This window comes from Ursus maritimus, unplaced genomic scaffold, assembly GCF_017311325.1.
Source record: "Ursus maritimus isolate PB19 unplaced genomic scaffold, ASM1731132v1 scaffold_28, whole genome shotgun sequence".
In the NCBI taxonomy this organism is placed as follows: Eukaryota; Metazoa; Chordata; class Mammalia; order Carnivora; family Ursidae; genus Ursus; species Ursus maritimus.
The window spans coordinates 38,696,181-38,768,269 of record NW_024425341.1 but is presented as its reverse complement, the minus strand read 5'-3'; positions in this window follow the sequence as shown (position 1 = coordinate 38,768,269).

Below are 72,089 nucleotides of genomic sequence, written 5' to 3'. Positions count from 1 at the left end.
AGATACAGGGATATCAACAGTAGTCTTTCTTTCCTTTTAAATTCTTAGAGGAATTGATGATAATCCTAATATTTCAGGTACTATGGCAGCTGAGTGCTTTTCTGGTAAGGGGCATCTAAATCTAGGGTTGGTCCAGCAGAGGAATTGTGTTTGTGCTCTCCTGACCAGCAGCTGAAGAAAAGTGGCAGGACAAAGGCAGAAGTGGGATGGGAAGATGCCAGTGTCTTAGGTCCCCTTTAGTCTATGTGTTCTCTGGTTGTCTTCATGTCTGAAAACTAGTGTCCCCAGTTATGTTGTGAGTTGCATGAGAACAAGGGCTTTGGCTTCCCTGAAAAACCACATGGAATATCCATCAGTTATTGGCCACAGTGAGGGGTCCACTCCACCAACACCGTAGAGGCATGAAAGGTAAGGTCTTGCTCCTACACAGGCACCTTTACGTTTATACCAACAGAGCCCCCTCCAACTGTCCACAGTTACTAGTAACTATTTGCTCACCAAATGCAAGATCTAACACTATTTACCAGTTCTGCCATCTTGAAACTCTATCTTCTCTTGGTCTTCATAACATAATACCCACTAAACATTCTTTTATCTAATGAGCTGGATTTTTGTATTATTTTGTTTTGTTTTTTGTCCCCTGAACATAACTCTTCCCTAAAATTCCATCCTTTGGAGCAGTATGATAGTGAAAAGAATGCAGTTTTTGGAGCCAGAGCAACTGTGTTTAATTCTGGGACGCACCATTTATTAGCTGAATGACCTCTTGGAGCCTCAGTTTTCTCAACTTCACTTATTTTTTCTCCCATACTCTTCCTTGCTTTATGTCGATCCAAGTTTCTGACCTATGCCTTTTTCCTTCTCTCTAAAGAACTTCTTTAACATTTCTTGTCAGGCAGGTCTACTGGCAACAAATTCTCTCAATATTTGTTTGTCAGAGGTCTCTGCTTCTCCTTCACTTTTGGAGGCTAGTTTCCCATGATATAGAATTCAGGTTTTTTGTTGTTTTTTTTTTTCCCCCCTCTGGATACTTTAAATATTTCACTCAACTGTCTTCTTGCTTGCATAGTATCTGAGTAGATGTCAGATGTAATTCTTACCTTTGCTTTTCTCTAAGCAAGCTGTTTCCCACACACCAGCCCCTCAGCTTCTTGCAGGATGTTTTTCTTATCTTTGATTTTCTGTAATTTGAAAATGATATGCTTAAGTATAGTTTTTCTGTTATTTATCCTGCTAAGTGGTCTCTGAGCTTCCTGGATCTGTGGTTTGGTGTCTGAGGTTAATTTGGAGAAGTTCTTAGTTATTATTGTTTCAAATATTTTCTTATTTTCTTTTCTCTTTCTTCTTCTTTTGAAATCCCCATCATGAGGATGTTACACTTTTGTGTAGTTGATCCATAGTTCTTGGATATTTTGTTTTGTTTTGTTTTGGGGTTTTTTCCAGTCATTTTTTTTCCCTCTTTGCTTTTCAGTTTTGAGGGTTTCTATTGAGATGCCTTCAGGCTCAAAGATCCATTCTTCAGCCATATTCAGTCTATTAGTAAACTCATCAGAGGCATTCTTCATTTATGTTAGGCTTTTTTATCTCTAGCATTCCTTTTTGTTTCTTAAGATTTCCATCTCTCTGCTTACATTGAACATCTGTTCTTTCATGCTGTCTACTTTACCCAAAGAAGCTACTAGCATAGAAATCACGGTTGGTTTTGAAGTCCTGGTCTGATAATTCCAACATTCCTGAGATGTCCTTTTCCTATTGTATATTCTTGGCACCTTTGTTGATATCAATTTGCTATAAACATGGAATTATTTCTGGGCTCTATTCTTCTGTTCCATTGTGTCTGTTCCTATGCCAGTATAACACTGATTTATTAGTTCTAACAGGTGTTTTTTTGTTTGGTTGGTTGGTTGTTCACTTTTGTTTGTTGGTTGGTTTTTTTTTTTTTTTTTTGGTTTTTTTGTTGATGGAGAACAGTTTTCTCTATATAATCTCATGTCATTTGCAAATAGTGACAGTTTTAATTCTTCCTTTTCAATTTGGATGTCTTTTTTTCTTTTTCTTGCCTGATTGCTGTGGTTAGGACTTCAAATACTGTGTTGAATAAAAGTGGTCAGGATGTCTTTTTCCTGATGTGTCTTATTCCTGATTCTAAAGGAAAAGCTTTTAGATTTTACCTTTGAGTACGATATTAGCAGTGGGCTTATTATATATTTGACCTAATATATATTATATGACCTTTATTATGTTGAGGTATGTTCTCTCTCTACCCACTTTGTTTTTGTTTTGTTTTAAAGATTTTATTTATTTATTTGACACAGAGAGAGGCAGCGAGAGAGGGAACACAAGCAGGGAGGGTGGGAGAGGGAAAAGCAGGCTTCCCGCTGAGCAGGGAGCCCAATGAGGGGCTCGATCCCAGAATGCTGGGATCATGACCTGAGCTGAAGGCAGACGCTTAACAACTGAGCCACCCAGGTGCCCCGTACCCACTTTGTTAACAGCTTTTATCATAAATGGCTATTAAATATTGTCAAATGCTTTTTCTGCATCTATTGAGATGATCCTAAGATTTTTATCTTTAATTTTGTAAATTTGATGTATCACATTGATTGATTTGCAGATGTTGAACCATCCTTGCATCCCTGGAATAAATCCCAGTTGATCATGGTGTATAATCCTTTTAATGTATTACTGAATTTGGTTTGCTTATATTTTGTTGATGATTTTTGTATCTATATTCATCAGGGGTATTGGTTTGTAATTTTTTTATTGTGTCATCTTTAGAGGCTGTCAGTAGTGTATCCAAGAGGTACAAGTGGTCGATTGTCTTTGACATCTCCTGGGCCCTATCTCACATACATTTGGTCTAAATTTTGCTCTAGCTTTGCTGAAGCAACTAAATACACATATTTAGCCTCATGGCACTTTACCTCAACTGTCTATATTTCTTTTTCTATCTAATGCAACTGTAGGACTCCACTCAGACATTTTGAGGTATGTACTAACCTTGGGGGAGATGGAATTAAAACCCTTGGGAAATTCTCATCTAATAGAAGACAAAATTAGTTGGGGCACTTGGTGGCTAGGTCAGTTAAGTATCCAACTAGATCTCACCTCAGGTCTTTTTTTCTTTTTCTTTTTTTTTTTAAGATTTTATTTATTTATTTGACAGAGAGAGAGACAGTCAGTGAGAGAGGGAACACAAGCAGGGGAAGTGGGAGAGGAGGAAGCAGGCTCCCAGTGGAGGAGCCTGATGTGGGGCTCGATCCCAGAACGCCGGGACCACGCCCTGAGCTGAAGGCAGATGCTTGAAGACTGAGCCACCCAGGCACCCCTCAGCTCAGGTCTTAATCTCAGGGTCATGAGTTCAAGTGTTGCATGCCCAGGATGGAGTCTACTTAAAAAAGTAAAAATGAATGAAAAATTAGTGTATAAAAGATCCCATTATTCCATGTCTCAGGCAGACAAATTTGAAATTATGAAACACATTTTATAAGTTTTTTCAGAGTTCCCCAAAGGAAATAAGTCTAGCTGCCCAGGTGACTAGGATTACCTTTGCATTGCCTTTCCTTCTTCCCCATTTTACTCTTCCTCCTCCAATCATACCTGTCCCCATAGCTTACTTCCCACAGCAAACTACATGTATGCAAATATGTGACTCACATTTAGCTGTGGGGGAGGGTGGGATGAATCCAACCTAATACATCTATGAATAGGATGTCCATGTAACTAATTTTCCAAATTATTATGAGTGAAAAGAAGTACCTAATTAAAAATTAGGTCAGAAAAAACAGTATAAAGAAGAACTGTTATAAGCAAGTAGGGATACTTGTTCACCATGTCTAGGAAATACAAATATCAGGTATAAAAAAATAACAAATTTATAGACTTGATATTGTCAGCATAAATGATGAAAGTAATAGTCAATAAATGAAATAACATAACATTAACAAAATTAATTTTTAAAGTGACTGAACTATAATATTTTATTCCTTCATTGACATACCAATGTCCACTTAAACAAATTTCCATATTCTCAAAAAAGACACATGGTTTGAAACTCTTATACTCTGAAAGCATTCTGATTGTCAGTAGATTTCCTTTTATAATGATAGCATATACATAATAAGAAATATTTACACTGTAACTGGCATAAGGTGGTATCTCAATGTGGTTTTGATTTGAATTTCCCTGATGGCTAATGATTTTGGACATTCTTTCATGTGTCTGTTAGCCATTTGTATGTCTTAATTGGAAAAGTGTCTGTTCATATTTTCTGCCCATTTTTTGATTTGATTATTTGATTCCCATGTTTTGAGTTTGAGAAGTTCTTTGTAGATCTTGGATGCTAGTCTTTTATCTGTAGTGTCATTTGCAAATATCTTCTCCCGTTCCATGGGCTGCCTCTTAGTTTTTTTGACTGTTTTCTTGGCTGTGCGGAAGCTTTTTATCTTGATGAAGTCTCACAAGTTCATTTTTTCTTTTGTTTTTCTTGCCTTTGGAGATGTGTCATAAAAAAAGTTGCTGTGGCCGACATCAAAGAGGTTGCAGCCTATGTTCTCCTCTATGATTCTGATGGATTCCTGTCTCACATTGAGGTCTTTCATCCATTTGGAGTTTATCTTTGTGTATGGTGTGAGAGAGTGGTCAAGTTTCATTCTTTTGCATATAGCTGTTCAATTTTCCCAAACCACATTGAGATACCACCTTTTGCCAGTTAGAATGGCAGAAATTGACAAGGCAGGAAACAACAAATGTTGGAAAGGATGTGAAGAAAAGGGATCCTTCTTACACTGTTGGTGGGAATGCAAGTTGGTACAGCCACTTTGGAAAACAGTGTGGAGGTTTCTTAAAAAGTTAAAAATTGAGCTACCTTATGATCCAGCAATTACACTACTGGGTATTTACCCCAAAGATACATATGTAGTGAAGAGAAGGGCCATATGCACCCCAATGTTCATAGCAGCATTGTTCACAATAGCTAAATTGTGGAAGGAGCCGAGATGCCCTTCAACAGATGACTGGATTAAGATGTGGTCCATATATACAATGGAATATTACTCAACCATCAGAAAGAACAATTACCCAACATTTGCAGCAACATGGATGGGACTGGAGGAGATTATGCTAAGTGAAATAAGTCAAGCAGAGAAAGACAATTATCATATGGTTTCACTCATGTATGGAACATAAGAAATAGCAGGAAGATCAGTAGGAGAAGGAAGGGAAGAATGAAGGGGGCAGGTAAACAGAAGGGGAAATGAACCATGAGAGACTGTGGGCTCTGGGAAACACACTGAGGGCTTCAGAGGGGAGGGGGTGGGGATTGGGATAGGCCGGTGATGGGTATTAAGGAGGGCACATATTGCATGGTGCACTGGGCATTATACGCAAGTAATGAATCATGGAACATTACATCAAAAACTAAAGATATACTGTATGGTGACTAACATAACGTAATAAAAAATTATTATAAAAAATATTAACACTGACCACTGAGTCAGTGGTTCCTGCAATACCCTGTGCCCAATATTGAATTAGAGGACTTACTTATTAAAAACAATAACAAGCAAACAACAGTAACAAAGACAAAGCAGCCCTTGTGGAAAACTACCCGTATCATTCCTTTCTCTTCACCTGTAAACTCTTTGAAGGAAGGGAGTATGTATTTAATTATTTGTATGTAGTGAGAATTCTCGAATATGCAAGAGATGTTATTTTATATTAAGATAGGTTATTAGAGATTCTATATTCATAAGATTCTGATAAATCTCATGCAGGACACAAAGATGAGATATATTGGAGATTGTAACCAATATTTAGAATTAAACTCTTTATCAACTCTGAGAAACAGTGGATAAATGCTGACCCTTAATATCTGTAGAATATTTCAGGGAGGAAAAAAGCTCTGAGGGGAAAATAAATCCCAGTAATATTGGTTGGGTCCACCAGTTTTTTTTTTTTTTTTAGATTTTTATTTATTTATTTGACAGAGATAGAGACAGCCAGCGAGAGAGGGAACACAAGCAGGGGGAGTGGGAGAGGAAGAAGCAGGCTCATAGCGGAAGAGCCTGACGTGGGGCTCGATCCCATAACGCTGGGATCACGCCCTGAGCCGAAGGCAGGCGCTTAACCTCTGTGCCACCCAGGCGCCCCCACCAATTTTTATCCATAGAATGAGTTCTTTCTGCCCCGCTGCCCAGTACTAGTGTGTGTGTGTGTTTGTGTGCGTGCGTGTGCATAAAAAGAATTAGAGCAATTCTAATACATATCGTATCACCTTCAGGAATGGAGACATTGCTTGTGGTAAGTGAACAGTTGCTGTAACCGGGCTGCAACAGGAACTGCAACTACCACGTAAAGTGGCCATGTAAACACGATGGAGGAGAATCCCGTTAGGTTCTGGAAGTTCCCAAGAAGAACAACATATGTATAAAGAGGAGAGCCATAATGGTCCTTCAGAGAACATGTGTAACAATTCTCTTCAGAGGAGGATGGGATCTGGAAAGGTGGTGTTCTTATATTTATGCTGGTGGAGTCTGAGCCAGAGAACATTATTATGTGTCCCTGTAAAATACATCTTGTACCAGGAACTCTCCCAAGACTTAGCATATAGTGTTCTTTGTACACAGTATATGCTTATAAACAGTTGCTGATAATGAGCATATTGGGGTAAGATGAGCTCAATTAAAGCAAGAGAACAAATAATATTACTTTCTAGGATACATGCCAATAACAAAAATATTGCTTAGTATACTGTTTTACCTGGATTGTGACAAGTTGATAGAGAAGTAACTTAGAATATCTGAATCCTTAAAGAAAGAAAGAGAAAAACAATTTTGGGAACAGATGGAGAGAGATTTACAAATGGTGAGAGGAATAAGAAAACTGGAAACATCCACTATAAACACATTCAGAATGTATTCCAAGGTATGATTACCATGTTACCTACAATTTGTTTGCATGCTAAGGAAAATGTTACAACATTACGAAGTTATTAATATGAATTTCATCAATGCAAGAAATAGTGGACCTAGTCATTACCACTAGACCAAGATAATAATACTCCTCACTCATAATCTCCCAAGGGTTCGCTAGAAATTCAAGTTATAATTGTAGCAGCGGCTGGAAGCAGACAAACAAAAGATAGCCAAGTATAGTAATTGGAATTTTCTTAATGACTGCATAATAGATGCCCGAAAAATCGTTGATTGCCTGGAACAAGACTGCTCTCTGGCCAAACAAAAACTCAGGGCTTATTGCCAAATTAGTAGCACAAGACTTGCCTGATTCATTCCTCTATCCTAACCTGTAGACTTTATTCTCCATTTTTAACAGATATTTAGTAAGGAGTTATGCACACAAATACATCTTTATGGAATATTATAAACATAACTAAATTTGGGATTTTTTATAGGACCAAAATCAGCTTATCCTTTCCAACAGGAATACATCTTGAAAATATTAAACTGTTTTGGACATCGTTTAGAATTATAATCACATATTACCTATTTAATTTTCTATCTTAAATTTTTATATTAATATATCTAGGTCCCTAAAGTAGAATTCCCTCCTTTCCATAATTATTTCTAAATATTCCTGCATATGTTACATGTATGATAAATGCTAATTTTGTCCACTTTTAGTTTCCGGATTACAAATTTGCTATGATTGGCAGAAAAGCTTTCTGAAATATTTCTACCTGCCATTTTATTTTTGACTTGTTTACACAGCAAAGAATCCTTAAAATATTCCACATTTTTTTAACTACTGTCAGACCTATTTTGATTTGGTCTTCTCTATATTTTAAGGTATGTTTACCTTGGAATGGGCCTAACCTCTCATAATTCTTGCTGGCCTATTTCCCTGCTGCCACCTCCAACTCCAGGTGTTTATGGAAAAGTTTAGCACTTTAAAATGTTGACTTCTCTGATAACGTCTTCGTTCAGAGTTATTTTAAACCGGGCAGAAAAGGAAGTGCAGCTGAACACCTGGCAGCTTAATCATCTTATTTACTGCCATGACTAGAACACACATATGTACAAAAATAATCGTCTGCCATGTTTCAGACTTTCCCAAGGGTGTACTACTGGAGGTGCTGCCTGGTGTGAAGGGTGTGAATTCGAGTCAGACTGCCAGAGTTGGAATCTTGGCTCTGCTCTTTGCTAGCTGATTGGCCTTGGGAAAGTTTCCTAATCTCTCCAGAACATAGGTCCTCAAACTACAATACAGGGATTGAGACAATACCAATCATAGAAGGTCTTTGCAAGTTAAATTAGGCATTCGGTGTAATGGAAGTATTAGTGTTAGTATAGTGACTGGCACATAGTATGTGCTCAATAAATGTTAGCTGTTATTACCTCATCCCCACTATTAACAAACAGGTAACCATTATTTTACAGATATAATTCACATACTATAAAATTTGTACTTTCAAAGTATACAATTTGTTGGTTTTGGTATATCAACAAAGTCGTGCAACCATTACCACTAAATCCAAAATATTTTCATCCGCCCCCAAAAGAAACCCTGTTTACGTGAGCTGTCATTCTCTGTTGTCTCCTCACCCCAGTCCATAATATCATGAATCTATCCATATGGATTTGCCTATTCTGGACATTGTAAATAGAATCATGTGGACTTTGTCTGGCCTCTTTCACTTAGAATATTGTTTTTAAGGTCCATCCATGTTGCAGCACGCATCCGAATTTCATTCTTTCTTGGACAGATAATATTCCCTTACATGGCTATCCAGTGTCCTGACCTGGAGCAGTCCTCTGTGTGGAAGCTGTGTGCTGAGCTGATGCTTGGTCCCAGATTCCTCTTCCTTATCCGGAGATCCCTTTCCCCCATTCTGGGTGGATGGTGAAGCAGCTCATATTGCTTAAGTGTGTGCCTGACACGCCACCTTGCCAGCCTGCCAGTACATCTGCCCCTCTGAGTAGGGAACACGTCTTCACCTGCAACCGGAGATGGGTGTATGCAGTCCGGTGCCTTGTGTTGGCTGTCAGGAGGGGCCCAGGACCTCGGGAGGCCAGCAGACCACAGACACGGATCCTACTGCATCTCTTCGTTCTGTAACTAAAGCATTGTTCTAACCAGCGTCTTCTGTGTTGAGCCCTCCTTGGTCACTCCGAACCTGGAGATGTTGCAGTGGGCCAGGTCTTTGGGCTCCTACTTCTGGTGATCGTTAGTGTTACAATCTTTGCCTTCTTCCTCACAATAGGAGTCCTCCCTTGGGATTGGTAGTTGGTCTTCCTGCTCCCGTTTGCATATGTGTACATGCAATGGCAAAGAAAATAAATGGAATATTCTTTATGTTTAATGTTGTCATTATGTAGCGTATAAGTAACTTTGGCATCTAGAAAAGGTTTAAAATGCATTGGCATTCAACTAGAAGAAATAGTTGAGCTTTTCATTAAATATTCAGACTCCAACATTGTTCTGGGGTGATGAGGTGATTTGTAATAGTATTTGAAAATCTTCCTATTTTAGGTTATCAGTCAAGATTTCTCCCTGTCATTAGGGCCCTCGAAATCAGAACTGTTTGTGCCGTGTTCATTGGCCTATAACATGAGCAGCTTGGTTACATGTCTGAGTTCAGTGATCCAAAGCATAAATAACATCAAAGCTGAAACCATGACTTTAATATCAGTGGTCTTGTCAGAAAGGGGCTAGGCTAGTCATGCATTGAGTGAATCTACATTGGTTTAGTCAGGTGGAGCTGAAACACTGAAAAAGGAATACGGCTCAGGTGATGTCTTAAAGGCTGGAGCTGGCCACTTTCCAATTTCCAGTCTTTAAGGGTGTCCGTGTAATGCCTTTAAATTCAGTTGGGAGAGAAAAAAAAAAGAGATCTCAATAGATGTCTTCTTAGTCCTGTCTCAGAAAACCCCTTAACAAATGAAATTATGTTCAGTGCATGTTGGGGGTTTGTCCAACTGGATCAAGTGTAATCTGATTTTGGGCCCTGAGTGACCAAAGGCCTGTATGAGGAAGATACTGCCGAAACTCAATTTTGCACAATGGTCTCCAGCTTTGTGCTGTGTCAGGAAGACTGGAGGGACTGAGAGCTCTTTATCACCCTATAATGTTAGCCATTGAAGGGTTGCACCAGGATTATGTGCCACCATTGTGATCTAAGGTCAGGACTTTAAGTTTGAGATCCAGCTGCTGACATAAGTCTCTATAGCATTTTAATCAAGGTGAAATATTTGGCCTTTTGAGAGGTTATTCAATAAGGAGTTTAATAAGCACTTCCACCATTACATATACAACCCTGAAATGGTCTTGTTTTCAACTTTCTTTTTTCCAAATGCATTGTTGGAATAAATGGCAGAATGTGTGTGTATAATTTTTTAAGACTTATTTATTTTGGAGAGAGAGTTGAGGGGGAGAGGCAGAGGGAGAGAGAGAGAGATCGAGGATCCCAAACAGACTCCCTGCCAAGCATGGAACCCAAGGTGGGGCTTAATCCCACAACCCTGAGATCAGCACCTGAGCCAAAACCAAGAGTCAGGCGCTCAACCGACTAAGCCACCCTGGAGTCCCAATGTGTGTATATAATTTTAACCTTGTGATATACGTTTTGTTTATCTCAATAGTTTCAAAAGAAAAGTATGTTTTTGATACCTATATTGAGGAAAACCTTTTTTAACACAATCCTGCATCCTTATAAAGCTAAATTTACTATTTGGGGGAGCATGCTAGTTCCAGTGATGGAAGATAAGATATGGATTTACATCTGAGATTGAACTACCTCTAAAATGATCTTCAGACTTTGCTTAAGTCGTGCCTTGCGATGCTTTATTTCATTGATAAGAGTTAATGTCTGAAAACACTTTTTAAAAAGAATAATTTGACAATATCCTAGTATAGGAATGTAGGTATAAAGGATTAAGTGATCATTCTTAATCAGTACAATTTAAATAAATTTTTTGTATGGTATTTTCATTTGTATAAGAATGCTTTTTTAAATTTTTATTCCTTTTACATTAGTGTTATAATAGTTGGGCATGGGGAATTCTATTATCTAGGTCAGTAAATAACTTTTTTCTAGTTACTTAAATTGTGTTTATAAAAATTAGCTTTAATCCTATAAATGAATTACCAATTTTCAAGTAACTGTAGTATTACAATGAAGGTATTTACTAATGATGATATTTTTATCTTAGTTTAATCTTTGTGTTTTTTTTTTTCTGAAACCCTCTGTAGAGTTGTGAATTTAATATTTTTAGGACATCAGGCCAAAGAAGTAAGAATTGAGAGATGGTCTACCTAAAAGAGGGTATGGATTATAGGCAGTTATTCTGGAAATATCTTGGTTTCCAAGGTATGATCAGAACCCAGAAAGGTCTTTTTTTTCTTCTTCTTATAAGAATTCTAATCTGATGGGGCCAGAGGGATCCAACCCTGTAGAGACATGTTCACGCTGAGAATCCTGGATAGTGGGATGATCCAACATCAAATTGAAGTTTTCTGCTGCCAGTGTCAGAGATTACTGCCTATGTTTTCTTGTAGGATTCTTATGGTTTCAGGTCTCGCATTTAGGTCTTTCATCCATTTTGAGTTTATTTTTGTATATGGTGTAAGAAAGTGGTCCAGTTTCATTCTTTTGTATGTAGCTGTCCAGTTTCCCCAGCACCATTTATTGAAAGGACTCTCTTTTCCCCATTGTGTGTTCTTGCCTCCTTTGTCATAGATTAATTGATCATTGAAGCATGAGTTTATTTCTGGGTTACTGTTCTGTTCCATGGATGTCTGTGTTTGTTTTTGTGCCAGTACCATACTGTTTTGAATAGTATAGCTTTGTAGTATATCTTGAAATCTGGGGTTGTGTTACCTCCACCCTGGATACCTCCAGGATTGCTTTGGCTCTTTGGAGTCTTTTGTGTTTCCATACAAATTTTAGTATAATTTGTTCTACTTCTGTGAAAAATGCTATTGGTATTTTGATAGGGATTGTGTTGAATCTGTAGATTGCTTGTCTTCTGTCATGATTAGATAAGACCTGCTATATGTCAAAAAGGTGAAATTTAACATTTCAACCCACTTCTGTCCCTCTGCTGAGGTATCTGTGCTATGAAAGAAGAAATGGATTAGAGTAGGGCTAGAGCTAAGAACTGGGACAGTCACACCCTTTGGAAAACTTTACCTGATGAAGAGCATAAAGATTTATACCAAATTTATCCCTTACATAAATAGAATGTCAATTAAATATGAAATCCACCATTGTTTCTTTCGTTTAGGTTTGTAAGCTAATCTTAGTCATTCTTTAGTCATGAACTGTGCATTTAGACCAAAAAGGACTTTTAAGGATATTTTCCTTCTTCCGTTATCAAATAACATGGGAACGTAGATGTTTGAAAGTGGGAAAGTGAAATATTATCTATTGAGCATCTACCATGTGCTGAGCACTAAGCTTTGTATTTTACATAATTTTATTTAATCTTCATAATGAAATTGGTACAATTATACCCATTTTGTAGATATCAAACTAATAATATAAAAAGTGAGGTAACCAGAGGCTGCCTGGGTGGCTCAGACGGTTAACCATCTAACTCTTTTAGATTTCGGCTCAGGTCATTTCACAGTCATGAGATCAAGCCCCACATTGGTCTCCATGCTCAGCACAGAGTCTGCTTGACTTTCTCTCCATCTGCCCCTCCCCCACTCAAGCTCTCTCTCTCTCTCTCTCTCTCTCTCAAATAAATAAATAAATCTTTTTTTTTTTTAAAGTGAGGTAACCAGTCCAAGATTTAAACCCTGTCCTTTGGGCTCTGACTGCTTTTAAGGTTTCCATTTCCCTCTTACTAGTGGATTCTGAAGAATAGATACTTTTAATTTCTACTCTTTAGAACACTTAGCAGAGCTAAAAGATATAGCATATTAAGAGACAATTTTCCCTAAAATAATGTTTATTAATTTAATGGTAGCATGACAGTATCCTCTTGATAGGTCCTTTAGTTACAGAAGCTAAGGAAAGCAAGTATGTGATGATGTCAAGAAAAAAAGACGTATGTACATACGTATCTATAATCTGTGACATTTCACTGTCTCCAGGCTCAATGACTTGAAAACAACTTAGTGCTACTTCCAAAAGTATTCAACAGCAGTCATTTACCCTGGAAATAAAATAATAACTTTGCAACAGTGGTTTTGTGTTTGTACGAGGCTATTTGAAAGCTGAGGAATCATTTCCCGCACATGAAACATTTTGCTTATTAATGGAGAACACTTGATTCATTGCATACCATAGACCTTTTGGCGTTTAGCATTAGACAAATAAACTTAGGCTCAATTTGACGGAAGGAGAGTGACGTGTAGAGGTGCTACTTATGAACAAGTGTGACTGGTGCCATAAGGAACAATAATTTGTCAACCTCAGTAAGAAGTAAGAACCCTGGACTGTTAATTCTGAGACATGACAGGACTTGTATTACATGCTGCTTAGAAATAGGGTTGATCGGGGCGCCTGGGGGGCACAGTGGCTAAGCGTCTGCCTTCGGCTCAGGGCGTGATCCCGGCGTTCTGGGATCGAGCCCCACATGAGGCTCTTCCACTATGAGCCTGCTTCTTCCTCTCCCACTCCCCCTGCTTGTGTTCCCTCTCTCGCTGGCTGTCTCTCTCTCTGTCGAATAAATAAATTTAAAAAAAATCTTTAAAAAAATAAATAAATAAACCACCTGAGACCACCATATCAGTGATTCTGTTTAAAACCAGTTGAAGGCGTGGGGCGCCTGGGTGGTACAGCGGTTAAGCATCTGCCTTCGGCTCAGGGCGTGATCCCGGCGTTATGGGATCGAGCCCCACATCAGGCTCCTCCGCTATGAGCCTGCTTCTCCCTCTCCCACTCCCCCTGCTTGTGTTCCCTCTCTGGCTGGCTGTCTCTCTCTCTGTTGAATAAATAAATAAAAACTTTAAAAAAAAGAAATAGGGTTGATCAAATTGATGGAAAAATATGATTCAAACATCAGCTGCTCCTTTGTAGTTGTCATTCTGATGTTCTATAACACGGTTCTTCTTGAGAATTTTCCGCTCTGTGTTTGGAAGGCCTTGCATACACTTTCCTGCTAATATATAGCTACATATTTACTAATTCAACAAAGTGTGTTCACCGCCTGCTCTGGACCTGCCTTTATGCTGATACTAGGAACACTGCACGTGTCCCACTGGATCTGAAAGTTTGATGTTCTCATTATAACAGTTTAGAGTAGATCTTTAGGTTTTCACAGGCATTTTTTTTCCATTTCTAAAAATGGCAATCTCTTCATTTCTGTGCTGTGATTGAACATACATTCAAGGAAGTTTTCTTGCCAGATGATCTGAACTGAATTGCCCACAATAGGTTGGTTTGCCTGTCACTATATAATAATTTGCCCAATGTCAACACATTAGTATTATGATGAAATTGTGTATTTAATGATTAATGTTACAATTTCTGAATTGTGGGGCTTTCTTCTGACTTTCCTAATATGTGAAAAACAATTTAAATATAATGCTCCTTCAGAATCTATTAAAATACTTTTGTATGGAAAAAATGTCCTCTACCCATTTTTTCTCTCTCATCTACAAATTTATAGCCAATGTTGGGTCAAGATTACTCATAGGTGGGGAGTCTATTTCCTTTTTATACACTCTCGGATTCGGAAGTCTGCTTTACCTACATCGGTTCTTCTAACTCTCTCATTCTATTCAAGCAGAGTTCGCGGTCACTCACACACAAGCTAGGCATGATGCTTAGTTTCGATTGCCTATTATATATTACTAAACCCCAGAAGGTGTGTAGCCTTCATTACTTAAGGAAAAATGGATTTAACACTAGTTCAGCGTAGCTTTATGATACTGCTATTTCGATCATTTGGTTCATTGATTAAATAGCAAGCAAGTTGCCTTATTTAACCACATGTGTATGGGAAGCGTAGATACTAATCTTTGATTTTAAATATTTCAGAATGCAAGTATACCCTCTCTATTTTTAATTTATGTAGCATAGGCTGCACATTGATTTGAATTATCACTATACTGAACATAATTCTTACTTGTGATTCCTTTGATTTAATTTCAAGTCTTGAAGTCAGCATTCTATAATTTTAGGCAATAGTTTTCTAGTACTTATTTTCTGTAAAAATAGATAAAATGCTGTCTTAGTAATTTTCTACATCTAAGTGCAAATCTGATTATAGATTGTCCAAAGAAGCTTTAGATTATAGTAGAACAGGGGCCATGTATTTTTTAAACCAGTGAGTTTTGTAGGTCTATAGTTGTAATAGCCCAACTCTGCCCACCCCCCACCACTTGTGAATAGAACATAATGCAAAGACTTGGATTCAAATTCTTGCTTTTCACTTACCAGTTGTCTGATCTTGATCAAGCCACTGGGTCTATGTGATCATCCATTTCTTCATTCATTAAGTGGGAATGATAATTCCTATAAAACCTTTGCATATAAAAAATGCTCAAAAATGTCTCTATTCTGATAGTGTTTACAGTATCTTTTCTATGAATTAGAACAAATTCTCTGCCTGTCTTGAGCAATCTTGAGTAACTGAGAAAAAAATTTTGACTCAAGTAAGAAATTTGGAATAGGGAATAAAGGATAAAATTATTTACCTCTTTGTATCAAGGAGTTCCTATTTCTTGTGTCCCCTTATGGCCAGAAAAGAGAGAACCAAGACCAATATTTTGAAATAATATGGTAGACTACTTCAGAATCTATGGATTCCAAGGTGAAGTGTGGATTGAAGACATTACTGTCTTAAAGAAGTTAAGAAACTTATGGCTCTGGTGTAATCTCATGCCCCACTCCCCACCATCTTCTCTTTTTCCAGGTGTTTACCAAAGGTGAACAACATCCAAGAACTATCCTCATTGCCTACATGGAGTCAGATGCCAGCAGTGGCCTTGGCCATACAACCTTGATCCTGTCTTTTAAAAGCCTAATTGGTAAGCTATTTTTTGCAATCATATATTTACAGAGCCATCAATTATTTAATATGAACGTGTTAATCAGTAGCATGTTTTGTTAGAAGTTTCATTCATTCATTGTGTTTGCTGAGACTGACTCTATGTTTGCTGTGCTGACGTATAGCTTGTAATGTAAGAACTCTAAGCTCAGTCCATATTTGAGACATGAATATCTTCGAGCTCTAAGAGTGATGCTGAGGAAGGAAAGGGCACGGCATGCATCGAGTCAGGGTGTGTCTCATGAAAACTCATTCTGATCACTTTAGCAGAGACAGTCATGGAAAGTTCACGAATAAGAATGCATGGGCATGCCACTCTGCTACTGAGACGATTCTGGGACAAGTCACTTCTAACGTTTGAGAGGTAATGAGCGCCTCAGCAGTTCCATCTCCTCAGTTTTACCGAAACTGTTCTTTGGTTCTAGGCCAAATTTTCCCCCAGATCAAAAGGGTCCTAGAGCAGGAAGGTGGGATTAAATACCCAGGTTAAGACCAAAGAATGTTGGCATTAACTAAGTGTGAATTGGTGTGGATAAATTCCTGGCGTTTATGCCCAATTCCAACTGTAACTGAATCGCTCCTCTCTGGAAATTCGACTTGTGAGCATAAGAAAGAGGAATCTGGCCAGAGTCACTTGGCGTGGGTTTGTCAGAAATACCATAAGCACAGGCTTTTTCACAAGATGGAATTTCATTGTTTGGACATCTGGCTGATTTGCTGAAAACACGCATTTGTGGGAAATATATGGGAACATTTCTTTTTGATAAATAAGGAAATACTTCAGTGGAGACTGAGTATCGGATTCTTACTTTGTGTAAGCTATTTTCTTTCAGCAATAACAATGTTTCACTTTTTCTTTGCTTATGTTAGGGGAGATAGAAGAGTCCTGTTTATTGTACAATCAAAGTTGCTTTTACGTTTTAGCAAGCTGCTCTTAGGAAACAAACTAGGAAGCCACATACATTATTTCTACATGTTTCCAACTGTGTGGAAAATTAGTATTTCGAAACCTCAGTGTTATATATAAGTACACATAACTCATCTCACAGGTAACACTGATGTCTCTTTGGATAAATGATTTGATCTGGCAGTAAAGCAACAGACAAAAGATATGCCTCTGAAAGATTGTTCTATTGCAAGCTTTGCTTTCCCTTTGCTAATGTACTGTTTTAACAAAATATTTCTAATCTATATTCTGGAATACTCTCATTTAGTGAAGCATGAATCTGTTTCTCTAATCCAGTCTGTGTCTATAGGTGGCAGCGACCCTTCACCCTTGCAGTGCTGTGGACTTAAATGTACTGGATTGTAAATAGAAGGCAAATTTATGAAACAGAAACAAACCTCAGAAGTTTTCTTCCAGTTTAACGAAAGCATGAGCTTATGTTGTTGAAAATACTGTTATGAATCAGGGTAAGCTTGCCACCAGCTCTAAATGTAATGTAGTCTGCCCTGTCCGATCTTGAGCCATGGGAGACTTCTGGTGGGGGCTCGCTGTGCCTCTTAGTAAACCAAAAGCAATATAACAGACCCACTGAGCAACATGCTTCCCATACCCCCACTTCAGGGGGTCGTAAATGGCTAAGCATTCATGTAGAGTAAAAGCTGTTTTATTTTTCTTCAAGTTGATATGTACGTACATTAGAGAAAGGTGGAAAAATTCTTTCCCTTTTACAACTCACACGTTCTCGAGTGCCATGGTGATTGTACAGATACCTTAAGTAGGATTTGTTATAACACTGGTGCTGATGGTCCATATATTTCTTTTGTCACAGAAACCCTAGTTTAATTTTCACCATAATAGAAGCCATTGATTAGAGAGATTTATTTAGCATTTAGCTCTCCAAAGAACTTTCTTCATTGTTAGGGAGCCAAAAATACAGAAGATGGGTGGAATAGCATTTCCTAAACTAAGTAACCAACTGGCACGCATGAGCATGTGCTAGATTACCTAGGAGTAATGGTAACTGACCACATTCGGTGCATCCTTACAGCGTATCAGCCATTATTCTAGGGTCTTTAGATGGTTTAACTCATTTAAATCCACATAACTACTATTTCACCTCAATTCTATGATGCATACTTTTCACATTTTAACAGCTCTAAAATCAGGATGTCTTAAAATTGATGACTTCTTATAATTGCTATGCATGAGCCAGCAATTGAGGTGGTATTTGTTATAACCTGCACATGTGAGAACATCAAAATCACCAGCCTTAACGCATGAGGAGCCGAGGTCAGGAGCTAGGAAGGAAATCCCAGGGACAGTGTATGAGGCGCTTTTTAGCTTCTAGGAGCTGCAGAGCTGGTGGTTGGTAGTGGGGACTGGTGAGCCACCAGTGTTCAGCAGAGTTCCTGAACCCAGGTCAACAGTAGGTGGATTCTGTAACTGCACCGCCAGATTTGGACTCCAGTGCTAAGGCTCTTTGTGGGTTTATGTGTTTTTACTAAGAAATGCTGTACCATTAACACTTTGATGGCACAATACACAACACTATATGGAAAAACTCAGACATTGGCAAATCTGCTTCAAGAACTGATTTGGAAGAGTTTGAATCTGAATATGAAGAAGCCGTAGGAATGTCTAAGCCAATTTATGTTGCTTATATTTTCTTTTTTATATCTGAATGAGAAGTGTGTATGATTAAAATCATCTACGTATAATTAATTCTAAAAGACATCTTTCAGTGTGCTCACAAAACAGACATTCATAGCATTAAGAGAGCTTTTTGTCGTATTTTTAATCGGCTGTGATTTTTTTTCTCCCAGTGACATTTAAAATTTTGTCTTACAATTGAGAGCTTTCTAGATTTGATACCAACAGTAGTACTATCTGTATTTTAAATGGATGAGATCGTTGTGACACAATAAACACCAGAACTAGGATTTGAATGCTGCCTCTTTCCAGAGCACGATACCTGTTTCTTTGTGAAATCATTACCAAAAACAGTTACAGCATTTTTTCATTATACCGGTTATGATAAAGTTGCTACAAGATATTTTCAAGACTCAGTCTTCCCTTTCCTGTGTTCTTGCCCCAGACCATGATCCTAGGCGCTTCTGCCCCCTTAAAGAGAAACTAAGAAAGAATGTTTCATCTGCTCTTCTGTGGTTCCTGCTTCTTCAAGCTTGTTGGACAAGTTTAGTCATAGAATCCAAGGCAGGACAGGAATTGGAGGGAGCCCATTTTTGCTGCCAGACAAACTTCACCCTCACCCAGAACACATATTACCAAAGCATCGCCGTGTTTCCATTCCCCTCTGGCTCCTGTGCAGAAGCACCACATATGGCCGCACAGGGTGCGTCTATTCTTAATTGGTTCTACACCTCTATTTTTAATCAGTTTGGAATCTACAGGGGAATGTGGATGAAGGATTAATTTCTTCCAATCTCCCAACATATTTGCCTTTCTAAATCCATGCCAGAAAAAAACAAAGAGATTTCATTTTATATTCCCTAAAAAAAAAAAAAAAAACCTGTATAAAGAGAAAGTCAAACATCTTGCACTTGTATCGTTCTTATGAAATATGACTTACAGAAAACATATTAAAATGAAAATTGCACTTTGGGATCTTTATGTCCTATATATGTCAACTATTAGAAGTCACATCACTTTCTATGATCTTCAAACAAAGACATAAAACAAAGTTTTTATCTATATAATATTTTTCATTTCAATGTAATACGAGGATGCAATTTCCCTCAGATATGTGGTCCAAAAAAAAGAAGCATAGAGCTGTGTATTTTGTACCTATCAAGTATTTTGCATTAAGCCAATCTAAAACCCAACAATTTTCTTTTTTCTGAGGTAGTTTTACTCCAAAAATTTAGAAATAGGTGCTTATAAATTGGTGATCTTTACTTTTGAAGATTACTTTTCTATCTCTATTTTTTTAAAGATTTTATTTATTTGAGAGAGACAGGGATAGTGAAAAGAGAGAAAGAGTGGAGAGGAGAGGGAGAAGAGGCTCCCCACTGAGAAGGGAGCCTGACAGTGAGGGGCTCTATCATGACCTCAACTGAAGGAAGACCCTTAATCAACTGACCCCCCCCCCACTTGTCTATCTTTAGCAAATGATTTGGGATCATGATATTTTGTTTTATTAAAAAAAAAAAAAAATCTTGGAGCACTTGGGTGACTCATTGTTAAGCATCTGCCTTCAGCCCAGGTCATGATCCCCGGGGTCCTGGGATCAAGCCCCAGATTGGGCTCCTCCTCTCCCACTCCCCCTGCTTGTGTTGCCTCTCTTGCTATCTCTCTCTCTGTCAAATAAATAAATAAAATCTTTTAAAAATAATCTTTATTTTAGTCCCACAGCTATGGGTAACAAGTTTTGTAGAAATATTTACTATGCTATAAATGATATTATCACAGCTGCAGGTTGAAGTTAAAGGAACGGGTAATATACATGGAAACCTTGAATTGATGACATTCATCAGTGCGACCGAAAAAATGGCAAGTGGGGCCTGTGTATCCATGGGTCACGGTCCTGTGGTTTCATAACACGTGCTGTTTCACATCTTTCCATTATTCTCAGGTGTGGCTCACAATTTATTAGTGGGGAAAAAACAGTTTTGTCTCATGAATTATGCATCTGCCATCCATTTACTAATGTCAGATTAATAATTCATAGAATTTCTCCTCCATTATTTAAAAAATAAATTCCAGGAGAAAATAATGCCAATGCAGTCTTAGTTCATTTTTTTTTTGTTTTATTTGTGAAAATTATTTAATATACATTGATAAAAATAAATACTAGATGATCATTTGGGAAATAACTACTATAGAAAAAACTGTATGGGTAAGTAAATAGAAAGCTGCTATGAAGCAATCTATATGTTTAATGAAATCTATAAAGCATTAAATATAAATGAATTATTAACAGTAAAGTTGAGGCCTTTGTTAAAGTGCCACAAAGATGCGAACATTTGATGAAAAGTAGAGGAGAAGGTTAGTTGATAAATGTTTATGTTTAAGGGAGAAAACCTAGTTTCTCACTTGCTATTTCTACAACTGCAACTTTCTTTAATATTACACAAATTTTATAATTAAACTGAAATGGTGTCTAAAGAAAACTTGATAATTTTCCCTCCTAGAAATGTCCCGCCATATTCATCAGACACAAAGCAAGCTTATCATGAAAGGATATAACTTTTTGGTAGTGAAAAACCCTGTGATTTTTTTTAAAAAAATTGATGTAATCAAGCCTACTTTTAATTGTTGGTCCATTGTACAGACAGTGAAGTTTGGAACTTAACTTCGAGTCCACGTTCCACCTTTGGTAGCTATTCCTGTCATCTAGGTATGTGATGGAGGATTCGACTCTTAAACGCACACATTTATATTGCAGCCTTGTGAGTTTTTAATTTGAGACTGGTATATTGATCAAGTGGTTTGTCAAATATCTGGCTCAGATGAGCGAGATTGCTTGTTTGGTTTCTGCTACTCTGAGGGAACTTTAAATATCTCTCTTCAGCACAGTAACATTTTCTGTGATTTTCAGCATTTCTGTTCTCTTGATCTTATCCCTCCTCTTTAATAAATTTGAATCTGAATTTAAGAGGTTGACATGTCTGCACTGCTAGCAATGTTTCCATTATCTTTCTAGAGATGAAAGTGCACTTTGGATGAAGAATTTGCATTTTTACTAAATAGGGGAGAGGATGTGTGGGAGTGGTGTGTGTTACTTTGCTAATAAGAGAAAAATGGGCATTAATTATCTAGTGGCCCAAGGGCCAGAGTTTTATCACTCATCATTATTTGGTGTACCTTGTATTGTTCTGGGAATATCTGGAGATCTGAGTGGAGCTGACTGAGAGAAAAATATCGTATAGGAATATTGATAATTGATAATTAAATGGTATCATACATTAACTCCTATTATTCATGAATGATCCTGGAAGACTGAAAGATTTGATACTGTTTTCAGGAGTTTCATCCATCCTGGGAAGCTTATCTTAGGTGAATGTGTTCTGAGCAAGGGATGTAATTCATAGCAGCCTTCCATTAAAAAGCACGTTAGCCAGTCACTCTGTACTCAGTTTGAAAGTATGTAAGATCCAAGTAAACATGAATCGAATGCTTCTGTCAACAGTCCTAATACTATTTTGAATATTTTATAGTTTGGTAGTTTCAGATGTTGAAATCAGGCCTTACTTATACATGGTTTATGGCAGACAAACTACAAAGATTTGATTTGAGTAAGTAAGTAATGTTTTATGTCTCAATTTCTAACTCTCCTCTGTTAATAGCTGATAACAGACATCATGTGTTTTGGCTCAGGCTCATTGTTATTATCGATACCTTCTTGGGGAGTGTAAAAACAGATAATGCTGAAAGCAGTTTGTATTTTCACATAGTCCTTGTTTCACATTAACTGCCTTTAATCGTCATTCTATTCAGAATCAGCCCCTGTGGGAATAGTTACACAAAGTCAACAGAATTGCCTCAGAGATGTCTTGGATCTGACAGTTTCTTTGAGCTTGGCATGACTACGTTTTCCCTTCCCATTTGTTTTATTAATATTTTTTTTCCCAAGAGGCCGATAGTGGACTTTCCCAAAACTACATTCTATATACTTTTTGTAAAAACGTTCAATATATATTTGTCATCAGTAACAGAGTTTGTTTCTTGATCCTTAGAAGCTAAATTCAAAATATATTGTATTTTATGCTCTGGTGAAGTGATAGTTCTTTTCATTACTGAGAAGAATTCGTGGGTTCTCAGAAACTCAGTCTCAATGTGTAATCTTTGTCCTTGAAAATCCATTATGTATTCTAAAACAAAGGTCCTCCCCTAAAGAAGAACCTAATATGTGGGTTATATGAGATATCATGCGGGGATTTTCATCAAGTCCATAAAAAACTTAAGCTTTCCCCTTTGCCTTCTAGAAACAATTGTAATTTACCTATTGATAGACTATTTGACTACACTTGACCTGTTTAATTATTGGTAAGGATAACTTACAAACTTAGGATCCTTACTGAAATCCCCTTTTCTTTATCACAGACCCTGCTTTTGATTTATTAGATGGTATTTCTTTACCACTGAATGTGCATACATATATTTCTCATTAAAACTGAAATATATTGAACTCTTCTGAAAATGTCCTGCTCGTTATTGGTCATAATATGTAGCTGGTGTATTTTCCCCTCCACTCCCAATAGGGAAAAGTTGGAATAGAAGAAGCATCAATGTTTGTCATGGTTTAGAAGCAAAATGTTGAACATGATTTTATATTTGTTCGTGAAGAAGTACTTCAGGGAAAATCATTGCAACAGTCTCTATTTGACACTATGTCTGGGGAAAATTCTACCGTGCAAGGCAGAAGAGAAGGAGAAATCAGTACATATATAGTCATATATCACATTTGACTATAAAATATCTAAGTTTTATAGGCATTGAGATTTTTTTTCTTACCTTAGGAGTGCTGTTTCTGAGAGGAGCTTGGGATGATGGCAGAGTAGGAGGACCCCAAGCTCACCCCGTCCCACATTCACAACTGAATATAATCTGTATCCAAGTCAATAAATCAGAGAGCGACCTGAAGACTGGCAGAACAAACTTCCCAAGTAAATATAGGGAAGAAGATGCATCTGAAAGGTTAGGACTGTCAGAAAGGTGGAGGGAGGCTGCCCACAGGAGGAAGGGAGCTGCACGTGTGGAGAGGGCAGAGAAATGGACCCTTGCACCAGGAAGCTCATGTGGGGAACACTAATTCCCCATAGCATTTGGCTTTAAAAAAAACACAGGGGCTGAATTCCATGAATTTACAAACCAGTGGGACTTTGAATCTGGAGCTTTAAAAGTCATCTAATTCAGCCCTTGATGAACCAGGAGGGCCAGGGGTAGGTGGGTCTCTGCCCTTAAAGAGATAACAGCCTGTGCTGAGAGGTAGCATAAGAATAGCAGTTTACAACCCCAGGGGCAAATGAGAGACAGATCTGTACATATTGATTTCAGAGAGTTTTGGGGTAGTTCTCTGAAAATGAGGGAGCTGGCAGGTACCATTTTCCTTTCCTGTCCCCCAACATAAAATGAGTCACCTGTGGGAGGTGGGGCTACACAAACACTTGAAGCCCAGCCCAGGGCTCAGTGCAAATTTTGTTAAACCTACACATATACCACACCCAGCCACAGGTGCACAGCTGCCACCACATGCAGCACCCAGACATTGTGCCTTGGCCAGCCCTGTACACTCAGTCAACCAGTGCACAGCCCTTATCCACTGGAGCACTTCAGGGGATCTGGCACAGGATTAGTGGACCAACACAAATTTTGCTAACACTGCCACCCTGTTCCCAATTGCCCGAGCAGGCACCACCTTCAGAGACTGGGTCACATTAACACCACAGAGAGTAAGCACAGAGAGTACGCACAGCCCACAACAGGCAGAGAGTCAGTGCAGACGACTGCAGTGAAAGGAAAAGTGACTAAGACACAACAGCAGGGAAGACATGAGTGAGACCCTTAACACAGAGATAAGGAATGCCATAGCAGAGATAAAAGGCTCGATAAATGAAGTGAGAGACTTGTTTGATGGAATGAACAGCAGGATGGAAGAAGCAGAGGAATGAATTAGTGACCTGGAAGACAGAGTGCTGGAAAGTAATCAAGTTGAACAAAAGAGAGAGAAAAGAATTATGCAAAGTGAAAATAGGCTCAGAGAACTGAGTAACTCCATCAAACATAATACCATTTGTATTCTAGGAGTTCCAGAAGAAGAGGAAGAGAGAGAGAAGAGGGTAGAAAATTTATTTGAAAAATAATAACTGAAAACTTTTCTAATCCAGGGAAGGAACCAGATATCTACTTCCAGGAGGCACAGAGAACTCTCATTAAAATCAACAAAAGCAGACCAACACCAAGACATTATAATTAAATTTACAAAATATAGTGACAAAGAAAAATTTAAAAGCAGCAGCAGCAAGAAAAAAAAAAAAAGTCAGTAACTTACAAGGGAAAATCCATAAGGTTTGTAGGACACTTTTCAAAAGAAACTTTGCAAACCAGAAGGGAGTGGCATGATATATTCAAAGTGCTGAGAGGGAAAATTCCTTGTAACCAAGAATATTCTAGCCAGCAAGATTATCTGGCAGAATAGAAGGAGAGATAAAAAGCTTCCCAAACAGGGTGGCACAGCGGTTAAGTGTCTGCCTTCGGCTCAGGGTGTGATCCCAGCGTTATGGGATCGAGCCCCACATCAGGCTCCTCCGCTATGAGCCTGCTTCTTCCTCTCCCACTCCCCCTGCTTGTGTTCCCTCTCTCGCTGGCTGTCTCTATCTCTGTTGAATAAATAAAAATAAAATCTTTTTTAAAAAAAAAAAGTTTCCCAAACAAAAACGAAAGGAATTCATGACCACTACACCAGCCATGCAGGAATTAAAGGGGACTCTTTGAGTGGAAAGGAGGGCCAAAATTGACAGTATAAAAGAAGGAAACACAAAAGCAGTAAAAATGAATATTTCTATTAAAGAAATCAGTCAATGAACTCACACACACAGAAAAGGACATATCATGTAGTAACATATACCTAAAACATGGGGAGGAAAGGAGAAAATAATGGGTTCAAACTCATCAATTTAATATAACTGCTGTATGCAGAAAAGGTTATATACAAGTCTAATGGTAACCTAATGGTAATCATATATCAAAAACCGCTAATAAAAATGCAAAGAATAAAGAGAAATAAATCCAGGTATGTCACTAAAGAAAATCATAAAAACACGAAAGAGATAAATACAAGAAAGTATAAAAGGAAATCTTCAGAAACAACCACAAAACAAGTATTAAAATGACAATAAATACATATCTACCAATAATTACTTTAAATGTAAATGGACTACACACTTGACTCAAAAGACATAGGGTAACAGAATGGATAAAAAAATAAGATCCATCTATATGCTGCCTACAAGAGACCCATTTTATTTTTTTTCTAAGATTTTATTTATTTATTTGAGAGAGAGAGAGAGAGCATGAGCAGAGAGAGGGGCAGAGGGAGAAGGAGAAGCAGACTCTCTGATGAACAGGGAGCCTGACACAGAGCTTGATTTCAGGACCTTGAGATCATGACCTGAGCCAAAGGCAGACTTAACGGACTCAGCCCCCCAGGTGCCCCAAGAGTCCCATTTTAGACTTAAAGACAGCAGCAGATTGAAGAGGATAGAGAAACATTTGTCATATAAATGGATGTCAAAAGAATGGCCAGAGTAGCAATACTTATATTGGACAAAATATACTTTAAAACAATGACTGTAACAAGATATGAAGAGGGACACTGTATAATAATAACAGGGACAATCAACCAAGAACATATAAAAATTGTAAATATTTATGCACTGAACATTTGGGTTCAGATTACCCAAATACATAAAACAGTTAATAACAAACATAAAGGAACTAATTGATAACAATACAATAATAGTAGGGGACTTTAACACCCCACTTATTACATCAATGGACAAATCATCTAAACAGAAAATTAACAAGGAAACAATGGCTTTGAATGACAAATTGAAACAGATGAATTTAACAGATACATTCAGAGCATTCCATCTTAGGACACACATTCTTTTCAAGTGGACATGGAACATTCTCCAAATAGATCACATATTAACCCACAAAACCAGCCTCAACAAATTCAAGAAGATCAGAGTCAAACCGTGCATCTTGTCTGATCACAGTGCTGTGAAACTAGAAGTCAACCACAAGAAAAAAATATGGAAAGACCACAAATACATGGAGGTTAAATAACATGCTACTAAACAATGAATGGGTCAACCATGAAATCAAAGAAAAAATTTTAAAAGTACATGGAAACAAATGAAAATGAAAACACAACAGTCCAAACCTCTGGGATGCAGCAAAAGCAGTTCTAAGAGGGAAGTTGATAGCAGTACAAGCCTCCCTCAAGAAGCGAGAAAAATCTCAATAGAACAACCTAAATTGCATCTAAAGAAGCTAGAAAAAGAACAACAAAACCTAAAACCAGCAGATAAGGAAGGAAATAATAAAGATTAGAACAGAAATAAATGATACAGAAACTAATAAAAAAAAAAACCCACAAAACAATAAAACAGATTAATGAAACCAGGAGCTGGTTCTTTGAAGAAATCAATAAAATTGATAAACCTTAAGCCAGACTTATCAAGAAAAAAAGAGAAAGGACTCAAACAGAATTATAAATAAGAGAGGAGAATAACAACCAATACCACAGAAATACAATCATAAGAGAATATTATGAAAAGCTATACGCCAATAAATTGGGCAACCTAGAAAAAAATGGATAAATTCCTAGAAACATATAAACTACCATCACTGAAAAGGAAGAAATAGAAAATTTTAACAGACCCATAACCAGCAAAGAAATTGAATCAGTAATCAAAAACCTCCCCACAAACAAAAGTCCAGGACAAGATGGCTTCACACGAGAATCCTAAGAAACATTTAAAGAAAAGTTAATACCTACTGTTGTCAAACTATTCCAGGAAATAAAAAAGGAAAGCAAACTTCCAAATTCATCTTATGAGACCAGGATTACTCTGATACCAAAACCAGTTAAAGACATCACTAAAAAAGGGAACTACTGACCCATGTCTCCGATGAACATAGATGCAAAAATGCTTAACAAAATACTAGAAAGCCAAACCCGACAATACCTTAAAAAATCAATCAAGTAGGATTTATTCCTGGGTTGTGAGGATGGTTCAATATTCACAAATCTATCAATGTGATACATCACATCATTAGGAGAAAAAATAAAAACCACATGATCATTTCAATAGATGAAGAAAAAGCATTTGACAAAGGACAATATTCATTCATGATAAAAATCCTCAACAAAATAGGTTTAGAGGGAACATACCTCAACATAATTAAGACTGTATACATAAACCCACAGCCAATATTATCCTTAATGGGGAAAAATTGAGAGCTTTTCCCCTAAGGTCAGGAAGACAAGGATGTCCACTCTTACCACTTTTATTCAACATAGTACTAGAAGTGCTAGCTAGAGCAATCAGACAACAAAAAGAAAGAAAAGACATCCAAATTGGCAAGGAAGAAGTAAAACTTTCACTATTTGCAAATGTCATGATACTATAATCAAAACCTGTAAAACTCCACCCAAAACTGCAAGAACTGAAAAACAAATTCAGTAAAGTCTCAGGATACAAAATCAATGTACAGAAATCTGTTTCATTTCTACACACCAATAATGAAACAGGCAGAAAGAGAAATTAAGCAAACAATCCCATTTACAGTTGTACCAAAGTAATAAGATACTTAAGAAAAAAGCTAATCAAAAAGGTAAAAGGCCTGTACTCTGAAACGTATAAAACACCGATGAAGGAAACTGAAGGTGACACAAAGAGATGGGTTTTTCCATTTCATGCTCAAGGATTGGAAGAAAATATTGTTAAAATATCTATACAACAATGACAGTCTACACATTTAATGTAATCACTATCAGATTACCAAAAGCAGTTTTCACAGAACCATAAAAAAAACCCTAAAATATATATGGAACCACAAAAGACCCCAAATAGCCAAAGCAGTCTGCGAAAAGAACAGCAAAGCTGGAGGCATCACCATTCCAGACTTCAAGTTGTATTACAAATCTGTAGTGATCAAAACAGTATGGTACTAGCACAAAAATAGACACATAGATCAGTAGAACAGAATAGAAAATCCAGAAATAAACCCACAAATATATGGTCAATTAATCTTCTACATAGCAGGAAAGAATATGTAATGAGAAAAAGCCTGTTCAACAAAAGCGTTGTGAAAACTGGATAGCTACATGCAAAAGAATAGAATTGGACTACTTACTTACACCATATACAAAAATAAATTCAAAATGGATTAAAGAGCTAAATTTGAGACCTGAAACCATAAAAATCCTAGAAGAGAACACACATAGTAATTTTTTAGACATTAGCTATAGCAACTTCTTTCTAGATATGTCTCCTGAAGCAAGGGAAATAAAAGCCAAAATAAACTATTGGGAGTATATCAAAATAAAATGCTTCTGCACAACAAAGGAAATAATCAACAAAATTAAAAGGCAACCTATATTTACAAATGTCATATCTGATAAAGGGTTAGTATCCAGAATATATAAAGAACTTCTACAACTCAACATCCATAAACAAAATAATTCAATTAAAAAATGGGCAGATGACATGAATAGACATTTCTCCAAGGAATATATATAGATGGCCAACAGACACAGGAAAAGATGCTCATCATCACTCACCATCAGGGAAATGCAAATCAAAACTACAATGATATAGCACCTCACACCCATCAGAATGGCGAAAATCAACAACACAAGAAACACAGGCATTTGGTGAGGATGTGGAGAAAAAGGAACCCTTATGCCCTGTTGGTGGGAATGTAAACTGGTACAGCCACTGTGGAAAACAGTATGGAGGTCCCTCAAAAAACTAAAAATAGAACTACCTTATGATTCAGCAATGCACTACTGGGTATTTACTCAAAAAATACAAAAGGATATACAAAGGGTTATACAAAGGGTTATAGTCACTCCTGTGTTAATTGTAGCATTATTTACAGTAGCCATGATTTGGAAGCAACCCAAGTGTCCATCAATTGATGGATGGATAAGGAAAAGATAGATAGATAGATAGATAGATAGATAGATAGATAGATAGATAGAATGGAATATTATTCAGCCATAAAAAGAATGAAATCATGTCATACAAGTCATATCATTTCAGTGCTCTGTGGGCTGATTTCTGGCATTTCTCTCCATTCATTCATTTGGCCAGTTTTTGCTGAGTTCCTGCACATGGCAGGTCTAATTTAGGCCCTGAAGATATAACAACAAATAAAAATAACAAAACAAGAATCCTACATCCAAGAAACTTCCATTAAATAGGGGGAGGCAGACAGCAAACATGTGAGTTAATAAAATACAGATATAAAGTATATTGGAAGTACAATGAAGAAAAATACAGCAGAAAGGGATGATAATGAATGTTGGAGTAGGAGAGTAGGGTATAGGCTGCCAGGACTTCGTCAGAAAAGGTCTCATTGAGAATGTGACAGTGGTGTAAAGATGTGAAGGAGGCGACAAAGTGATTCATCTGACTCTCTGGAAGGAAAGCCCCAGCAAGGTTATGACTAGCATGTTGGAGAAATTCATAGGATCCCACAGAGTAGCGAAAGGATACGACTTGTACCGTGGTTCTGTTCCTGCTGCAATGACTTCTCATCACTCAAGGAGAAAGAACATGCCATAAATGTGTTATAACCCCACAGTCCCAGGAACAAGCTTGCTAGTCAATATAGGTTTGTTTGAAGTTTAATGATAGAGACTTGGGGGAAACTTTGAGGATCACTATTTCAAGCAGACACCTAGAATCCAGAAAATTAATTGGAAGGAAGGAAAAAGTTAAAAGGAAAGAAGGAAGCTTCTGTGTACACATGATCATTCCCAGCTCTCTCTCATGCCTGCATTAATTTACAGCTTATTTAATTTTTCTGAGAGCCCTGAATATTTGATTATGAAGATCAAGCCCAGTCACGAATGTTCCAGTGCTGGCAACATGTGGATATGTACCATCAGGTGCAGCTGCAACAGAGTGACCTTTCCGTGGAAGGGCAAGTAAATTGGGGGATTTCTAGTCAGTGTTCAAACTGGAATTAATTTCCCGAATCTGTTAATCAGAAGCAGCTGGATAAAATGACCAACAAGATTCTAATTGCAAGACATCAGTGGAAAGGTAGACAGACTTTTGAAGAAGTTCAGCAGACTAGGGATGTCAGACGTCAGGACATTTGCTTTGAAGAAACTGGTGCTATGAATAGAAAACATGGGACCATGAAATGAATATCAGGGATACTAGTTACTGGAAACTGAAGTACAAACACAGAGAACAATGTATATAGGTATAAAACAGAATTGTTCCTTTGGCTATTTGTTTATGTTATAACCTGGGCCAAAGTTTGTCTCACAGTTTGGAGTGAAGCAGACACTGCAGTGATTTAGGAGTCCAGAGACAACAGCCAAGTAGCCCATTAGTGTAAAAATGGATCGCTGAGGGTTATTTATAATAAGGAAGAGGCATATCAGTACTAATCCTAGGGAAACAAAGCTGCAGGAGAAAAAAATTCTCTTCTGATCATTTATAAGTGAGTAGAACATATGAGAAGCAGAACATTGGCTCACAAGTGGTTTGGCAGACTTGAGTTGTATCCATTTGGAATAAACTTAATCTGTTTAGGTTGGGATTTCTTTTTTTATTTATTTTTGTCATTGCTATTTTAGGAACTGTATTCCCATAGTTAAGAAGCATATGTGTATTTTGTACAGTTGTTAAAATAACTGTAGTGGGGTGGTTGTGGCATAGTTTTCTAAGCATATTTTATATTTTTAATCTATTTTCACAACTATTTTGTGATGCCGTATTGTTCTTTTCCCCTATTTTTAAATGGGAAAATAGAGTAAGGGCCACAAATTTCTTGCTTTATGTACTTAAAGTACTCACTATCTATAAAGTACTTTGTCATATACTGGAAATAAAAGGATGCATAAATTAATTCTTGCCTTTTGAGGGTCAGAATCTAGTTAAGGAATGGCTTATTCTCCTTGGGCTGCTATTATGATGAGCAAATATTTGTCACAGGTTAGGAGGCTGGGAAGGTCAGGGTCAAGGTGTCAGCAGATCCACTGTCTAATGAGGGCATGCTTCCTGATTCATACATGGCCATCCTCTGACTGTGTCCTCACATGGGAGAAAAGGTGAGAGATCTATCTGGGATCTCATTTAAAAGTCACTAATCTCATTCATGTGGGCTCCACCCTCATGACCTAATAAAGTCCCAAAAGTCCTATCTCCAAATATCATCACATTGGAGATTAGGTTTCAACATAGACATTCTGGGGAAATCATACATTTAGTCTATAGTTGGGAGGGAGACATACAATTGATGCATTTGATAGTGATTTCTGCAATAATAGAGGTGACTTCCACCTGTCTTAGAAATACAGGGGAAGAAACCCTGATATACACAAACATATAGTTTGGATTGATATTAAATATATTTAGCAACATGCGTGCATGAAGATGTGACCATATTTTTCAAATCTGAGTATCATCCCTGCAAATAAATGAGGTGAGATGCTCTATGTGGATAAAAGAGGAAGAAAATTTCAAATGAAGAAATTATGGAGAATAAAGACAATTTTCTGTTATTTCATCTTTCTATGCCTGTTTCTTCATTTGTAAAATAAGAATAACTAGCAACTCTCTTATAAGACTATTAGTAAGATTAGTTTACAAATACAATTTGTAAGTTATATGCAAAGTATATATAGCAAGTACTCAAAATGTTAGCTCATATTATTATTGTCGTAGTTATTATATATCTTATTTCCATTTTGGAGATTTATACATCTTAAAATTTTTATATTAAGGTAAGTGTAAATATAAAAATGACTCACCATTAGTCTTGATGTTGAGAACTTTGATATTGGTGACAACTTTGGCACTTGTTTCCAAAACTAAGGTACAATGAAAACTCTATTGTTAATTAAAGTAATTCCTTTAATTAATAGATTTTCTCTAAGTATCATCAAACTTCAGTTATCACTTGCTTGCTGATATCTTCCTCTACTGATATGTGATCTATGGGAACATAGCCTGGGACAGAGAGGGGACACGTGGCCCAGAGGTGACCGTGGCTCCAGCACGTGCTAACTGTGCTTACAGCAGTGCATGGCTGTGGTTAAAATCAGGAGCAGCCCGCCCTGTTCAGAAGAATCCGCTTTATAATCGCACCAGGCCACATTCAGAACGAGAAATGCCATTGGCTTCCCTTTGCAATTACCAATCACTTATTGTGCTCTAATAATAGCTAATGATATGTTTAGTTTCGCTCCCAAACCAGTGAAACAAGTTCTGTGTATTTGATTTTTATTGTTTTTATTTTATCAAAGAAGTGGGTCTGGTATTGACAGATCTAGGATCTAGAATACGTTTCCCTTCTGTCCTCAAGAAAGCATCAGGTATTATGGGACTTAGCTTTCTCATGTGCAAAATAGAAACAATTGTATTTTCCTTTTGCATTTTAAGACATCTAAATACTTACATTTGTGTTTTCAAAAATCTGTGGAACATGTGGATTTCCTTGAAGCTGGGATGCTAATAAGGTAATAACACCCTAAGTTTCTGGGTTTTGTCCAGTAGATGAAAGTCGGTTGGCATTTGTCATGGCTGCAAACTCCCCAGTCCACATGCGAAGACAGCCACAGTTGATGGCAATGATGGATACATGTGGTATGAAACAAGCCAGGAGTATCTTTGAGACAAACCACTGAGTACTCTGACATTGTATTTTTTAAACATTTAAAACACGTTTTTACAAAAACAATGGCTTTTCAACATTGATATGATTGAATATGAGTATTACATCACACTTTTTCTTCCATAGACTTTATGGACATGAAGCAGGAGCTATTATTTCAAAAATAAATGTTATAGGGGCACCTGGGTGGCTCAGTCGTTAAGCGTCTGCCTTTGGCTCAGGGCATGATCTGGCGTTCTGGGATCGAGCCCCACATCAGGCTCCTCTGCTATGAGCCTGCTTCTTCCTCTCCCACTCCCCCTGCTTGTGTTCCCTCTCTCACTGGCTGTCTCTCTCTGTCGAATAAATAAATAAAATCTTAAAAATAAATAAATAAATAAATGTTATAATCTGGAACACAGGACTACATTGAAAATCAGTGTTTTCATTGGCTGTATCTTTGACATTTTGCGTTTATGCCAGAAACCCAGATTCATTTTGACTATGTTTAAAAGGTTGCACAGGATCTAATTATGCGATAGTTAATCTAGCACTCTGAACGCACAGTGAATTATGTGCCTTGTATTATTCCTGAAGAGCAGTCTCTGCCTTTGATAGGTTTAAACTTGATTAGTGGAGATTATTTTAGCTGAAAACTGACTGACTGGTAGGTATATATGACAGGTACAAAACTCTGATGGATTTACTAATTGGAGATTTTTAAAAATTTAAATAAAGCAATTAAGCATTTTAGCTATACACGGTAGTTTTAATTAAATAATGTTTTGAATTAGTTATAATGCATGTGAGATAGAAAAAGAGAGGTGAAACAATGGAGAGAAGGGAGACATGTAAGTGGTTGAAAGAGGAGAGGAGATGGGTGAAATATTACATGTCTACCTTTGCACCTGAGATTTGCTAAGACACTGATGCTGCTAAAAGGTGTACTCGATAGGACATTTGAAGGGACCCCTTAATTCTAGCTCACTGCTTGCATCCTTATTGCTTCTAAGAAGCCTGTTGCTCCACTCCACTGTGGTCATTTCCTATTAGTCAGGTTTTCAATTATCAGGGTTCTCTGGTTCTCGCGACCTTGGGTAATTGAGAACACTGCATTGTGATTGGATTTAAGTGGATAGAACAATGGAGACAGCGGTGCCTGACTCAACCTGTGGTGTGTTCAGTACTAGGTTAGGAGAAGTAATTATCAGGAAACTGAAAATTCTTGTTGACCTTTGAATGTAAGAAGGCTGAGACTACAGTAATGTTTCTTCCAAGCTCCACTATTATAAGAGATATTTAAATATGTATGTGATAATTATAAAATAAGGAGTAAGAACCTTGGTCATATTTCTAGTTCTCTAGCTGTTTGATTTACAATAGTATAAAAAATCCAAATAACGTACCACTAAACAAGTGTAAACTTTAACCTATCATTTTCTACTATCATTAATATCTTAAATTATTTACACATCACCTTGGAAAAATCACATTATAAATTATGCAAATAGACCTGACCGAGTTTTACGACACTTCTCAAACCTTACTGTGCTCAAAATTTCTGAAGAGAAGTTTTTTTGAAGATTGAGATTTCCAGGCTCTGTTTATAGTTTCTAGTTAGGAGGTCTAGGATGTCATCCAGGAATTTCCCCCCTTAATAAACAACCAGATTATTTTAATGTGGGTGGTCCATTATCAGTGCTCCGAGAATTATTGTTTTAGGACATTCCAAAATACTGTTAGTTTCTCTTTCTTAGAACTTAACAGAGTAAGCCACAAGCTACAGTAGTCCTTTATCAAGGGCTAAGTCTGTGCCAGGCATGTGCTCTGCATGTATTAATTCCTTTGACCCTCGCTGTCTGAGAGAGGAGTGTGCTATCACCTCACCAGTGGGCACTGATACCAACTCCAATTCTGTCACATACTAGCTGTGGATCTCTAAGGAAAAAGTCATTCCAAGCTCTCTAGATTAGTGTTCTCATCTGAAAAATAAGTGCATCCCAGAGCCACTGGGAGGGTTAATAAGAAAGGACGTGGAGCAGACTTGAGTGCCCCCTGGGAAGGATATAACTGCAATAAACAACAGACACAAACTTCTCCAGGAGCTTCATTCTTTTCTGTTTCAGATTCTTATTTAAATTCTAGTTAGTTAACATATAGTGTAATACTGGTTTCAGGAGTAGAATTTAGTGATTCATCACTTACACACAACATCGGGTGCGCATCACAAGTGCCCTCCTTAATACCCTAACCCATCTCACCCGTCCCCCACGCACCTCCCTCCATCAACCTTCAGTTTGCTCTCTGTCATTAAGAGTTTCTTTTATGGTTTGCCTCCCTCTCTTCCCCCCCTTCCCCTATCTTCATCTGTTTTGTTTCTTAAATTCCATATATGAGTGAAATCATATGGTATTTGTCTGTCTATCTCTCTGATTTATTTCACATAGTGTGATACACTCTCCCCAGGGAACTTCAAACCCCAGGAATAGTCAAGCTATAGTACACTTACTTTCCTTTCTGCTACATGAAGCTCCTCGTCCTCTATTCTGTACATTATCAGTGGAAAACTAAGAAGAGATGAAATCAAACAGCTATTGCTGCAAATGACTGTTTTCTTTTGGCTTGCTTTTTTAATGATACTAATAATAAAAAAAAAAAAAAACCCAAACAGTACAACGATATTTGGAACCAGATTATAACAAATGCCTGAGATGATTTTTCTAAAGAGAAAAATGGATATTTTGGTATGGATTTATCTTAAAATATGTAAACTATAAATATATTTTTATCATGTATGTTCCTTCCCCCTTTTAGAATCCTGGAGATGTTAGGGGCTGTCACTTATTAGTAAGCCTAGTGGTGAGAGTGGCTCTACCTATTAGCTGCAGTTATGGGACTTAAGGAGTCTAGTAAGAGAAACCAGCAGGAAGACAGCGGTGAGAGTTAAGACAACCAGGATAGAAAGGAAAAAGTAATCTGTCTTGAAGTGCCAATTAAGTTTAATGTCTTGGATAAATGGACAATCTGAAGAAGATTAGCTTGACTTAAATCACTCATTTAAATGTTTCCACTCTGTGGTCTAAAACCTTGACAAATGAAACAATAACCTCGATTTTAGTTTACAAATGTAATGCTTGTATTGATTTTTTTCTCTCATAAAGTGCCTGCCATTGAATACCATAATGTGCCTCACGATTACAACTTACTCCTTTATGGGCTTCCACTGCCCTTAAATTTCCCTGCCTGTCTTCTTTTAGTGAAGAATGGTGTCAGCATTTCTTTTTCTAGTTCCGCATCAGTCCATGTATCATGCATTTATTATCCATCTGTGTTTGTCTCTCCGTCTGTCTTTTAAAATGACAATTTATTTTTGAACTACTTGTAGCAATATTTAACCACTGAACCTTTTAATTACTTACACTGCTGACAAGCAGAGCACATTCACAGTTGGGGAAAAAAGCCTGGTGCATGAAAACAGGGTTGAAATGGCTAATGACTGCACCTTTCCCATTGGATATCCTGCCAAATTTATAGCACAGAAGGAAACTGAAGGCCAATGTTTACAGCAATTGAGGGGACATGGTCTGTGTATCGTGAATAACCTGAGAATGTAATTGAAGCAGGAATAAGTGTAGACAAGAATAAACAATAAAACAGGAATCCTTCCCCTCTTCCAATTAAGAATTTCAATTAAATGGGCCTTTTTCTAATGGGTCATTCTGAAGAATTGTGGGGCTGTCACAGATTTCTGTGTTTGTGGAATGAATATTCAGCATCTCTTGTTCATCCAGCTCTAATTAGTGAGGTGATGGGTAGTTATTTAGCATACTTTATTCATTTTGGAATCAGTACTTCATCTTTATTCTACACACGAGCAAGAGTCCTCAAAAAATAATGAGTTTTGTCTCTGGTTTCAGATGACATTTATCTAATACCTAGTGTATGCACCATTCTATCCTTGAACTTTGTGTTTGTAAAATTTATCACAGTAATTTGAAAAAAACATATCTTACAGTGTTCCCTTAGCTAAGGTCAGTGATACAATTGTTACAGTGTGTGTGAGAGAACTGGACTGTTGAAAGATTCAGAGGCAAAACAAAGTTCACGGGAGCATGTTCCAGGACTGATACGTGGTTCAGTGATCTTAGTGCCAACATGGTGGTGGAGGATGATTTGGAATTTACTTTTCTATCATTTTGGTTTCATTTATTTTTAAATAACTTTTTATGATTTTAGAATTAACATCTTTTGCATATAGACAGAATATACAAAATGTACAAGTAAGAAAAATTACCTGTAAGTCTATTACCCAACAACCTCTATAAATATTTTTCTATATTATATTCCATTTAAAAAAATTATATACATGTAAATGGTAGATTAAACAAGTATAATTTGATAGGTTACAACTCTAAAATAACTGAATTTATTCTTTTGCTCATTTCTCTGTCCCCAGATGAAATCTCAGGTAGTTCTCCTGTTATTTCTATTAACTCCAAGATAAATACAAGTGTAATGTAATATGACTCCAAACTTCAGGGTTTCTGTCACTTTTGGATGGTGCCCCTGAGTGAAGCAGTCATGGGTGCCTAGCATGGCACAAGGACTATAGAGTAGTAATCTGGCTGTTAGATATGTGACCTAACATTGTCTGTGGGTGACATGTATAGTTGCTGGTTCTTTCTCTTGGGCTATAGTTTCCCAGGAGCACCCCTTCTATCTCTAGCTGCAATATCTTTGACATTGGCAACATCTTGGCTCCAGCAGATGGCTTACCCACCATCCTATCATACCCTTTGAGCCTTCAACTTCCCTCCCTTCCACTGAGATCCCCCTTCCCTTCTTCATGGCCCCTGTGCAGGATCCCTGACCCACCCCTGGTGAAAGCACAGTTCCATCCCTGTGCAGCTGTTTGTCTCTGTGTTAACTAAGTCAACATGTCGTAGAACGTGTGCCAATATCTGAGTGATTTTATTAAGGTCCATTTCATTTGACTTGGGTAAGAGAGAGACACACCCTACCCTCAGAGTGGTGGGATGCTTACAACACTGATGATTCTTACCAAACATAGTTACAGCTTTTTACCCTCAAGGTAGATATTGGACTTAAGTAGAAGAAATAATGATACAGAGATGGAAATTTAGGATGTGCTGGCTATTTGATGTCCATTTATCTTGGCCTCCACTGATCTTGAGACACAAAGGACTTTGTTTTAAGTGTTGCATGTGAGAAAAATAAATAGATAAATGTTGCATGTGGTCTGTCTTACATACAAATAAGTTCCTTCGCTTTTTTTGACATTGAATCATAACTTCTTCCTATATTGTAGAAGAAAAGTATAAATATAATATCTCATGACTGTGTGATAATGTATTGTGAGAAGATGCCACATTTTAAAATTATTCTCGTATTGTTATTTTCTATGTTATATCGATGTTAAATATATCGTTAATAATAATTTTAGAATGTAAATTCTTACCAATTAAAAAAATGGATGGATTCCTTGAAAAAGAATCACTGGATTAGGGATATGAACATTTTAAGACTTGATAAACTCTAAAATTTTTCAGAATTTTAAAAAATTAATTTACATCATTAGCTGAGTTTGATGATACTCAATTCACTGTATCCTGACCAATAGTAGATATTATTTCTCTTTGTTTATTTAATGACCAATTTACTGAACTCTATTATCAATTTTAGTACTTTTAAATTTTTATTTGTTGTGTGTATTTTCTAAACTGGAATGTCATCTGCAAAATGATCTTTTTTTCTCTAAATACACACATGTTAATTGTCTCTGTGTTCTGTCTTAGACAGGATCCAAGCAACTGTGTTAAGTGATTATGGATAATACAAGTGTGACAGGATGGATTTTGATGCCAAGCACTAACACTGTCACTTAATGCCTATAGCTTAGAAGAGAACATATGCCTTATTCAGAGAGCTGCCCTTTGGTGAGGCCAATCTCCTCCTTTCAGAGTTTGTTGAGGTACATCAGCTAGAAAAGCAAGAATTACTCATCCCGTGTAATTTTGAGTCCCTAGTTAGTAAAATATGACTAAGGAAGTGTTTAAGTTTTCGGAAAGTAGTGGCCATGAAGAGAGACTGTTTTCTCTTTTCAGCTTATGTTTGTGTTGAGTAAAAAAGAACCATTTAAAAGATTTTGAATATGTGAAGTGAATATTGCTCTGCCATTAAATTGGTCCTGTGCATTGTGTTACTCAAATGTCAAGAAAAGAATAGAAAAGAGAGAAGGCAGAGATGATGAAAGACTGCTGGTGAGGCAGCCTGCCTTCCTACTGTGTATGCAGTGGAAACCACAAAAGGTTGTTAGAGCTTAAAGTACCCTGCTTGTCACATAGCAATTATGGCGGATCACCAGTGCAGAAAGAGAGAGGAAATGGTAAATCTCAGACTAGATATCCCATATCAAGAGCAAAATTCCCATAGCATCCTCTAAAATAACAAATATGGGGAAAGAACTGGTCAATGTTGGTAAAACAGAAATGGCAACCACCAGAGAGAGTTATTACCCTCTTCAGTGGTGCTCCCAAAACACCTTACTTTTTTTTTTTTAAAGATTTTTATTTATTTATTTGACACAGAGAGAGAGCTCGAGCACATGTGGGGGTGGGAGGTGGAGGGGCAGAATGAGAGGGAGAAGCAGACTCCCCGCTGAGCAGGGAGCCCTACATGGGGTTCGACCTCAGGATCTTTTGATCATGAACTGAGCCCAAAGGCAGCCACTTCACCAACTGAGCCACCCAGGCTTCCCAAGCCCTATCCTTACTCTTTGTTCCTCTTCTCCATCTGAAAACTGGAATGAATAATATGTACTAGAAAGTACTTCTCTCCCCCAAACACATACACTTAAAACAAAACACATATTCCATATTTTTGGTGGGTGGGAAGAGGAAATAAGATTTTTTAATTAAATGAGTTTACAGTTTTTAAAATGAGTAGACTGAGGCTTAAAGAACCCATACCACCTATATAATTGTGAAATCTGATAGCAAAAAAATGTACTTAGTATGACAGAGCACAAGTTTTAGTATTTATTGGAACAAAGAGAATATTTTCATCTTTATGTACATAGGAATTTATATTTCCCACTAAATCAGTTATTTATATGTGTTCTTGATTTTAGTGAGAATACTTTTTAAGTGTTTTACTTTATGAACAATCTAGGCTTTGGGTTTGAAAAGTAAGGTAGGAATTTTCTGATCATGTTAAAGATGTACTCTGCCTCTCTCCTCCTGGCTCTGCCTCATCTTACTATTTCTGTTCACTCATTCCCTGACTTTAAAATCAAACTTCTAATCTCATACATCCCGAAAATAGCTTTTGCCAAGTCCAACAACTACCTCTACATTGCATTACTTATGTTCAGTTTTCATCTATATGAACTCTCCTTGACATTTTCTACTGTTGACCGTTCTCTTTTATTGACTTGGGAGCTTAGTTTCTCAATCTCTTACTTTCTCCTTGACCTTGCCTGCTACTCCTTTTCTGTCTGCTTTGCGGATTTATCTTCTTCTGGATGACTAAATTTTTTAGTTCTAGAAGGCTTAGTTTTGGGACTTCTTCTCTTCTCATCATTCTCTCTCTAGTCAGTCTCTCCAGTGATGGTTTCAATCTCTGCCCATAGACAGATGGTTCAGAAATGCATTCATCCTGCTAAAACTCAATATAGGAATGAATTTTTAAAAAATTATTTTTTTCAGGGGCACCTGGGTAGTGCAGTCGTTAAGCGTCTGCCTTCGGCTCAGGGCATGATCCCGGCGTTCCGGGTTTGAGTCCCACATCGGGCTCCTCCGCTGGGAGCCTGCTTCTTCCTCTCCCACTCCCCTGCTGTGTTCCCTCTCTTGCTGGCTGTCTCTCTGTCACATAAATAAATAAAATCTTTTAAAAAATTATTTTTTCATTTACATTTTTTCTTCTAATTTCTGAGATAATTCCTGGACTTTACCTTCCAATACTTCCACTGATTTTTTTTTTTTTAGATTTTATTTAAATTGAAATTGTTAACATATAGTGTATTATTAGTTTCAGGGGTAGAACTTAGTGATTCATTTGCATGTAACACCCCGTGCTCATTACATCAAGTGCCCTCCTTTAACGGCCATCACCCCATCCTCCATGCCCCTCTGCTCTAGCAACTTTGTTCCCTATAGTTAAGAGTCTCTTATGGTTTGCCTCCCTCTCCATTTTTATCTTATTTTATTTTTCTTTCCCTTCCCATGTGTTCATCTGTCTTAAATTCCACGTATGAGTGAAATCATATGGTATTTGTCTTTCTCTGACTGACTTATTGTGCTTAGCATAATACACTCTAGTTCCATCTATGTCATTGCAAATGGCAAGATTTCATTCTTTATGATGGCTAAGTAATAGTCCATTGTGTGTGTGTGTGTGTATCACATCTTCTTTATCCATTCATCAGCTGATGGATATTTGAGCTCTTTCTATGTTTTGGCTATTGTGGACACTGCTGTATAAACATTGGGGTGCATGTGCCCCTTCAAATCACTGTTTGTATCCTTCAGAAGAATTCCTAGTAGTGCAATTGCTGGGTCATAGAGTAGTTCTATTTTTAACTTTTTGAGGAACCCTCATACTGTTTTCTAGAGTGACTGAACCAATTTGCATTCCCATCATAAGAGGGTTCCCAACATCTTTTTTTTCCTGAGTTGTTAATTTTAACCATTCTGCCTGGTGTGAGGTGGTATCTTATTGTGGTTTTGATTTGTATTTCCCTGATGCCAAGTCATGTTGGGTACTTTTTCATGTGTCTGTTGGCCATTTGCAAGTCTTCTTTGGAGAAATGTCTGTTCATATCTTCTGCCCATTTCTTGACTGGATTTTTTGTTTCTTGGGTGTTGAGTTTGATAAATTCTTTATAGATTTTGGATACTAGCTCTTTATCTGATATGCCATTTACAAATATCTTCTCCCATTTTGTAGGTTGTCTTTTAAGGTTTTTTTTGGTTGTTTCCTTTGCTGTGCAGAAGCTTTTTATCTTAATGAAGTCCCAATAGTTCATTTTTGCTTTTTTTTCCCTTGTCTCTAGAGACGTGTCTAGTAAGAAGTTGCTGCAGCTGAGGTCATAGGTTGCTGCTTGTGTTCTCTTCTAAGATTTTGATAGATTCCTGTCTCACATTTAGGTCTTTCATCCATTTTGAGTCTATTTTTGTGTATGGTATAAGAAAGTGGTCCAGTTTCATTCTTTTGCATGTGGCTGTCCAGTTTTCCCAACATCATTTGTGGAAGAGACTGTCTTTTTTCCATTGCATATTCTTTCCAGCTTTGTCAAAGATTAGTTGACCATATATTTGAGGGTCCATTTCTAGGTCCTCTGTTCTGTTCCCATTAATCTATGTGTCTGTTTTTGTGCCAGTATTGTCCTGTCTTGATGATTACAGTTTTGAAATATAGCTGGAAATCCATAATTGTGATGCCTCCAGCTTTGGTTTTCTTTTTCAACATTACTTTGGCTATTAGGGGTTTTTTGTGGTTCCAAACAAATTTGTTTTTTCCAGCTCTATGAAAAATGTTGGTGTTATTTTGATAGGGATTGCATTGAAAGTGCAGATTGCTTTGGTAGTATAGACACTTTAACAATATTTGTTCTTCCAACCCATGAGCATGGAATGCTTTTCCATTTCTTTGTGTATTCCTCAATTTTTTTTCCTGTGTTCTATAGTTCTCAGAGTACAGATCTTTTACCTCTTTGGTTAGGTTTCTTCTTAGGTATCTTATGGTTTTTGGTGCAATTGAAATGGGATTGGTTCCTTGATTTTTATTTCTGATGCTTCATTATTGGTATATAGAAATGCAACACACTTCTGTGCATTGATTTTATATCCTGCCACTTTGCTGAATTCCTTATAAGTTCTAGCAACTTTTTGGTGGAGTCTCTCAGGTTTTCTGCATAGATTATCATGTCCTCTGCAAAGAGTGAAAGTTTGACTTCTTCCTTGCTGATCCAGATGCCTCTTATTTCTTTTTGTTGTCTGATTGCTGAGACTAGGACTTCCAGTACCATGTTGAACAACGGCAGTGGGAATGGACATCCCTATCATGTTCTTGACCTTAGGGGAAAGGTCTCCGTTTTTCCCCATTAAGGATGATATTAGCTGTGGGTCTTTTGTGTATGGCCTTTTTGATGTTGAGGTATGTTCCTTCTATCCCTACTTTTTGAGGGTTTTTATCCAGAAAGGATGCTGTATTTTGTCAAATGTTTTTTCTGCATCTATTGAGAGGATCATATAGTGTTTATCTTTTGTTTTATTAATGTGGTGTATCATATTGATTGATTTGGGATGTTGAACCACCCTTGGAGCCCAGGGATAAATCTCACTTGGTCATGGTGAATAATCCTTTTAATATACTGTTGGTTCCGATTAGCTAGTATGTTGTTGAGAATTTTGCAACCATTTTCACTAGAGATATTAGTCTGTAATTCTCCTTTTTAGTAGGGTCTTTGTCTGGTTTTGGGATCAAGGTAATGCTGGCCTCATAGAATGATTTTGGAAGTTTTCCTTCCATTTCTGTTTTTTGGTTCAGAAAAATAGGTATTAATTCTACTTTAAATGTTTGGTAGAATTCCCCTGGGAAGCCATCCATCCCTGGACTCTTGTTTGTTGGGAGATTTTTAATTACTGATTCAATTTCTTTGCTATTTATAGGTCTGTTTAGGTTTTCTATTTCTTCCTGTTTCCTTTTTGGTAGTTTATATGTTTCTAGGAATTTATCCATTTTATCTAGATTGCCTAATTTATTGGCATATAATTCCCCATCATATGTTCTTATAATTGTTTATTTCTGTGATGATGGTTGTGACCTCTCCTCTCTCATTCATGATCTTATTTATTTGGGTCCTTTCCTTTTCTTTTTGATAAGTCTGGCTAGGGGTTTATCAATCTTATTAATTCTTTCAAAGAATCAGCTCCTAGTTTCATTGGTCTGTTCTACTGCTTTTGTTTTTGTTTTTGTTTTTTCTATATCATTTATTTCTGCTCTAATCTCTCTTGTTTTCCTTCTCCTGCTGGATTTAGGCTTTATTTGCTGTTCTTTCTCCAGCTCCTTTAGGTGTAAGGCTAGGTTGTGTATTTGAGACTTTTCTTGCTTCTTGAGGAAGGCCTGTATTGCTATATACTTCCCTCTTAGGACTACCTTTGCTGCATCCGAAAGGTTTTAGACTGTCATGTTTTCATTTTCATTTGTTTCCATGTATTTTTTTTTACTCTTAATTTCCTGGTAGACCCATTCATTCTTTAGTAGAATATTCTTTAACTTCCATGTATTTGTGGTTATTCCAATTTTTTTCTTGTGGTTGACTTCAAGTTTCATAGTATTGTGGTCTGAAAACATGCATGGAATGATCTCAGTCTTTTTGTACTGGTTGAGTCCTGATTTGTGACCCAGTGTGTGATCTACTCTGGAGAATGTTTCATGTGCACTGGAGAAAAATGTGTATTCTACTTCTTTTAGGATGAAATGCTCTCTATGTATCTGTTAAGTCCATCTGGTCCAGTGAGACATTTCAAGCCCTTGTTTCCTTGTTGATCTTCTGCTTAGATGATCTGCCATTGCTGTGAGTAGAAAGTCCCCTACTATTACTGTATTATGTTCAATGAGTTTCTTTTTTTTTTTTTTTTAAGATTTTATTTATTTATTAGACAGAGATAGAGACAGCCAGTGAAGGAGGGAACACAAGCAGGGGGAGTGGGAGAGGAAGAAGCAGGCTCATAGCAGAGGAGCCTGATGTGGGGTTCGCTCCCATAATGCCGGGATCATGCCCTGAGCCAAAGGCAGACACTTAACTGCTGTGCCACCCAGGCGCCCCTCAATGAGTTTCTTTAATTCTGTTATTAATTGGTTTGTATACGTGGCTGCTCCCAAGTTAGGGGCATAAATATTCACAATTGTTAGATCTTCTTGTTGGATAGACCCCTTTATTATGATATAATGTCCTTCTTCAACTCTTATTACAGTTTTTGGTTTAAAATCTAGTTTGTCTGATGTAAGTATGGCTACTCCAGCTTTCTTTTGTTGTCCATTAGCATGATAGATGGTTCTCCACCTGCTCACTTTCAATCTGTGTCTTTTGGTCCAAAATGAGTCTCTTATAAGCAGCATATTGATGGGTGTCTTATTTTTTTAAATCAATTTTAATACCCTATGTCTTTTTATTGGAGCATTTAGTCCATTTACATTCAGAGTAATTACTGAAACATGAATTTAGTGTCTTTGTATTTACCTGTAAAGTCGCTGTTCCTGTAGATTGTCTGTTTCATTCTGATCTTTGTTACTTGTGATCTCTCTTCCCAAAGGGTCCCCTTTAATATATCTTGCAGAGCTAGTTTAGTGTTCATGAACTCCTTTAGTTTTTGTTTGTCTTGGAAACTCTTTATCTCTCCTTCAATTCTGAATGACAGACTTGCTGGATAAAGTATTCTTGGCTGCATATTTTTCCTATTTAGCTTGTTGAATATATCATGCCATTCCTTTCTAGCCTGCATCTCTGTGGACATGTCTGCTGCTAGCCTCTTGTGTCTACACTTGTATGTTAAGGACCCTTTTTTCCCTGGTGGCTTTTGGAATTCTCTATCTTTGTATTTTGCAAGTTTCACTATGATATGTCATGGTGTTAATCTATTTCTGTTAATTTTGAGGGGAGTTCTCTGTGCCTCTTGGACTTGAATGCCTGCTTTCTTCTCCAGATTAGGGAAGTTCTCAGCTACAATTTGCTCAAATAAACCATCTGCCCCCTTTTCCTGCTCTTCTTCTTCTGGGACTCCTATGATATGGATAATATTTTGCTTTATGAAATCTCTGAGTTCTCTAAGTCTACCTTCATGATCTAATAGTTTTCTTTCCCTCTGCTTTTCAGCCTCATTATTTTCCATAATTTTATCTTCAATATCACCTATCTTCTCCACTGCTTCCTCAGTCCTCATTGTGATCATATCCAATCTGTTTTGTTTCTCAGTTATAGCATATTTTTATTTCAGCCTGACAATTTTTAGGTCTTTTTTCTCTGCAGCAGGGGTTTCTCTGGTGTCTTCTATGTTTTTTTCAAGTCTAGCTCATAGTTTTATGACTGTTGATCTAAATTCTTGTTCATATATATTGTTTATATCTGTTTTCAGCAAGTCCCTAGCTGTGATATCTTCCTGACCTTTCTTTCTGGGAGAATGCCTCTGTCTTGTCATTTTGGCTAAGTTTCTATCTTTTGCATGTTATGAAAGCTTGTTATATTTCCTGCACCTCAGAGTAATCCTGTATTAAAAAGAGGTCATACATTGTCTAGGGCCTGGCACTTTGGGAAATGTTTCTGGTGTATACTGTGTGCACTCTGCTGTTGTGTTATGGCTGCTCTTTCCCACAAGTCAGTCCTCTGCAAAGTTCCTCCTTTTTTGAGTGTAGAGTGCTTGGACCTTAAACTAGGTATGTTTTGATCTGTTTTTTGAAAAAAATCCCAGAAAAAGAGGAAAGAAATAGAAGGGAAATTTTTTAAAAAGGGGGCAGGTAAAGAAGAAAAAGAAAGAAAGAAAAAGCTTGCTCAAAAAAAAAAAAAAAAAAGAGAGAGAGAGAGAAAAGGAAAGGGAATGAAATAAAAACAGAAAATCAAAAAAAAAAAAAACTGTATATCTGATTCCAAAGAAAAAGAAAGGAAAAATAATAAAGAAAAAGAAAAGAAAGAAAGAAGCCTGATTCCCATCCCCCTAAAAGAAAGAGAGAAAAGGAAATGGAAAAACAAACTAACAAACAAATAAAAAACTATAACCCTAATTCCAAAGGAAAAAGAATAAGGAAAAAAAAAATTCGGCCTGGTCCTATTTCTACCGGAGCTGAAAGGGATGTTTTCAAGCACTGTATGATCAGTAGACTTGGTGAATGGGGCATGCTGCCTGTGTTGCTTTTCTGGGGCAGAGATCAGCTGTGCTGGCTCAGAGTCAATCCTGCCCCAGTAAAATAAAGCACTTGCCAAGCACAGGGGGATAGGTTTGCTGTAAGCAGCTCCCACCTCCACTGGGGGATGCTGTGTTGCTTTCTAATGTCCCACCATTTTGGTAGTAGGGATAAAATGGTGACACAGCACTCTCTCATCCTGGATAGGATCCCACACCTGCTGCTGTTCAGGAAGCCCTCACAACCCATCAGCCCTGGGCACCCAGCTCTCCTGTGTTTTAGGTTTGGCACCTGGCTGGGATTTAAACCTCCAAATCTTAAAGGAGCTGACACCTCTGGATTAGAGGTTTGCAGTGCTCTGACTAGTGCCTTTTGTCCTAGAAAAACAGTCCCCCATCTGCACAGTGTGTGGAATCGATGGCATGTCCCTGTGAAAAGCAGTGACCAGGTTATTAACACTCTGGTCTTCCCTTTGTCCCCTGCTGATGAAAGGTCATTTGCTGGTGCCTGCAGGGTCTTTTGTCCTTGGAAAGGCAATATACCCTCTTCCAAATGTACTCCAGGAAGGGGAATGATGTCTCCCCGTGCCACCCCAGAGATCCCTATACCACTTTATGCATGCTCCCAGCCCAGAGCCCTCCTTCTCTTCAGGAGAGCAAGCTACAGCTCTGCTTCAGCGAAACTTTTTGTGCTTCCAAAATCTCTAAGCTTGAGCTCCACTCACCGTTTGCAAAAAACCTGTGCCATTTAGTTGCCTGGGCTCGTCAGTCTGTGCTCCCAGAGGTTTGCTTCTTGTGCAAACCCAATGCTGCACTCTCTCAACCCCTCTCCCTCTCTCTCTTTTCTCTCTCCCTGGAAAGAATTCCCTCCCGTCCACAGCACAGCAGCTTTTCTCTCCCCCAATTCGCTTCCACGCACCTCACACCTTCCATATTGTCTCCCTTCAACCATGGAAATCCTTCTTCCAATCCTCAAATCGATTTCCTAGGTGTTCCAAGTGTTCTGACCTCAAAATAGCTGTGTTCAAGGGAGGAAGGAAGCCCAGAGCCCCCCTGCTTCTCCTCCATTTTAACTCCTCCCTCCACTGAATTTTTATTTGAGCAATCCAAGTGGCTTATTTTTACCTTCTGATTATTCTACATTATACTGTTTTGTTCTCATCAAAAGTCTGATTTCATTTTAAGGATGGCATTTCAAATTTTGGTGTTATCTTTTCCTTGTCTGTTTTGGTGGGTTTTGTTTTGGGTTTTTTTAGCTTTTAGATTATACTTTCATTTGATGGTTTATTTGTTTTCTTGTGTCTTTTGCCAGCTCTGTGGTCAGAATGTGAAACACATAAACTGGTTGTCTGTGTTTTGGCTTATTGTCAGGAAGTAGTTAAGAATGCTGGGAAATACTAACTTCCAACATTTGGTGGCCTTTGTTCTGGGGCCAGGTTATTCACCTTGTTGCTGGAAAACCCATGTATGTGTATTCATCCTGTATATTTTTGGAAGGGTCCATGTTTTATTTTGCAAAACAGAGCAGTTGTTTATTAACATATTTTTCTCTTATATTCAGGAAGGCTCTTACAATTAAAAGTATTTCTTCCGTATATAGAAAGTACTATTTTTTCCTTGTAATTGAGATCATTTTTATTGCCCCATGCTAATATTACTTTTTATTCATATATAGGCATGGTGTTGGCTAAGGCAGGGTGTTCCATTTCCTCGTAGTCCTCACTGCTGTCAATTAGGTAGTAATGGTTTTCGCAGAATTCAGATAGGAGGAGGGCTGATGTGAATATTCCCTACTCCAAATTCTGGCATTAGGTGGTATTTGTGAGTAATTTTGAAAAGCAAGTCTTTCAGGTTGTGGAAGGATTTCCTTGAGATCATGCTATCTAGTATTTCTGATATGAGAAGGGCAAGTTATTCCTAGATTATTTAAATATTCCTTTAGTACGTTTCTCTCTGGTGGCCTCCTCATAGCCAGGATATGATGCCCATTGTCTTTCACCTTCCACTCTTGCATATGTTTGACTTATGAATTTATATAAAATATTTATTGCTTTTTAAAGCAATTAATGCATGTGTACAGTATAAAATTTAAAAGTATACACAGAACAAGTCAAATTTATGAAGCAGAGAAAGCTGCTTATTTTTAAATTTATGTATTAGGTATTCAGTCTCTCTAGAAGTTTGTGAGAAATTGAATATTCTATATTTTTAATCATCATTGGAGAATACTACGCACCTTACTATAGGCCAATTACTTCTCTCTTAACAATCATGTCACTAAAGCAGGACTCTATGTTTTAGATTCTGCACTCTTAAAATTTTCTCCTTTTTCAAAAACAGAAGATTTATAATCTGATGCAATATATACTTTGAAAAATATTTATGGGGCACCTGGGTGGCTCAGTTGGTTAAGCATCTGCCTTTGGCTCAGATCATGACCTCAGGGTTCTTGGATCGAGCCCTACATCGGGCTCCCTGCTCAGCTGCGAGTCTGCATCTCCCTCCCCTTCTCCCTCTGTGATCTCTCCGGCTCTCACTGTCTCTCAAATAAATAAATAAAATCTTAAAAAAAAAGGAAAACATGTTTTAAGAAAATCAAACAATAGTTTTTGTTACGGGGTAATGTAAAGATGGTAGAAGTTTTCTGCATTTACATTTCTTAGAATATAGAACCGACCTCGTACTTAATATTCTATGTCACATACTGTGTGGAGGTAGCCAGAGGAAGCCACAGAAGTCCCCGTTTGTGAAGCCTTTAGAGAGTTTTTGGGAACCACTGCAGAACTATGGACATTCTCCCATCTGCCCCCTTATTCACTGCCTTGAAACTACTAAGCTATGTCGTCCCTATCATCAGTTCTTCTCTCAGCGAGGAGTGTGTGAGAGCACAGATAGCATCTCTAGGGGAACCCATAATTCTTACATCCCATATGTAGATAATTTCACATGGATGTATATACATATATAAATACATAAGCAAATACGTGTACATACAGAATATATATTTTATGAGAATGTGCATAATGCACATGTATGTATGCATATGTAGTATATAATTGGAAGGCTTTTGGTTAATAGATAAGTAGGTAGGTTGATAGATAATTTTGATAATTTTTGATAATTTGGTAACTTCCAATAAGCTCCCTTTAGGAGCACGTTTTCAAGCCACCCAGTAGTAACATGGATCCATATTATTAAATTTCTAGTAAAATCACTGTGTTTCTTAAAAAGTAGAAATTCTACCCTCAATTTTTATTTTTATTGTTTTTTTTTCCTTTTAATAATGATCTCTAGCAGGTTGTTTTGAATTGTGGATGTTTAAATTGGTATTTTTCCATTGTAGAAAGTACAGTATGTGGTATTTGCTGAGCTCATGCCTCATTTAAAAAAAGAAAATATATATTATATATTATATATTATATATTTATTTTATATGTATATAATTCCCAGTCTACAATCTCTTCTAAGGAGTGGGCCTAGTCTGAGAGGAATACACTATTTAACCTCACCTCTCTGGGCTCAGCAGCTTGGACCTGTAATGAATCTTTATCACAAGGTAAACTAATCCATGGATTAGGTCATTCAATTTTTCTCTGTGGAGAATTTGAGCCATAAGATTCAGAGAAAGTCATTAGATAAAGGTGAGTATGAAATTAACATAGAGTTGGTGCCAAAACAAGTCAAAACTCCATGCAAATAAAAAATTATAGGACAGAAGGAAGTTGTTATTAAACAGAAGAGACCCCTGAGAAGAAGAAAGCAAAAGAGTGAAGAACACAGGTGCCGAGCACCAGTGACGTAACTCCGGTGTCTGTGATGAGCTTGTGCCCATCCTAACCCCTCTGAAGCACTCTCCTTCCTCCTGAGCCAGATCAACTACTTGGGGTTCTCTACTTGCAATGTTCCCAGATGAAGTGTCTTCCTTGTTTTATAGGGGCATTACATTATATTCTTATTACATATATTTCCGTAAATGTCCTCCTTTTCTCACTCGGTGCAGTTTATTTATGTTAATATATTTTAAAGTAATGAGTAATAAGATTGAATACATACAAGGCAAATGAGGAAGTATGAAAAAGATGTACTTGGAAAAACAAAATGCACTTCTACCTAGAATACGTTTGTTTCTGTAGCAAAAAGTTGATATATATTAATTAATGTATTACTATACAGTTTTACTATTGGGCTCCAGATGTACTTTTGGGAGATGCTATAAAAATTGCTGGCTCATTATTAGATCATATAATTTTGTGCAATTTTATGGTTAAAACTTTGGGGAAAAAAAAGATACTTTGAATAAAAAAACTTTTATTCAATAGTGCTTTAGCTAAGAATGACGTTATATTATAACAAGCATAAAAAGTCCTGGGCATAAAAAAACTTGTAATAGACTGAAACAATTAGTCTCAATATTATTGAACTCTCAAGGATATTTTTGCAGGCTAAGGCCAATTCCTGCTTATTTAATAAAGCTAGTAATTAATTGGCTTTGAGCATAATTAGTGGATATTCTAATTTTACATTTGTCTCATGAACTGAACTTAATGTTATTTATTTATTTTTCCACATTAAGGTGTAAGTAACACCAATTGCTACAGCCAAATCTCAGACACTTTCCCAATATAATTTGATCTATGTGGATACCATTTGACCTCTAATAGTTTTCTTCTCCTTAAAAAAGATTCTGAATGTTCATTTATGCTATTGGAATAAGTACCAGAAACATGTGTGCTGTCAGATCACACCATGAGGAATATGGTTTAACAATCTTTTGGAAAAAATATGAACTGTATTCGGTTTATGATGGAAGACAGTTTGCGGGATGATGCGCATAGCGGAAGCACCATGTGAAAAGCCTCTCCATGCGGTTAGCGTTAGTGTACGTCAGCCGTGGGGGCTGCCAGCTGTGTTTGCAGGTGCACGTGCCAGATCCGATAGCCCGAAACCACTGCAGATGAACATCCATTGTCAGAAGCGAAGATGATGATAGTGATGTGGCCTAGAAAGAAGGATACAGGAGCCAAATAGAAACAGTAGAGAGGACATGCATGTAGTGAGGATGTCAGGTTATTTAAAACGTTCATTTGGAAATACGAAAATATAGCTAAGTTTCCTATGGCTGTTATTTTAAAGAAACATGTTGAGAATTCAAGGGTTTGGGTTTTTTTTTCCCCTCACTATTAAAATTATTTCACATATGCCACAGTTTATTTCAGAAACAGTTAATACTTAATGCTCAGGGAATGAAAAGTAAATCTTTTACATATCTTTATGTTTTCAATTTTCGCTGCAGGGTTGTGACATTAATAAAAAGATCCTACAAATGAATCTTATCCTTGCAATGCTTTGCAATGAGGTTTTTTCAAAAACGAGTGTCCTTGGTCTTTGAACAAGTCGGGTTTACACAATGAGGGTCCACTCCTAAACTGAATTTTTGCAGAACGGTACTAGAAATGTATTTTCTTTGTTATTATTTTCCTAATAATGTTTTCTTTTCTCCAGTTCATAGGTATACAGTATATAATACGGGTAACATATAAAATATGTGTAAATCGATTATGTTACCATAAAGCTTGCGGTTGACAGTAGGCTATTAGTTGTTTGGGGGGGTCAGAGTTATACGTGGATTTTGTACTGTGCAGGTGTGGCACTCCTACCCTCCATATTATTCAAGGGTCAACCATAACTCCAGTGGGAAAATGAGCTTTAATTTTTCTAGTCATGCTATTTTATTAGTCTTTATATCTCCTTAAAAAAATGGATATTTCAGGTGTTGGAATAAAGACTATGAAACATAATACCATTTGTGTTTGAGTCACTGTGACAACATATTAATAACTAATTAAACATTTCCAATAAATTTTCAGCTATGGTTCATTTGTTGTGGTTTATGAGACATGGTTAAGTTTTTAAGAACATTCAGGCCTGAAATATTAAAATCCATGACAGAAGCAAATATTATCACTGCTATGACATATAAACATATTGGGTTTTTCAGAGTTTTGTGGTCCTGTAATTAATATCTAGTGGTACATTGGATTACAAATATGAATTGTCAGAAAGAAATTTATAGGCTTATTTCTCTTATTAAATATTTTATCTATAAACATTAGAATGTTAAAGCAATCTTTAACAGCAGTGTGATGAGTGAATATGTATGTTTACTTAATAGATTTGTTAGTCTTTAAATTGGGACTCCAAACAGGCTAATTGAAATAGAATAGCTAAACCATATAACTTTTTCTTTCTTTTTGCTTTATTTGTTCAGTGTGGAAATCTCATTTTAACGTGATATACTTTAGGAGTATTAAATGTGTCCCTATTATTGTAAATACAGAGACTGATAGCACATAAAATCATATTAGCATTGTAATCACATTTCAGGATATTGCAGGATTAGAAACACTTGATGGATTTGCTGCCTGTGCCCTGACAAAATGGTGTTTCCAGTGTCCAGCTTTTAATGCCTTATTAAAGGCAATAATTGGTGCCCTGTCACTTTAACATATCCCCAAGGTCATACTGGAATCATATCTGACTTTAATATTTCTCTTAGAGTGATACCTTTCATACATTTATTAACAAAATGGAAAATTAGTCTGTGATGAACACTGTTCGCCCTCCAAGCAAACAAGCCCCTTGGAACACAAAGGCCTTCATGCAAAAGCTTTGTGTTTGTGCTGTGAGTTTGCTCTTTTTCCACATGAAATGCTGATCACACTCTAAAGAAAAAGATTGCCAGAAGTTAATAATTTTGACAACTCACAGGGGGACTGTGATCACTTTTTAAACTCTCCAACTAGGAATAATTAAAGTGGCATCTCCTTGCCCACTCTCGCCACTATTATTCAACATAGTACTAGTAGTCCTTGCAACAGCAATCAGACGACAAAAAGGGATCAAAGGTATTCAAATCGGCAAAGAAGAAGTCAAAATGTCTCTCTTCGCAGATGACATGATACTCTATATGGAAACCCCATAAGAAGCCACTCCCAAACTATTAGAAGTTATAGAGCAATTCAGTAACGTGGCGGGATACAAAATCAATGCTCAGAAATCAGTTGCATTTCTATACACGAATAACGAGACCGAAGAAAGAGAAATTAGGGAATCCATCCCATTTACAATAGCACCAAAAACCATACGTTACCTTGGAATTAACTTAACCAGAGACGTAAAGGACCTATATTCTAGAAACTATAAATCACTCTTGAAAGACATTGAGGAAGACATAAAAAGATGGAAAGATATTCCATGCTCATGGATCAGAAGAATTAACATAGTTAAAATGTCCATGCTACCCAGAGCAATCTACACTTTCAATGCTATCCCGATCAAAATACCGAGGACATTTTTCAAAGAACTGGAACAAATAGTCCTTAAATTTGTATGGAAACAGAAAAGGCCCCAAATCTCCATGGAACTGTTGAAAAGGAAAAACAAAGCTGGGGGCATCACAATGCCAGATTTTGAGCTGTACTACAAAGCTGTGATCACAAAGACAGCATGGTACTGGCACAAAAACAGACACATAGACCAATGGAACAGAATAGAGAGCCCAGAAATGGACCCTCAGCTATTTGGGCGACTAATCTTTGATAAAGCAGGAAAAAACATCCGGTGGAAAAAAGACAGTCTCTTCAATAAATGGTGCTGGGAAAATTGGACAGCTACATGCAAAAGAATGAAACTTGACCACTCTCTCACACCATACACAAAGATAAACTCCAAATGGATGAAAGACCTCGATGTGAGACAGGAATCCATCAAAATTCTAGAGGAGAACATAGGCAGCAACCTCTACGACATCGGCCAAAGCAACCTTTTTCATGACACATCCCCAAAGGCAAGAGAAACAAAAGATACAATGAATTTATGGGACTTCATCAAGATTAAAAGTTTCTGCACAGCCAAGGAAACAGTCAGAAAAACTAAGAGGCAGCCCACGGAATGGGAGAAGATATTTGCAAATGACACTACAGATAAAGGACTGGTATCCAAGATCTACAAAGAACTTCTCAAACTCAATACACGAGAAACAAATAAACAAATCAAAAAATGGGCAGAAGATATGAACAGACACTTTTCCAATGAAGACATACAAATGGCTAACAGACACATGAAAAAATGTTCAAAATCATTAGCCATCAAGGAAATTCAAATCAAAACCACACTGAGATACCACCTTACGCCAGTTAGAATGGCAAAAATAGACAAGGCAAGAAACAACAATTGTTGGAGAGGATGTGGAGAAAGGGGATCCCTCCTACATTGTTGGTGGGAATGCAAGTTGGTACAGCTACTCTGGAAAACAGTGTGGAGGTCCCTTAAAAAGTTAAAAATTGAGCTACCCTATGACCCAGCCATTGCACTACTGGGTATTTACCCCAAAGATACAGACGTAGTGAAGAGAAGGGCCATATGCACCCCAATGTTCATAACAGCAATGTCCACAATAGCTAAATCGTGGAAGGAGCCGAGATGCCCTTCAACAGATGACTGGATTAAGAAGTTGTGGTCCATATATACAATGGAATATTACTCAGCTATCAGAAAGAACGAGTTCTCAACATTTGCTACAACATGGACGGCACTGGAGGAGATAATGCTAAGTGAAATAAGTCAAGCAGAGAAAGACAACTATCATATGATTTCTCTCATCTATGGAACATAAGAACTAGGATGATCGGTAGGGGAGGAAAGGGATAAAGGTGGGGGGGTAATCAGAAGGGGGAATGAAACATGAGAGACTATGGACTATGAGAAACAAACTGAGGACTTCACAGGGGAGGGGGGTGGGGGAATGGGATAGACCGGTGATGGGTAGCAAGGAGGGCACGTATTGCATGGTGCACTGGGTGTTATACACAACTAATGAATCATCGAGCCTTACATCGGAAACCGGGGATGTACTGTATGGTGACTAACATAATATAATAAAAAATCATTAAAAAAATTAAATTAAATTAAATTAAATTAAATTAAATTAAATTAAAAAAAATAAACTGGCATCTCCTGTTTTGACTAGATTTATTTTGGATGGAATCTTTTTCTGGGTTAAGGGATGAGCTGAACTAATCATGCAAGAAGAAACATAAGGAAATAAGAAAAGATTAATTGAAATAAAGAGAGCCTTAGAAAGATGTTTATGTTAAAAATGGCAAATTGCCTTAGTAAAAAATATTATGAGGTTTGTTATGTGCTCTTCAAAATGATAGGATGTAGATTTGTAAGGAGATTAAAAAGATGGAAAAAAGAGGATTGAGTGTTGAATTTAAACTTCTGAGCAACATGGTCATTTTTTTTTTTTTAGTGCAAATCATTTGTAACAGAAATTCCAAGAAACAGCCCTAAAAAAATCATTAAAATCACTTTCTTGCTTTTTATAATACGTAGTCAAGAGAATGAGAGTAAAATCAGTGTTTCTTATTAGATAAGGGTTGACTGTGCAAACCTTTTATTTTCTTACAGATTTATGTGGGGTCTTCTGATTGTTCTGTTTTGTTTTGTTATATCAGACATCATTCACAGGGACAATAAAGGCTTCCAGTCTTGCTAGCACAGATTAAAGAACTGTGAGTTGTTTTGTCTTCATGAAAATTTCTACTGCTCTGTTTTGTTTTGTTTTTTTACATTTTTAATTTTTTAAAAAAATTCTGTGGTGATGGTTATATCACACACCAGTCAAAAAGAAGAGAAAATGATAAAAGTTTCATGAGTTTATTAAAGTTTTACAGGCACTGCAAAGCCTGGAAAAGTAGTTGTTGCTATAATCCCCTGCAGTGGTTCTGGGTGGGCGGCATTTTATTCATTACGGGATGAGGGATTGAGGATGAGGATTGAAAAGGACAAATGGGACGCCAAAGCCAAGCACAGATATGTTATTTGGACCATATTCAAGGTTCTCATAGCTTTCCGTGCTGCCGTGTAACTTGACAAACACTATCTGGGAGAAAATAGGGTTGTGGGGTCTTAAGCCCCAGCAGTTCATAGGGGATCATTCTTGCTAAGGGGGTGCAGTACTTTGCTAATTTCAAGATCAAGGGTAAAATTTATGGAAACTGCTCTTCTTAATTTGATCTTTCAAAATAATTTGTCTTGTGTTAAATTTACTTAATCCCATGTTATTTATGAATATCCCTAAGTGTATAGTAGATCTGATCATTGCTACCAAGAAATTGGTGTTACTTATTATTTACAAAGTAAGCACAGGCCTAAGTTGTATGGCGAAGGGTTTCTATTTAACTCATTTTTAACCCTGACTACTGAATATATAGTTTTTCAGCAACAATAATAAATCACTGGAGAAAGAAAGGAATGAATGATTAGTGGAGTCACATGGCAGTGCTGAAAGAGGTGTAGGTAGCTCAATAACACTAATATTTGAGAAAACATTGGCCAGTTTAAAGTAATGAAAGATGAGGGCTACCTACATGGCTCAGTCGGTTAAGTGTCTGACTCTTGATTTCTGCTCAGGTCGCTATCTCAAGTCCTGAGATCAAGCCCTGTGTGGGGCTCTCTGTTCAGTGTGGAGTCTGCTTGTCTCTCTCCCTCTGCCCCCCCCCCTGCCCCGCTCCTGCGCTCTCTCTCAAATTAATTAAATAAACAAACAAACAAATAAATAAAATCTTCAAAAAAATAAAATAATGAAAGACAAGCAGTTAAGTGAAGTAACTAAACATTTTGAGAAGTTAAAAGAATATGGTGGCCAGTTGCTAAGTATTTTGTGTTTCTCTTTTACACCTAGATAGAGTCTGCCTTAGGCTATTTAATTGTTTTTGAATAATCGTTTCTACTGTTGCTTAATCTCAGCTTTTAGGTGTAAGTGCTAAATGGCAGTTACCACTGCATAGCTGCTTACTAGGCCCACTAATATCTTAATGGCTCTCCTGAATTCCCCCTAACTTATTCTCCAGTTTTATGGAATAACTATCTCCCGCACAATTATCAACCCTTCCCACGATGATTCTCTTGAATGACTCTGAGCTCTTTTTCACACTAAAATTATTTTCCTGATTACTATCCAGCTTATGACGTTTCCACAAAAGGTGGCAAGAACCATATTGAAAGCCCTGGCACTTACTGGTTCTTTTCTATCTTTCAGGCATCAGTTCACTTCCTCAAATAGGCCCGTCTAGCTACTCTCTGATCACACCTTTCCATTGTCTTTATGGAACATGACTTCTGAATTCTCTTGGTCATCTTTCTATATTTAATGCCTTACTCCACCCCTCTCCACAGCTCTTCCCGGTCCCTCGGTGAGAGCAGGGGTTTATCTATATTCTGCATGTATCCAAGCAACTTTAAGAGTGTTGGCTCTACACTGTAATTTAGAAAATATATGTTTAAGGAATAAATGGGTTCATTAAATAATGGAAAGTCAGTTTTTCTGATAGTATTGAGTATTATCAATAATACTAGGCTTGGGAGATGATTCTTTTAAGGCTATACACTAGCAAGAGAAATATTTTTTCTGTGTTTAAACCGAAATTTAATACTATATAAAATGAAACGTTTTTCATAGTATTATTAATATTGCCATGGAATTTACAATAATTACATAAAAATATCAGTTGTCCCAGCTTCTCCAAATGAGCTGGATTCTGTGGAACCATATGTGCTCTAAACATAGGCGCTCTGTCAGACAGTTGCTTGACCTCCTTTTCGCTCATGTTGACTGAATGATTATCAGTATATGTGCCTGAGAATTTGTAGAGCCAGAAAGTGGAGATCTACCCAAAATTATTGTTGAGAAACACTTTTGTACTTTAATTGCTACGCATTCCATGAAAGTTTTTATTTACTAAAGATGCTGGAGAATACTCAGTGAAGAAAAGGTTTTGAATACATTAGTGGGGCACTAACTCTTTCAGCTCACAAAGGGTTCATTGTGATGTGGTTTTATTTATTCAGAAGTACAATATTTTAAAGCAAGACATTTCAGATGACCTGGACAAGCAATATAAATTAAAGAAATAAATCTCTCCATTATTCCATTCCTCTTATCATGGCAATATGGGTAACAGTTATGAATTATTTTTATCGACACATGCTTGTATTTTTTTCATTCAAAACTATTTGTTGTACAGTTATTATATTCCAGATAATATAGTAATTTCTTGGGCTAGAGAAACTAGTAACATATAGTCCCTACCATCCAGAGGATTGCAGTGTAATATGGAGGGTACATATGAAAAAAAAATACAATAAATCTATGAGGTGAAAATATGGCAAACCTAATATTGACAGGTCTCAGAGCTTGGATGTGATATTTGCTTTGTAATCCTATGAATTTGTGTTATAGAATTTAATGTAGTGTTTGAGTATCCCTTTGCATCTAATAATAGAAAACACATCTTCATCAATTTCAACACTTCTTTTAGTCATTTTAGAAGTAATACATTCTCAAGTCCCACTCAAATATCTGTGCTAGAATTTTCTCTTCATTACAGTGATTGCCCCTCTGAGCTTCAAGGTCAAAGATGACTCTTTTATTCATATGGTACTTCACATACAGTGCAACCTCCTGATGCAGCCCTCGCTCCTCCTCTCTATCCTAGAGAGAGCAGGGACGCTCATGTCCTCCAAGTTCACACCCATTCATGTTTCACTTGTTCTGACCTGAGGACCCCTTCTGAAGATTTCTCAAGAGTAGAGAGAATAGTGGTAAAGAATGTTTCTTCCTCTATACTCTTTCCAGTCCCATATAATGCAATGTAACTTGATTTCATTATAAATTCTTGACTAATCAGAAATCTTTTGGAATGCATATGGACAAACAACAACAGAAAAAAATCTCAACGTTGACCTGCTGTTTTAAAGTTATGCAGTGTTAAGTTTCATCAAAAAAGTCTTCTGGCTGTCTGGGAGAAAGATCACACACCATGTGACAGGGGAAATAAAGACACAAATATTAATATTTGAAATATGTCATTAAACAAGTATGAGTTCAGTCAGGTCAGAGTTACCCCCAATTCTCCATGATTTCCATGTGATATATGATATGGAGGCCTACATAGGGCCATTGCATCACCCAGTGATGTCTTGTTTCTTCTCATCACCAAAAAAGCCTGGCTGGCTTTTGCTAAGTTATAACTAGACCTATTTGGTTCAAATCCCATCTGCTTCAAATATTTCTACAATTTTCCTTATTGACCTCTACTCAGTTTCCACTTTATTTTATGGTATATAAGGCTTTTCACTGGATGTCCCTGGTTGTAGTCATCAGATTCCTCCACAGGTACTAGCATTTTCTGTCATTAATTCTGTATACTCCTATGGTGTACAGACAGGTTCCTCTGCCTTCCTTCACTTTTTCAGCCATAGGAAGCACAGTGAAATCACTTCTGATTCACTTAGGACCTGACATCTCACTCATCACCTTTCATTTATTGCTTCCACAGAATCATCTGATAGGGATATGGAACACTCTCATTTTTCTGGAACCCTCAAGTTCAACCAAGAATTTTGGATTATCATTAATTTCACAATCTCAACATTTCTTTTCACTTTCAGAGACTTGCCCCCCCAAAAAAAGGTCAAGGTTGGGGCACCTGGGTGGCTCAGTTGGTTAATAAGCATCTGCCTTAAGCTCAGGTCATGATCCCTAGGTCTGGGGATGGAGCCCAGCAGCAGGCTCCCAGCTTCTCACTCTCTCCCTCTGCTACCTCTACCACTCATTCTCTCTCTCTCTATCAAATAAATAAAATCTTTTAAAAAATGGTCAAAGTTAATTCTCTTTTCTTCAAAAAGCTGTATCAATAACAAACTCTCTGGATCTCTTTCTCATTTCCCCAACTTGCCCATTTAGAAAGAACTGGGAAATTTTCTTTCTGGAGAGGAAGGTTAAGAACAATCTAGGCAAAAAGATGTCTTCTACTGCTGGAGATAGCATCCAGTGCTCATGTAGAGGAAATGATCTCAAATAAAAGTATGGGAGTTTATCCATTGTAATAGGATTAAAGGGAGAGAGAAGATGGGGGAGAAAAAGTGGGGAGAGAAATGGGAGAGTTGGTGGTAGGATAATGTGAATGTATTTCAATTATTTTTGTTTTTTCACTGAAATAAGAAAGGTTATCAGCCAAGAGTGAGAATGAGGAGGCAAACATTTGAAGTTTGAAGAAAGAAAAGTCAGAACTGAATGTCCTAGGAGGGATGACAAATGGACGAGGGAAACGCTATGATTACCTTGAAGCATGAAGGACTCACAAAGTTTGTGATTGTGAACTTAAAAGTGAGACCAGTCAGCATAGTCTATAGTTTTCTCTAGCTATGCTTATTTGATTTGGAGTAAAAAAGAAATGTAAAGAGAGTAGAATTTTATGAGGGTAAAATTTTTGCCAGTTATGCTTAGGAAAGAGAAGGGTAAGAGAGTTAAAAGTAAAATCAAAGATGTGATTATAATGATGGATTATGGAATCTAAATTAAGTACATGGTAGACTTTGGAAAGGTCATTAGGTAAAAAGTTTGGAAATCTTACGGGGGATTGGGTCATTGTTTTTTTGTAGGATTTAATGTCCAAGAAGTAGTTAAGTTTCTAGAAGAGAGTGGTAGTTGGAATGAAGTTATGGAGGAACTTATGACAAGGATTACTTTTACTATAAACATGGTAGAGATAGAAGTAGGAAAATAAAAATCAAAGATATTCTTGGACTTCTGGAATATAGGAGGTTTTTGTAATTTTGGATTATGCTTGTGTTCCAGTCAGTCATGGACCTGATGCGTTTAAACATATAAAATAATTTTTTCAAGTTTAATCAGAGGGTCATTTCTCTTTGGAATACTTTATTTGGATTATTTTTGACTAACAGTGATAGTTTGTCCAGTTGCTCCTCTGAAACTATAGTCTAGCCAATTACTTTAAACTGAAAGAAGTAGGGGGGAAAGGAAAGATTATGTATTGAACACTGGTTGTGCCAAGACCTATTCCAGATTCATTTTCTTTCTTATTTGTTTTTTAAGATTTTATTTTTAACTAATCTCTACACCCAATGTGGGGCCAGAACCCACAACCCTGAGATCAAGAGTTGCATGCTCTGGTTTTGACATTTGGTTTTGAGACTTGTGGAAGGATCCACAAAGCAAGAGAATTTGTTTTAGGTAGAAGTTTTCAGAAAGCAGGAGCACTTCTATGGTTGGTCATCTCAGTGAATCTTATCTACAGGAAGGGCAGAACACAGCGAGGCTCAACATATAGTTGGTAAAGAAGTAGCACGCTCTTATATGAGCTGGTACAGGTAAATGTTTGCTATTTGGTGGATGCCACAGTGACTTTATTTTTGTATTTTCTTAGATAAAAGAATTCTTTGACAAAAAAATTATAAAGTGGCTTTCATTTTATTAATCATAGTCTAAGAGTAACCTTGCATGAAGTTATTATTCCCTGACACTTTTTAATAGATTTTAGTAATGGTAAATATAAATAGAGATGTAGGTCTCTAGATTTAGAGAATTCTAGATGCAGGACTGTGTTTACATTCTAAGTCTTCTCTTCCTAGATGTGTGCCCCATACAGCTTTCTCAGTCTATGTCCCAGTTTATCTTTACATATTTACAATATAGATATTGAAGAACATCTTTCTCATAGGATTTTTTGAAGATTTATTAGATAATCTATTCAGGAGACCTAACATAGACTATATAATATAAAATAAATGCCAATATATCTTAGCTAAGAATATTATTACTATCAGATATCCAGTAAGTTTTGAGAAAATAACAGAATCATTAAGAAGATTAATGAATCAAAATTCTCTACGTATTTTACTTGATCATTTTCAATAATTACAGCTGAAAACAGTGAGAATAGAGGCACTTTCCTTGCGTTTAGTAAAATCTGTATAACCAATTTTTTTCCAAACACATCAAGCATTAAAAATTATTTCATAAATGTGCCAAAGTGCTTTCTTAAATAAATAATGCATTTTTTAAAATAAATAATCTGCTTCCTTTAAAATATTTGTATCTTTGGGTGAAGTTCTGCATTAAGTAGGAACTTATTTTTATATTTTATTTTTTTTTTAAAGATTTATTTTTCGGGGGTGTGGGTGGAGAGGAGGGACAGAGGGAGAGAGAGAATCTTAAGCAAGTTTCATGCCCATTGTGGAGCCCAACATGGGGCTTGATCTCAAAACCCTGAGATCATGACCTGAACCAAAATTGAGAGTCTGATGCTTTGCCTCCTGAGCCTCCCAGGCACACGAAGATTTTATTTTTAAATAATCTCTACTTAGGACTCGAAGGTACAACCCATTAGATCAAGAGTCACATGCTCCACTGACTGAGCCAGCCAAGCACCCCTTATTTTTACATTTTAAATAAAGGTTAGCAATACTGTATAGCAAGAACTCTTCCTACTCAAATGTGTTGCTTTTATTTTACTATTTTTCTAATTTATCATGTTAGAATTTCAGTTGGTAGCACTACTAAATTTATATACCTACAGCATGTTTATCCATTATTCTGATGTATCCTAATATAGAAGAATGTATATCTGACTGATTTATATTGACATCTGAAAATAAATCTGAATATCCTTAGAGCACAGACATATCTTTTGACTATGTATATATATGTGACTATATATAAAATATTTATATATTTATATATTTTTAAATTTTATATATATTCTTAAGATTTAGTTATTTTAGAGAGAGAGTGAGTATATGTATGCACAGGGGGAGGGGCAGTGGGTGAGAATCTCAAGCACACTGCCCGCGGAGCACCCAGCCTGAGGCAGGCTCAAGCCCATGACCCATGAGATCATGACCTGGGCTGAAACCAAGAGTCGGATGCTTAACTGACTGAGCCATCCAGGCACTTCTTGACTATATTTTGTAATTTGTTTTAGAATGAAATAAAATTGCAAAAACAATTGATCATTTAAGTAATAAGCCATTTTAGACAAAAATAAATTCTAATGAGGTGTTTGAAAAGATGTGAAATAAAATTTTCCCTACTAGGGTATGAGCTCTATGAATCCATGGATTTTTGGGGGTTACTTTAGTCCTAATGTTTTGCAGACTCCAGAATTTTGTCTGATTCATTGTAAATGACAGATCCATTTTTTGTTGAATATATAAGTGAAACATTATGAATGTTTTGTAAGCTGCAAATTGACAAAATATAAAAGAAGATATGTGGTGCTAATAGTAATTCTGGGTATGTAAAACCCAGTTCACAGTTTATACACTTTAATTATCTAAATAAAGTATCACCGTATATTTAAAATTATTATATTAGCAATTAAACACTCAGAAGAAATTAAAGAACCAAGGGAAATAATGTCAAAACCATACTTGATTTAAATATTTGAAATAGCTTATCTTAAGCAAAATATTATGAAATAATTTTTTCTTCTAATAAATGGAGAAAAGTGGTTTTCCGTTTTAATAATATTATAATTAGTCCAGTAGTTTTTGTGGGGTATGTTTTGAATTAATTTCTATGCTGAAGACAATTAAAATAGGTCCTATATCTCACAGTAGTGCCATGTTTTCCCTAACATTTTCTCCTAGTGTTTACCTCTCAATGGATGCAAAGTAGTATCATTCTGTATTAATATTCAGTGCTTAAAGTACACTTAAGTTAACTTACTGTGATAAAATTATTTAAAGAATAATTTTTAAAGTGCTTTATTAAGAGGTATAAAATGCATAGTATAAGATCCACCATGTTAGGTATATGATTCAATGATTTTTAGTGAATTTAAAGAGTTACGCAACCATTACCACAATCCTAAATTAGGACATATCCATTACCCCAAAAAGAGTCTTCTTGCCTATGTACGCAATCCCTGTTCTAATCCACAAACCCGTGTAATCACTAGTCTACTTTCTTACTCTATAGATAGGCCTCTTTTGGACTGTTTATAAAGGTAGAATCATACTTTTTTTTTTAATCTGACTTCTCTCATTTAGCATGTTTTTGAGATTCATCTGTATGGTAGCATGTATTAGTACTTCATTCCTTTTAATCACCAAATAGTATTCCATTTTATGAATATGCAAATTTTGCTCATTCACTCATTAGTTCAGGAATATATAAATTGTTTCTAACTTTTGGCTATTAAGAGCAATGATAGCATGAATATTTGAATACACGTCATTTTGTGGACATATTTTCATTTCTCTTGGGCATCACTGCCTGCAGTGTCCGAGGGGTCCTCTTTCTCCATGTCCTCGCTAACCCTTGCTACTGTATATCATTTTTATTATAGTCATTCTAGTGCATGTGAAACGGATTGTCCTTATGGTTTCAATTTACATTTCCCTCATAACTAATGATATTGATCATCTTTCATCTACTTATTAGTCATGAATATATCTTCTTTGGTGAGGTGTCTATTCCAATTTTTTTGCCCATTTTTTTCATTGGATTTTTGTGTTCTTGTTATTGAGTTGCAAGTGTTATCATATATTCAGGATAACAGTACTTTATCTGCAGTATAATTTGCAAATAATTTTTTTAGTCTATGACTTTTCCTTTTATTTTCTTAACAGTGTTTTGTTTTGTGTGTGATATAATCATTTAAAATTTTTATAAAGACTAATTTATTATTTATTCTTTATTGATCATGGTTTTGGCATCAGACTAAGAACTCCTGCCCTCACCCAAGGTTACATAGATTTATACCTGTGTGTTCTTCTAAAAGCCTTATAGTTTTAGTACTTACATTTAGTTCTATGATCCTTTATTTAGTTCATTTGAAATAAAGTTATAAATTTGTATCTTTTGCATGTGAATACCCAATTGTCCCAGCAACATCTGTTGACAATACTATCTTTCCCCATTGAATTGCCTTGGCAATTTTGTCACAAATTAACTATAAATGTGAAAATTTATTTCTAGACTTTGAATTATGTTTCATTTAGCTGTAATTCTATACCTAGTGCCTTGATTGCACTTCCATATTTATATTTAGAATTTGCAACAAAATTATAAATTTCAGCAAAAAACAACCAACCAAACAAACCAAATTAGACAAGTCCAAACAAAAAGTACTCTGCAGGGACTTTAATAAGGGATGGCATTGAATCTATAGATCAGTTTGGGAAGAAATGCCATGTTAACAATATTGAGTTGTCCCATCCTTGAACACGGCCTGTCAGTTTTTTTAAGGTGTTCTTGAATTTCTCCCAGCAAAAATTTGTGGTTTTCAGTATAATAGTCTTATAATACTTTAAAAAAAGTTATTCTGAAGTATATTTTTATGCCACTAGGAATGAGTTTTTTCTTAATTTTGTTTTTAGCCTGTTTATTGATAGTGTATACATATCTGTTAACATTGGTAGATAGATCTTGCATCTGTCTAACTTGATGAGCTCGCTTGTTACTTCTAGAAGTGTTTTGTGCATTTTTTAGGGGTGTTTTGTTGTGTCGTGTTTTGTTTTTACCTAGCGGATCAGTAGTATGCAAACAAACATGTCTTTCTTTAAATCTGGATGCCTTTTATTTATTTCTGTTGATTTACTGCACTTGTTGAACTTCCAGTATAATGTTCAGTAGACATAGTAAGTCATTATCTTTGCATTATTTCCCATTTTATGAAGGAAGCATGCATTTTTTTTTACTATGATATATAATGTTAGCTGTAGGTTTCTCATGAATGCTCTTTATTATGGTAGAAAGTTTTCCTTCTATCTCTACCTCTAGTTTGTTGAGAATTTTCATAATGAAGGAATGTTGGATTTATATTGAATTGGGTGTTGAATTTTATCAAATATTTCTTTCCTTGTGATGAAATTGGCTTTGGTATGAAATGCTGGACTCAGAATGAGTTGGGAAGCTTTCTCTCCATTTCCACTTTCTCGGGGGAGGAGTTTGTGAAGAATTAGCATTTCATCTTTAAATGTTTGACTGAATACATCCATGATGCATCAGGGCCTAGAGTTTTCTTTGCGGGAAAAATTGTATTTACTAACTCAAACACTTTGTTATTGTTCTATTCAGATTTTCTCTTTTTTCATCTTCTTATTTATTTCTTTGCGTATATATGACACACAACGTCACATTAGTTTCAGATGTACAACTGAGTGACTTGACAAGTTTATATATTATGCTGTGCTCACCAAGTATAGCTAATATTTGCCCCATTATATAACTATACATTATAATTGGCTGTATTCCTTATGCTCTGCTTTTTATTCCCATGACTTACTCTTTTCATAACTGGAGACCTGTATCTCCCTCTCCCCTTCACCCATTTTGTCCAATCCCCCAGACCCCTGCCCTCTAGCAACCATCAGGTTTTTTCTCTGTATTTATAGTTCTGATTTTGGTTTTTGTTTGTTTATTCATTATTTTTTTAGATTCCATTTATGAGTGGAATCATATGGTATTTGTCTTTCTCATTCTAACTTATTTCACTTAGCATTATAACCTCTAGGTCCATCCATGTTGTCTCACATGGCATGACTTCATCTTTTTTATGGTTGTGTAACATGCCATTGTATATACAGGTACACGTTTTCCTTACCCATTCCTCTGTTGATGGACACTTAGGTTGCTTCCATAATTTGGCTATTGTAAATAATGCTGCAATAAGCATAGAGGTGCACATATCCTCTTGAGCTAGTGTTTTCATTTGCCCTGGGTAAATATCCAAGAGTGAAATTATTGGATCATATGGTATTTCTATTTTTAATTTTTTGAGGAAATTCCATACTATTTTTTGCATTGGTTGCACCAATTTACATTCTCACCCCTTTCTTCTTGAGTTGTGGAAATTTGCATTTTCTTTGGAATTTTCCATTTCTATATTATCTAATTTATTAATAGTTAACATAAAGTTCTTCATATTATTCTGATAATAATTTTAACTTTTGTGATGTCAGTAATTATGTACATTCGTTCTTGATTTTGTTAATTTATATCACCTTTCTTGTCAGTCTTCTAAAATATTTGTCAATTTTATTGATCTTTTTAAACAACCAACTTTTGTTTTTATTGATTTTTCTATTATTCTGTTTTCTTCTCAAATCTTTATTATCCTTTATGTTTAGCTTATTCTTCTTTCTTTAGTTCTTAAAGTAGAAATTTAGATTATATTTTTGGAATCTTTATTTATTTCTTCCTATGGATTCAAATTACTGTCCTTTGTGCTTAAATATTTCACTTAGCATTTTTTTAAAAGATGTATTTATTTATTTGAGAGAGAGAGCATGCAAGTGAGGGGAGGGGCAGATGGAGAGGGAGAGCATCTCAAGCAGACTCCCTGCTGAGTGCAGAGCCTGATGCAGACCTGATCTCAGGACCCTGAGATCGTAACCTGAGCCAAAACCAAGAGTTGGCCACTCAACTAAGTCACCCAGGCACCTCCCGCTTAGTGTTTTTTTTAAGGCTGGTCTGCTAATGATGAATTATCTTAGTTTGGGTATAAATTGTAAATGCTTCATTTTTGAAGAATAGTATCTTTGCATCCAAAACTCTTGGTTGATAATTTTGTTTGGTTTTTTGGTTGCTTTTGGGGAGAGGTTTTAATGAACACCTCACTCACCCATTCTGAAAATTAGAAGGATTCTTGAAAACAAATTATTTTTGCAAAACAAAGAAGGTAATTTGAAAAGAAATAAAGGAAAAAGGATATAAAATTAGCTAGGGCTTGATTATTGATTCTTTACCGGTCAAGACTATAATGGATCTAAATATTTGACTTTTCACCAGTTGTTGGCCAAGATCTAGTGACTATTCTTACCAAATTTATTTCACTTTAAATACTTGTATAGAGTAAGTAGAAAAGCTCTTAATTATAGATATTATACAGTTGTATTTTAAAAAAATATTACTGCCTGGCAATCTGTGCCTTCCAATTGCCTCTGTAATTATTGATGTGGTTGGATTTACATCGGCCTTTTTGCTATTTGTATAATGCAATCAACCACACTTCAACTGTGAAAATATCCTTTTTACATATACCCTTTTTCTCCTAATGCCCACATACCATTTATTCAGTGTTTTCGATTGTAAGAGACAGAAACCCAATTGACCTGAATTAACAAACAAACAATTTGTTCACATAATCTAAAAGTTCAAATGACTCACAAAGTGCTTGTATCTTTGATTTCTTCTTTATGATTTTATTTCAGTAGCAAAAAGACCATTATGACACACAGATTTGTATCCTACCTGTTTGGGCACTGCAAAGGGAAATGATCATAATTTCCCCTAAGTTTGAGCAAGAGTCCCAGGACTGATAAGCATTGGCTATAACTTACTGCTGAGCCCATCACTATGGTCAAGGGAATGGATTTATCTTATTGGTTAGGCATGTGTCAATGACCGTTACAGGTGCCAAAAGATATTATAAACTACTCCAAAGCCTGAGCCTCCTCAAAAGTAATAGATATTTTTGAAAAAAAGAATGTTGAGCTGGCAAAAACAACATCCTTTTATTATATCCTCTCCTTGATACGCTGTTTTACTCTTCTATTCTTAATTGGTTTTATTTTCCCACAGTACTGACAGAATCTAAGTGTTTGTAAAAAGGGTCCTAGTTGGTAGTGCCTACCCCACTCATTTAATGAAGTAAGATAGTTCTTTATCAACTTCTTAAAGAGAGTTCTAACAGTTTCCATAGGTAATAAAATTTTTTAGTTCCACTGGAATTAAAATGAAGGCAAGTGTACCAGATTGCATCCCTCAAATATTTGTACACACATATGTGTGTATATGCATATGGACACACACACACAAATGTACATATTCACATATATAACTCATCCCATGTGTTCATCTTACAATATGACTGGCATCTCTCTTATGAAGAGTTGAGAGGTCTGTTTTCCTTCTCCTTGAATAAAGTGAGACTTATGACTATTCTGACCAATAGTGAGTGGTAGAATTTACGCTATGTGATTTTTGAAGCTAATTCATAAAATGATACAGCTTTCTTGCCCAGCTCTCTCTGTGTCTCAGAACATTTGCTCTTGAGAGCCAGCCACCATGATTTAAGAAAACCTAGACCACAAGAAAAAGTCATGTATAAGTGTTCTAACCCACAGCACCAAGCAAGGTCTCAGGCATACCAAACATCAACTCCCAAATATTCAAGTTAGTAAGCCCTCAAATGATTATAACCCCCAGATTTTGAGCTGTGGCACCTGATACCAGTGGAGCAGAATCCAATAATTCTACTAAGCCATGCCAAAATTGCATATTTGAGAAAAATAAATGTTATTGTTTTAAGCCATTATATTTTAGATACTTTGTTAAGTAGCCATATTAACTCAAATTAAAGAATATGTATATTTTTAAAAATACCTGTTACTCTTTCATATCTATACAGTACTGCTGAAGAATAAATCATATGAAAAGTTAACCTCTAGATGACTGTCAAAGTGAAAACTTAAGGTAATATCTAAAAGCCCACTGGCAGCTAATTCTTGAAAGGGGAGAATATGATGACTTGGTGTATAGTTTGGTTTATCTCTTGTAGCATGAGCCCAAGGTTTGCTACTACAAATGTTTGGCACATATTTATCAGGAAGAGTGGAAATCATTGTGAATTGTTAAAAGTCTCAAAGGGATGCCTGAAGCAATCAAAGCCAAAATATATGCTTCTAGTATGTAATCTCTGACAGGTAATGTCTCTAAAAGTATACCATTCATTTCTTTTTGGCATTTGCTATTAATCTCCATTAAAGCAATTACTTGAATTTTAACTATTCTCATTTTGGGTGGAGTAATTTAGTAATGCATTTAAAATTAGTTATTTTAAATTTTAAAAATTAGTTGCACTGCATCCATTACCTATCTCTCTAAAAATTATGTGCCGAGTTAGTACTTTGAGAAACTTTTTTTTTTTTTTTTTTTTTTTTTTTTTTTAGATAAAAGTCTTTTGCTTGTAATTTCCCTGGTGTACTCTAAACAAAGAAAGCTAGTTATCGTATATTAGTATATGAATGCTCAGGTCTTTGGAAAGATAGGTGACAGAACATGCAATGCTATAAAAAGCCAGACATGGATGTGATTTTTACTATTACATTCTATGAAAGACTCAATGCATTTACTGAGGCAGAGAGCAGAGTGAAATTTTATTTGAATGGAATAAACTACTTCTTCTATCACATTATTAAAGAAAATATGGGTCAATAACTATATTAATGGTCAGGCCTTCAAAATCAAATTCTCAAATCTCTTTTTCAAAGTTGAGCCAACCATGAATAAGAGATGTATAAACACATAAATTTCAGTTATAGTAAATTATTTTGGACAATAGTTCAAGGACAATGATGACCTGTTAACATTCAGAACACTGATACCAGAATTTTAGACAATAGGCATAATGTGTGAAGTAGTAAATGCAGTGCTTTAAAAAAGTGTCCCCATAAAAATAAAATAAACTGTAGTTATTATAGAAAAGACATGGTATTGGATGATTTGTAGGAACTTAAGTGTGTGTTTATATAAACGTTCATGTGTGTAGTCATGTATACACGTGTGTATAAATAAAATATTCATGCGATTAATCACATGTTTTAACTTTGATATCAAGTTAATGCAGGGTCTAAACATTCAAATAAAGAATTTAGATAAAAATACTTTTTCAATATGTCTTTGAGTATGCAATCTAAGCAAGAAGGTGTGGTTGGGTAATTTTAATATTATTAAGTTTTGACACTGTGGTTGGATTGGCATCAAATTACAGTTTTTAAATTATTTGGTCTTATGAAAACTATGTATGAACATATTTTTTTTTTTAAAGATTTTATTTATTTGACAGAGAGTCAGTGAGAGAGGGAACACAGCAGGGGGAGTCGGAGAGGAAGAAGCAGGTTCCTAGCGGAGGAGCCTGATGCGGGGCTCGATCCCAGAATGCCAGGATCACGCCCTGAGCCAAAGGCAGACGCTTAATGACTGCGCCACCCAGGTGCCCCATATGAACATATTTTTAAAAA